General features: G+C 33.4%; 1 protein-coding gene and 1 long non-coding RNA gene across 6 annotated transcripts; one reads left to right on the top strand and one right to left on the bottom strand.

Annotated features, from left to right (window-relative positions):
• Positions 1-14,534: 14,534 nt before the first annotated feature.
• LOC149563859 (zinc finger (C3HC4-type RING finger) family protein) lies at positions 14,535-63,737 on the top strand. 2 transcript variants are annotated; one of them, XM_089826990.1, is made up of 18 exons: positions 14,535-14,810; positions 23,356-23,457; positions 25,435-25,517; positions 25,652-25,736; positions 25,820-25,906; positions 28,353-28,414; positions 28,581-28,786; positions 28,876-28,936; positions 29,232-29,409; positions 31,502-31,540; positions 31,656-31,717; positions 32,272-32,308; positions 43,846-43,895; positions 47,627-47,696; positions 51,208-51,283; positions 62,932-63,011; positions 63,158-63,226; positions 63,390-63,737. In XM_089826990.1, exons 1-18 carry the CDS (start codon positions 14,757-14,759, stop codon positions 63,444-63,446), a joined length of 1,458 nt encoding a protein of 485 aa, XP_089683116.1. In that variant the 5' UTR covers positions 14,535-14,756; the 3' UTR covers positions 63,447-63,737. The 2 variants fall into 2 exon arrangements, with proteins under 2 accessions (XP_089683116.1, XP_089683114.1); XM_089826988.1 differs by lacking the exon at positions 14,535-14,810 and adding an exon at positions 22,570-23,107.
• On the bottom strand, positions 41,874-64,588 carry LOC149563858 (uncharacterized). Of its 4 annotated transcripts, none has more exons than XR_016364122.1 (3): positions 64,132-64,588; positions 45,471-45,591; positions 41,874-42,480 (listed from the first exon to the last, which is right to left on the bottom strand). It is a non-coding gene; the product is annotated as an uncharacterized LOC149563858 (long non-coding RNA). The 4 variants fall into 4 exon arrangements; XR_016364120.1 differs by having other exon boundaries at positions 41,874-42,477; XR_016364123.1 differs by lacking the exon at positions 41,874-42,480 and adding an exon at positions 44,733-45,012.
• Between the last annotated feature and the right edge of the window lie 1,557 nt (positions 64,589-66,145).

The following is a 66,145-nucleotide window of genomic DNA, read 5'->3' as shown; positions in this document are numbered from 1 at the left end:
CTCTTACCGAGTGAATAGGTCATAACAATGAGAGCTATGTACAATGACCCCATGTGAGTCCAAGCTAAAACTAGTGGCACCTACTTTCAAATGCCACTAGTCAACAATGAGATCGAACCAAGTTCAACTAGCATTATAAAATAATAATGTAAGCCAACAGGTCATATCAAATAGGCATGATATCCAAAATAACACCATCTAAAATTTTAAAACCGTTGTGAGGTATGAAAACCATTATTTCAAACAACTATAACATCTATATTAGCAAAATTAAATGCATCAACGCATACCCTTTGATAACTCTAGCAGAAAAATTTCTCAATCACTAAATAATATTTGAAAGTGATAATTAAATATCACAAAATAAGTCTTAAAAAGAAAGGCTATCCAAAAGCTTCAAGAAAAGTGGACAGTAACTTAGAAAAAAATTTATCCTAGAGGAGTAAAAAAATAAAACAATCTAAATGCAGGTGGCTCCTCAATGGCCCAACAATAGGAATTGACCAAAATTTCCACTAGAGATAATTAAAGACAGTAATTAGAATTTTAAACAAATATAGTTACTCACCAAGTACTCCAAATCGTCCATGGTTAGAGTAATAGATGAAAATGTGGTCATTGGGGCCACTATCCACCACTTTACCAAGGAGGAGATCTTTCGTGCACTCCAATGCCCACTCTCTAGAAAGGGTCCCAAAGAACTCGACAAGGGCTTGAAAAGTTTTGGAATCAGTAAGGGAATTTATAGTTTCTATTCAATTTCAAGAGCACAAGATGTTTCATAGACCTATGGCTCAATAGTGTGGGTGTTGACAATGACATGTTTGATATCAAGAAACTCTGTATAGTGTTGTAACCAAACTTACAATATTAGTGATGCATAAATATTTCCTAAGAAACCATTTGACATAAGGAAAAATGGAGTAAACCTAAAAAAGATTTCCACAAAAATTCATATAGACAATATTTCATACAAAATATTCAATCTATATTAAAGCTCAAGTGTACTCCCAATGAATCACCTACCTGAAGTGCGCACATATATAAACCAACTTTCTCACACAACTATGCTATATGAGGATGGTCATAGTGACTGAAAATTCCATTTCGCAAGATAGCATCAACAACATTAGGGAAAGTGACCATATTTGAATCAAAGGTTAAGTGGTGGAGTTCTTGCATCCAAATAAAGTGGGTGAAAGAAATAGTGTACATTATTCAAGCACATCATTCTTTTCTTTGGAGCATTATGATTTTAGGATATGCAGATGATGATTTGATAAAGCTTTAGACTGTTCCAAATAAAAGTGGCAAAAAAGATGACTTATTGGGATGAGAGGGATGAGAAGATGAGAGGTAGATGGATTTGGGTGATTCCTTGGTATGTTAGTTTGAGTTTCACTTGGTTTCAAGAATACTATAATATTCTCTACTTAACAAGGCCAACCATGTGAAGGTGGAAACTCATCTGGCCTCACTCCCCTCCCCCTAACATCAATCTAAATTCCCCATTAACATATAATTACATACTTCATTCATTTCATTCATCCATTTATGAACTATAACATTCAATCAATACAATCACATAACATTCATTAATATGATATAAAATTTATTAATATGCAATAGTAATCAAGACTTTATATTATATTATCAAAAGATTTTACAAAAGTTTTGCCCTGTTCAACTGCAGGCACTAGGGGAAAAAGAACAGGGTAAAGAAAAACACCGGTATAGCTTGGGACCGGAGTCCTGTATACATTACAGATGCCCTTTATAAGGGTCTTTAAGAAGGCATACCTCCTTTTATACAAGGGGAGGATTTCTTATAGAAGAACCTCCAAAAAAAAAATACAAGGTTGGATCAAAATCCATCTCAACCAGATTCCCTTCCCAACATATTTGGGATTACAAATAATAGTGGCTAAGAGGGTTAAAAATATTAATGTTGGAGGAAATTGGCACATTATGACTATCCTTCTACTCTCGGCACAAATCCTACTCATGATTATGAAGGCTAATAGGCACATCGTGACTATCTTTGGCATAAAGGCCACATCATCTACCACATTTTGTTCAATGCCAACCTCAACATGCTCAACACTAACATCACACTCAACTCCATTACCATTACGTTCTCCATACTCAAAAATTATCACATAAAGGTTACACCAATTGCAATTTAAGATGCCAAATTTTTTTAATAATTACATAATTAATTTTCAATAAAAATTGAATATGTACCTCTATCACTATGATGCACTTCAGGGCCTTCGTCATGTGTAGGATATGTGGCTTCATAATCACGAGTAGGATCTATGTTGGGAGTAGAAGGATGCAGTGATGGCACTCAAAGCACCAAGGAGGTCTATCACACCCATGAGAAGAAGACTGTAATCCATTATACTCTTAGCTTCCAAAAAGTTGCAATCACACTTGATTTGTCTACAGATGAATACATTTTATCAGTAAAGATAAATAGTGGCAAATTACAACTAGCTGAAGCATTAGAAATAACTTGCATGAATAAGGGGAATATATTCACAATATAAATTCTAGAACAGTGATAAATATCTAAAGCCTTTCAAAGATGTTACCAGCCAATTGTATCATCTAATATGATATTTATCTTTGACTAGCACACCCCCAAAATTATACATGTTATGCTATAATAAATTCTTGTTCACTAATAGATTTTTTGTGGAAGAAGATTGTGGAAAATTTTACATTAAACTAGGAATGCAAGCCAGCTCTTACTTGACATCTGTAGTCTTGAAAGATTTGTATCATAATTTGACAATATGTTTTTGATCCATGGAAAACAATTTTTAAATTAAAATACAATATGTTTCACAAGCCAATAATAGGTTGGCACAAGGAAATGTTGTGGGAATTTGTACATTGAATTGGCACTAATTTATTTTCATGATTACAATCTATAGCCAGATAAATATAAAAGCATTTCGAACCAAAAGAATTACAACAAGGGCTTAGGAAACTTGCTTTAGAAGTGTCTGGCACCATTTTGGCTCAAGTTGAAACACAAACTCCAGATCTAGATCCTTGAGAGTTGTAGTTTCATCAATTTCAACTTTGTCTGTTGATTGACCTTGAGATGAGCCTTTTAGATTGAATCGCCTATGTATGCGAAGCTCTAAACATAACATATTTCCCACGACTATAAGTTGAACCTGTTACAAATTTCCAAGTCCAATTTTTAAGAATCTGCAATTAGTTTTGCTTCACAATCACTTTGGATTCATAATGGCAAAGGAGTCCCATAAACAACATCTAGAGTCTAGAAAGAAAAACATCTCAACATGATAAATCATATTACCTCTACTTATACATTAATGGTATTAATATTAAATATACAAGTGTGGCTTCTCATATTTAATTTTGAAAATAAGGTCTAGTTACCAAAAATTGACATATTATGTCAACGATTGGATGGAAAATAGAGTAAGAAGGTATAGAAAATACCTTTTGTCCTGTTGCTGCTCTGATACTATGTAGACCAAAAAAATTAGTGATCAATGTGCTTTCATAAGTACAAACATGATTATAGTAATTTGGCATAAACTATATTGAGAAAATCAAAATAAATAGAATAAATGCATCATGTGAATTATGAATAGCAAAGGAAATGAATATGGGTGATAGGGAAGAGAATTCAATAATAGAGGCTCTTAACTTTAGTTATAGTTATGATATGGGTGATGCACAATTGCCTCATGGATTCACATTCCATCCCACTGATGAAGAGATCATAACACATTATCTCATTAGAAAGCTTTTAGATAGCAATTTCGTAGGAAGGTCCATTGCTGAAGTGGACCTCAACAAGTGTGAGCCTCAGGGAGGGTTCAATTCCCTCCTTTATTATTCACTATGTGTATAATCAGTTAATAAGCGTGAGCATCATGGGTTTGATCTCCATTTGGCCTTCCTAATGCCAACAGCCTCAAAGTATCTTCCATGAGCTTTTGCCATTGTTCCCCTTTGACCATGGTTTCCTCAAGATGAGCCTAACTTCTAGTGAGTTCCCTTAATAGTGCCATGACTTTAGTAGCACAATCCTAAGAGTCCCCCATTCTGTTGGCAGAATGGCATCTCCTTCTAGTGTATACTTTTGAGCACCTTGTGCATCCATGACCCGATAGGCTAGCAACTAGCTCTAATTCCACTGTAATATCCTACATTGAGTAGTGTTTGAACAATGTTTTTCATTAAATGTATAACAAGGGCTAAACATAAATCTTTGAAGATCTAGAAATCAAACTTACCATGGTCCATAGGCCTATAGTTTTAAGAAAGAATGTTTGAATTTCAAGATCCAAACTCCAAGCTCATGACAACTTTGCCTAGCAAAAACTTGCTTAAGGCTCTTTAATGGTTATGCTATGCATGCTTAGTAAAATACTCTAGTTATTGTAAAATAAATTTGATCAGCCAAAAAATGAACATGTGGAAATTAATGTAATCAAACAAAATGTTGCATCTAAAATCAACACAAACTTGGGCTACATATAAGCAAGTCGTGAGCATCAGATTTCAATTAAATTGATAATCTACTCAACGTATAGTACTAAATCCTTTGTGCAAGAGGTAATTGCTCAAAGGGAGTCTTGATATAATGCCCAAATTGTATTGTAGATTTTCAAGTAAATGACATGCCCAAAAGCTAGAGTTTGGAACATATTTTCCTTGCAACACCATTTCAATGTTGACAAGCACAAGTAAAACTAGAGTATATAACCAGCTCAAAGATGAGAGGTAGTCCCCAAAAAGAATTTCCCATGACTATTTTCTCTCCGTAGATGCTAATCATGAGCGGCAACTAACAATCTAGGTCCATGCTTCACTTATATGAATCATGTTAACAAATGTTCCAACTTATCTAAATAATGTTTTGTAGACATGTGCACTAGTAGAATAGTTTGCAAATTCTCTTCTCTTGATATCCATAGAAAATGGTATTAGTTTGAAATATCAATCAACCACTCAGTCATTCAAGGTCTTGTGAAAAGCTGTATGCCACCAAAAATCCCATATTAATGCAAAAAAAGCATGACAACTAGTCAATTCTAGAAACCAATGACATCTAAATCAACATTATTTAAGTTTTTTTTTTTAATGAATTAGACCTGGCCCAACATGGAAGCTATTATATCCTTGACACAATATTGAAGAGGGTTGGTTATTTGTGGCCCTATAAAAGAGATGAAGTCAATGTCATAGAAAAGTTTAGATCAAGACAATGTTTAAAACAAATTTGATTTCATGAATACCCCTCAGTCCTTCATATTAGGTGTAAGGGGTTTTTATTATTTGTTTACTTATAAAAGGGAAAGATTGAGATGGGTAGACATTTGATTATCCATCAATTGCTAAAGAAATGGGGCTAGTATTGTGTATTAGTATAATTATTCAAGAACTTGTTAGAGAGATGATGTTGGGATCATCTAAAAAGAATTGATTATTTGTGCACTGGTCAAGATTATACCTTTAAGAAAATTAGTGGTATGGACACCCTTCATTTATTGGACCTAATTCAAAGAAGTTTGGTTATTCATGCAACCATTAGAGGGACAGGTTATGATCTTTAGTGGCTTGGAGACCATAAGTTCCTGACACTAAGCCAAAGAAGTTTGATTATTCTTGTACTTGCTAAAAACACAAGGTTGAGATATACCCTAAAAGGAATTTGAAAATACAGATGCCCATTGTTCCTTGACAATAAGTGGTGGATGTTGAGATATAATCTTATTTGTGCTCTTGTAAAATGAAGATGTTTAGATTGAACCTTTAGAGAATTTGGTGGTGTGAAGGCCTTTAGACATTGACACAAGTTGAAGAAGTTTGATTTTGTTCACATACCCATTAAGGGGATGAGAATGAAAGATACCTAAAAAGAGTTCAATGTATGTTGCAGATCTCCACTTTAATGTCCTTCACCTACTTATGCAAGTCTTGTACATAGCTAATGACATCTCCAACAATCGATGCCTTGTTCATCTACACAAGAAAAAATAGAAGCCCCTTTCAAAACAAACAAATAGAGAACTTCACATACAATCTTCAAGAAATAGAAGAAAAAGAAACTAGAAAAGACAAGAAAACCCTAATTTGGAATATTGCCTTGGTGATTTTGGGAACAAGAGCGCTCAAACAATTATTCTTGAAATTATCTATTTGCATTATTAATTCTCAGTAAGAAGTGCTTTTATAATAAACACTAGGTTTAGCATCATCTAAATACCTTGGAAACATAATTTTAATCATTGTTCTGCCATAGCTCTTTTATTAAGTCGCAACCAAACTCTAAATAAGTCTCTCTTTTTGAAGTGGCATCTTGTTGTCCAGATGGGTTTTTCTTAGGTTGCCAAAGATATTCAAACATGGTTATGATTGAAGAAAAAATATTAAAAGAAAAGACCTAGGTAGATACTCACAATGGCATTATCAATATTGTTTAGGTTGTCCTTAATTTTTGTGATCAATTCTCTGATCTCAGGTGTGCCCAACTTTCCAACCATTGCCTTGAAATTAAGCATTTGATAGACCAAATATGAATCCCATGTTTAGCATAACAATGCAGAGTGTGCACAGTCAAGAAATACTTTGGAAACACAAACTTTACCTATTCACCAGTTGTAAGTTGTAGAGGCACACTCAAATGGTAAGGACTAGTAAATTGGAAAGGCAACTTATGTTTTTATCTCTTTCGATAGTTCACAATATGAAATTAAGAAACTAGACATTAACTCCTAACTAGTCTATTTAAACAAACCATAAGATGCATGAGAAGAAAAAGCACAAGACTCAAATGAAAGGAAACTCACTGGTAACTTTTTTTTCTTGGCTACAATATGCAGGGGTGTATCTCCTTCACATATCTTTAAAAAATGATCTCTTTTTCCAATCCGATCTGTGCTTTCTCCACTTTGCAGGGGCTTTTCCTCTGGAAGCTTGTCAAGTCCCTTGTTGACCAAGTCTGATAGACCAACCTTTTTATTCAAGTAATCAACAATTTGCACTTGGCTAACTTGATCAGCTAAGTGCAACACATTCATTCCACAACTATCTGCTATTTCGACAGTGTTTGGCTTCCACTTTATCAACTCTTTTACTACTTCCAGATGCCCCAATTTTGCTGCCATACAAAATGGTGTTTCTTCATTGTCATTAACAAAATAACACAATTGGGGCTCAAACTGTATTAGATTTCTCATTATATGCACGTAGTGTATCTGAGTAGTTACATGCAAGGCACTATCACCATGTTGGTACTTTATCTTTATTAAATCTTTTGCATCTTCTGAATTCAACCTATCAATCAACAAACTCACCAAATATGTGAAGGAGTCACCCAAAATCATTAGATGGTGGTATTAATTCCTTCTCTAAAATAAATACATACATAGAAGTTTAGAACAAAGAAAATAATCTCACATTAGATTCGATTTTATTGTTGACTATGTAAAGAGGAAAATAATAACTGACCCAAGTTCCCTTTAATAATTGCAACATATAAATAGGTTTGCTCATCCACTGTTATTTGGTGTAGACTTGGCGAATGTGCTTTCAGCAGTTGCTTTACTGCGGGTAAATCACCACTTTCACAAGCTTTGAAGAGAGTATTCTCATTGTACTTGTTGCTGATTTCTACATCACATTTTTGTGTTTGGAGTAGAATCTCCACAACCTTGGAGAAACCTCCCTGAGTAGCCAAGTGCAATGCAGTATTTCCTTGACATTTGTAGCCTTAACAAGAAGAGTATTGAGTCAGAGGAATTGTTGAATGAATGGTAGATTTCCTACAAAAGCAGCCAAATGGAGAAGAGTATTTTTGCTTCCATGTGTAATACTATTGAGAGCTTCTTTAAGTTGGGAAATCTCAAACTTTGTTCTAGGATGTATTGCAACATTGTATGCCCCGCCATCAATCCCTTGGTTAGGATGTTCACTCTCTATTGCCATGAAGATTTTATGTTGTTGAAATGACTTTAAACACTTGCCTGCCAATTCCTTTTATTACATAGTAAATAATACCAAAGACATTAATCATAGGACTAGATAAGGAAAAAAGAGAATTATTCTTGTCCTGGTTAATAGGAATTGGTTCCACAGAAAAAGATGTAGCCTCCATTAAAAGAGGAGAAAAAAAGAGACATGTCAAAAAGAGAGTAAAATATATTGAATACCTTCCATTTGTTTAGAAAAATATCCCTACTAATAGTAGAAAAAAGATATGCCCAATACCTTACTTTAATGGAAAGAAATGAGTAGATTTATTCTTTCTCCTGCAAAGGAACATTGTAGGAGGAACACTGTAGGAATATGCTCCTAATGGTTGTAAGAAGGCACTTGGAATCTTTATAGTAATCTTTACCAAAGTATCATGAATCATATTTTATTAGAACATGAAATTTTATGCTATCATGGATGTATAAAAGTTTATGCTATCATGGATGTTGTTTATATAGATTCATATAGTAATGAAATGAGTTTCCTATCATGCATTGAAGAATCTAGACTGTCAAATTTTATGTTTCAAGATATGATTGTGTGTTTTATTTTGCATCAACTTTTCGGATTACATTCTCTCATCAAACATTCGGATAAGAGAAAGAAAGCATCAATTGAATTTAGAAGCATAAAATTTGGCAGTTTCATATGGATTGTGGAAATATTATTATTTCTTAATCTTGACTAACTACTCCTTCAATGCAGGATGGTGTTTTTAGCCAAAGAAAACCAGAAGCTTAGGTAAACATTGAAAACTAACTTGTAGGTTGGGGTAGTAAAATATGATATTGAGCTATCCTTTGAAGATAAAGGGAAGAAGGATCACACAACTGGTTGGTCTAGGTTCATTAAAGAGTCGAAAGTACTAGATCCAATCAAGAATTTTCAATAATCATAGAGATTTTTTAGCAAGGGCATTAGCATCTCTAAATGATTCTTCAAATATCGTGCTAAGGCAGTAAGCAATACAAAAGTCTTTCAAGAATGAAATTGTACTAAGTTTATTCATCGTGAGATTAACTTAAAGAAAATGAATCATTAGCTTTTACACGTATAGAGAGGGAGAGAAACCAAGGAGATAGAACTAAATGAATTTGATGCAAGAATATCACTACAACAATCTATAGGTGAAATCAATTTATTCAACTTGAAGGAGATTAGATTATCATTGGCAAGTAAGAATAAGAGTTGCCACAACATAAGAACTGAAATTTAGGGAAGAACTAACTACCTAAGAAGCAATTGTACTTCTCTTACTTGATTTGAAAGCATTTGCATGTGGAATGAACTTTACACTAGACATTACCAACCAGTCAAATTTCCTCTTAGCAGGTCTTTCTTCCTCTTCATTTTTCATATCCATGAGCTATTGCAATGCAGAAGCCTTGGTCCAATTTAACCACTCAATGGCCATGTTTGGCATAGGTACTGCAACCTCAACATTATATTCAGATCAATATAGATAATTGAGAGTAAGAACCTAAAATTGTAGATACAAGTTAAACCAAAAAAAAATTGGTTGGTATTGTTAGGAGAATTTCATTAATCTTGAAGTTAGATTCAAGGAAAACAAAATGGAAAAAAGGAATACATTAAACGATCCACTTTTGCCAAAAGTAATTGAATGACATATCTTTATCTGCAATAATTTCTGGGATTGATGGTGTTTAGATTTTTGTATTAACATTTGTAATCACACTCTATGATCCATCATCAAGATGAAGAAAAGTAAGAAAGCAAGGAAAAATCCTGATGATGATGGAAGCAAAGTAAGAGAACCCAAGAAGAAATCTCGATGATCCATCATCATCAAGATGAAGCAAGCAAGAGAGAAGGACAAATTCTGATGATGGAGCATGGAGTGTGATTTGAAAAGTTAATGCAAAATTCCAAACACAATCAATCCCATAAATTCTTACAGATAATTATCATAAATTGTGGAAATATTTTCTCATTAACATACCTTTATCTTTAGGAAGGTCGCCAAGCTGCTTGCCTATCATTACCATAGTGATAGCTTTAGTCTTGCCATTCAGGAGAAGATTTTCACTTCTACACTGAATATTTTCCTTGGGGAGACTATGAAACCTTAGCAAGGAGGGCTTCTTCTCAGGGTTATATGCGGAAAAGCAACTCTTATCAAGAGATGTAGTGACATTTCCAACCTTGACAACACGATTACTCAATTAACAACCACTAGTCCCCAAATTCAGAGATACTTGATCACCATCTTCAATGTTACAAATCTTAGCCTTGCTCGATAAGGAAAGTTGAAGCCCACTTCCATGGATGTTGCTATAAGCTTCCTGAATAAGATTAAGGCTTGGGCTTTTATCGCTTTCATTTTCTAGGCCTTGTTTATTCCACTTCCTCTCCATCTCACTGCTACTGCTAGTGCCACCTAATCCCATGAAGTCCATCTCCATTCTAGGCCCGAAAGCTCTACAACCCAAAAAGCTCTACCAAAAAAACCTCTAGACTAGTTCCAAACTCCTGAGCAAGGTATTGGGCAGGAACCAAAAGGGTAACAACCCTCCTTTTGCTAAACAAGGGACTCAGCATGAGGATGCTATAGGAAAGAAAAAAAATTGAAGACACAAGCCAATCTGGCCTGAATACTGCCACGTAATCCCATGAAGCCCATCTCCATCCTGATTCAGCTATTGGCAAATGCTAAGCACTCCCTTCTGAATTTGTGACAAAGGCTTAACTGCCTCTGTCACACATGATTTTGGGGCAAGTTATCGATGATTTGAGAATGGATATCTGCAGAACAAATACTCACTCTAAATACTCGCTCTATACCTCAATAGCATGAAATATTCAAATTCATTCGAAATAATCCACAACATCAGGGTTCTAAAGCTTGTGGAATGCCTCAGAGAAATTAGGGCTTTAAAAAAAGCTGGAAAAAATAGGGAATGGAAAACTTACATTTTGCACTCGACGCTAGCGTCATGGTTGCAGAAAGGACAATTGAAGACTATATCCAACTTCTCTTGCTTTTTCTTTGGTGGAGCCTTCTTTGATGACTTTCTCATCCCCATTTTTACAGAAAATCAAAGATTTCAAGCTTCCAAACTGCAACCAAAGGGAATTCCCGCTTTAAAAATAATTACATAACAATGAAATAGGGCACAACCTTTTTCATTTTCAAAATAATATGAAGCCTGTGTTGGTCGAAATTTTGACCAACACAGGCATGGATTTTTTTTAAAACACATTTTTCCTCATCTATTTCGACCAATTTGACCCCATTTTAATAGATGGTCAAAAATTTAGGTCTAAAAATGGGGTCAAATGTACTAGTGTCTTATAAATAATATTTTAACTACGAAAATATGTATTAAGTAAAATAATCATACTTTAGTAATAATTAATTTCATCTTATCATCACATTTTAATTACACCAAAGGCATACTATACCAAGGAAAACAACTTAGGATTATTGATCAACGATTGAAAGTCTATAAAATGCCTTGCAAGATGATTGAAATGATCTACTCTATAGATTAGTTCTCTATCATTTTGGTGGGGTCTATTTGTCACAAGCTATTTTTGTCCTAATTTTCCCTCCATATGTGACATGTTTGATAAGTTCTCCACTTTACGCTTCCACCATATATGCATTTCACTCATAGGCTATGCAAGACAATTGAAAGAAACAACACCGTCGGATCCATATCAAATGTCAGTATAGTGGACTGGAGTTTTTACCGGCACACAAGAAGGTGACAAATTTTTTGTGACTTTGTTTACATCTTTTTACCTATAATTTTTTTCATTTGTCATCCAGATGAGGGCACACATTATCAAAACAAATACTAGCAGCGGACAACCTCATGAATTTAGTAGGAAAATATATATTTAAATCTCTCTATATCTAGAGGTTCCTTTGTTGGCAGTGCTTTCATTTATTTATTTTTATTAATTCTACCAACCAACCGAAGCTTAAATTTTCTCTCTTTAGTTTTTCAATTTTTTAAATTCTATGGCTTGCAACATATAATCACATTACAACAATTGCCCACGTGAGGTTTACTTTTTGGTCTTCCCAATTTATCGGGACATTCGATTTGGTCCCTTTATATATATATATATATATATATATATATATATATATATATATATATATATATATATATATATATATATATATATATATATATATATATATATATATATATATATATATATATAGCTTTAGAGTTACAAATATAAACATTAGAAACATTTAAAATTTAATATTAAGTTAAATCAAAAACTACATTTTTAAGAAGTAAAGTTAATGAATTAATTATTTAAAATAAATATTTAAATTTGTAATTGATTTGGTTAAACTGATAAATGTGGACAAAGAATGAATGAATGAATGCTTTTTAATGATGTCCGTGAGACCAAAGTAGTCTAAGGGACCCAAAAACAAGCATACTAGATAATTTTCAAATTCCTTTCCATTTCTAATTTTTTGACATGGATCTTAACCAAAAAAACACATCATAGAGAGATTAGATGTTATTGTATGCCGCACATTTTGAGAGAAAATGTCATTCTGTTTTAACTGCTCCAAACTTGAAAAGTATGAATTGTTTAGATTTTTAAAAAAAATTAAAATTAAAATTTAGTTATTAAACTAATAAAATTTGTTATTTAGATTTGTAAGAATGAAGTTTTGGTAATTGTACTCTTGAATCTATTACTTATCTTAATCCTATGAAAACAAGTCTTGAATTATGTGCACTATTTTTTCCTTAGAAACATATTCGTCTATATAATTTTAGATTTGTTAGTGCCTATATTTTTCTCCATTATTGATAGCACAACCCAAGCATTTCAAAATTCATAAATCTTCAAGAAATATCTAGAGTTTCTTTGTTCTTCCCAAATGCTAAAATTTAAATTTAATGTAATATATAGATAATATTTTATTTATAATTTATATAACATAAATTAAGTTGTACATAAATAATTAGAGATATTAATATATACAATATTTCAAATTAGTTATATTATTGCAAATTGCAATATATAATAAAAAATATTTATATTGAAATGATATAAAAATAATAATTACATATAAAATAATCAAATTCGTAATCATGCATAGTTTAGAATGAGTTTTTTTATATTAATCTACAAATAATTATTAAAATTTAATCTTCATAATCTTTTTTAAAAAATTAATTAATTTAATATGTTTATTAATTTGGTAAATTCATTATTAATTATTAGACGTTTAAGTCAAATCATTAAATAATAAATAAAATATGTCTTTATATAATAGCTAGAGCTAATGTTTTTATCAAGATTAGAGTTCAAGGTCAAGGTTATGATTATTTTTTAATTAATATTTTTAATTATTATTATAATTAATACAAAAGATTATATTTATATTTAAACTATACATTTAGAGTTTGGGCTATGATCAAGGGTTTAATATTTGGGTTATGGTAAAGTTAGAATTAGGGTTGAGTTAGGTTTGTCAATAAGGTTTAAGAGTTACAATTAAGGGTGAATCATATTTAGTATTATGATTACAGTTACAATTTTTTATTATGGCTAATGTTAAGGTAAGGATTGAGGTTACATTTAGGAAGATGGTTAGTTTGATGGTTAAAATTAGAGTTTTTATTATGGTTAAGATTAGAATAATGAGTTAGGTTTAGGATTATGTTTCCAATTAAATTTTATGATATTGCATTAAAAAATAAAATCACCTTATTTGTCCAAATATCTCTTCGACATGCCTATTGCACCTTGATAAGGTGTGATTGCTAGTTAAATTTATAATAACATTATTATAGCGCTTTATATAGCAATCTACTATTACATAACAATCACACCTTAAATATAACAAATTTTCACAATCTATAATATTACTTATTACCATTTCTAAAAGTAATTATATTTGCTTTTGACATTTTACTTGTTAACATTTCAAATCACAATCTCTAATCCATTATCAAAATGAATAATAACTAAAACGTAGATAACCCATTATATTATTCTTCTTAAAATGTATTCTTATATAATTATATTTAATTTGTTCTTATGTGATCAATTATCACAAGTAATAAAGAAAGCTAATCTTATGTTTTAAGGCCGTGACACCCATAAACGTTAAAAATGAGATTGCTACATCCCATTAATGGGATTCCTCCAATTTAATATCTCTTAATTAATATCTATTCATATCACACAAGAAAAAGAACGAGTCATGATCCAAACTAAATGGGGACACTAGCTAGTGTTGCCCAAACCCCTACCACTAATGCACTTCATGGCCAATACACTCACACCTAGGTAGATTTTCATTGACGTGCTTGTCTTGTCTTTGAATTAAATTAGCCCAAAAACTTTACGTGAAGGATCGTCCTTGTAACGAGCTATTGGACCTTTTCGGATTCTAGGGCAGCCACGTAATTCAATTAAGACCAATTAAAAGAAAACAAATATTCCCACGCAGCATCGAAAATAAAACGGGAACAAAATCCGCCAGCGAAGTCCGTTAAAAAGCAACGTGGGCGAACCATAAGCATAAATAGCGGAACTGTATTTGCTTTCAGAGATCTCAAATTTGAAGACATTCAAACCCTACCTCCCTCATCAGCCAGGGAATTTGTTTTTAAATGTGCCTTTCGTTTACTGTGAACTGCATCAGCATTTCAGGATTGAGAGTTTTGGTTCAAAATAATTTTCAATTTTCTTTCAATTAAACAACGGCAATGGCTTCCATGAGCTTTCATTCTGAAGTTGAAGGCGTCGATGATCTTCCAGAGGTAAATATTACATCCTACCGCGTTTTTTCGTTATCATTATTTTGATTTTTGATTCAAATAATGTGTGATGCTTGTAATCGCGAAATGCTAGAAAATTCATGTGGAAAACTTTTATTTTCTTATTTATTTGTTCGCTGTATTTGCTAGATGAGAAAATCTTTGCGTTGGAGGATATTCGTTGTTAAGTTTTTTATTTCTTTGATTTTCCGTGGTTAAACTGTGAAAAATTTTGAGTACTGAAATGCAGGAAAATATTTTATGTAACAGTTTACTTTCTGATAATATTGGAGTTTGAGAAAATGCTGAAATGAGGGGAAAATTTTGTGTAGCAATATATGTTCTCTGACATATATTTAGATATTTGATTTGATTTGTTTGAAATCCACGAATTGTTGCATCCAGTGGCTAGATACAGGGAAACTTTTAGGAATTGTGTGTTCTGTATCAATTTTTTTAAATTTTATTTGTCGAAGTTCTGCTTGATTTTATGTAATGCCTAAAGGCGGGGGAATATTTCCATAAAAGTATATTTCTACTACAAATATTGCATTCTGTAATTCATAACCATATGAAATTGCAATAAAGGTGCTGATATTCTTGTTAATCTTTTAGAATTTCATGTGGTGTTTAATTTTCACATCACGCGTAGAGATCTGCAAGTCCACGAGACTGACAATTTCTACAATGTGGCATGAATGTTAGACATACTTGAAACACTAGTATGTTGGCTGTAATATCAGTTAGCGGTAGTGTCCAAAAGAGGAGTATCATCAATATTACGAAGTTTCAGATTTTGGAAGTATTAATATAAAAACAATTCACATTTTATCCCGCCTTCATCGTATGTTGTATAGAAACGGACGGGGAGGGAATGGATGTGTGTGTATAGTAAAAACACGAGAGACAAGGAAAAATAGCTCTAAACGATGAAGTGTTTTGTGAATCAGAACTTGAATTTTTTAACAATTCTAAATAATAGAATATAGTTAATTTCATTTGCTTTGGCTTCTAGATATCTAGTATATTCTTTTTACAGTTTGTTGAATTAGAAGGGTTAAAAATAGTCATATTCTTTTTACAGTTTGTTGAATTAGAAGGGTTAAAAATAGTCATTTTGAAGTGTAGTCTAAATGTCTTCGTAGTGATGTATAAATAGATCAATTATGAATTAGAAAAGTTAGAAAATGACAAACTATTAGTATATGTGAAACTTATTGGTAGGCTTTTAATTATTGTTTTCTTTTGACCTATTAAAATTAGTAATTGGAGGGTTGGGTGCACCAAAATTGCACGACTATTAGAATGCATTCGACCATTGATGCTCTTCCCCTTCAAAGAGGAAGAACATCCAATAATTTTAGAAGATTATAGAAAATGATTGTTATCAAAGATTAATATGAATATATGAAAATTATTGCTAGCAATATTTTTAAAGACATTATTTAATGCAAGCATGCATTAAATTGCAAACCCAGGCTGATCATACTATCCTAGGCATTGACTTTGTGGGATTTCATTATTGGAAAGATAATGAATTCTATTTTTTAATGAGATAATTGGACATCAAGGGAAATATTAAAGTTGGCAAAGCAAGGAGATGAGGTAGGAGTTGTGTTTGATTCTAGTATGTTAAGGGAAGGGATCAATAGAAATATGTAGACTTTGATTCTAGGAGGAACACTAAATTGATTCCTTCCATCATTTATACCTTCCACACAAATTATATTGTTCTCTATTAGATCCTTCATTTTAAGTGTAAGGTCCACATAACATTAAGTGTCATGCCCTTTGACTTGATACTGTCAACATAAATCAATAGCATTGGAGATATATACATCCAAGGATTAGATGGGGCAAGGAGATTAAATTATTTCTTTGGATTTTTATGGGTGATATGGATTTACTAAATGAATGAAAACATGTAATGACTAAAGTTTGATAGATATGGCCTTAAAGATAAATATAAACTTTCAAAATAGTTGGTGTTTGAATATAATTTATATTGATTTATAACAAGGAGAAGGTTCCCTATGATTATTTAACATATTATTTATGACAATTGAAAATGGGAAATGAAGAATATGATGGTTGAGAAGAGTTGTAACTTAAAGGCTGAACAATGTGAATCTTTTTCTTGTAATTTCATTTTGAATTTATATTGGTATATAAGAAGGAGCATGTTCCATATAGTTATTTAACATACTATTTATTACAACTTAAAATGGGAAATGAAGAATATGATGGTTGAGAAAAGTTGTAGCTTAAAAGGTAACAACATGAATCTTTTTCTTGTAATTCAACCTAGATTTGCAAAAAAACAAGAACTATAACATAGTAGTTGAACATGACTTTATTCTTGATTTGTGAAAGGAGTTTATTGATGAAAAACTTTTTAAAAATTCATATTCATGTGTAATCGATAATTTTAATATGAAAATATTAAAAATGAGTGAAATAATAATTGTTAATATGCTTTGTTTGCAATGAATCATTTTAGAGAAAATAAAATTTAGGTGAATATTATTTTTTCTTTTTGATTAAAAAGGGTTTGCTAATTTAGTTTAAGCATGAATTGAATTATTAGTAATTAATAAAACCACTCCAAGGGTCTTTAATTATTTTAGAGAAGTGTTTAGCTAATAGTTGATCATTGTGGGATAAATCAAGATAAATGACATTAAATGAAACTCTTTTGGGTCATTGGGTCTCCCTTATAATTACATTTCAAAGTGGGGAGACAAGAGAGGTCTATTGGAAAAATATGAGATAAAAGTCAAAATAGGAGGGGATTATAGTTATTCTCTATGATATGTATTTGTGTGAAGTTACGCTTGGATAAATTTCAATCTAACTTACAATTAGGATTATGGTGGTTAATGAGATCATATTAAGTTGGATGAATGAATGTAAATATTTTTTATGTAGGTCTGCTTAGGAATATTATTAATATGAGGAGGAAGGTTGAGTGGATAGACTTGCAAATATAATATGGTATTCAGAGAGGGTGGTGTATGAGAAATTAGATGAGATAATTTAATTTGTTGAGGTACATAAATAAGGGGATGGTGTAGGGAAATAGTTGATAATTTAGTTGGATGATGAAGGGTCGTCAATGAATGAGGAAAATAATCTAGCCAAGAAGTTGGAGATACGTGTGTAGTGGGTAATGTGGAAGGAAATATGAGGTGTTTGAGAATCAATTGTGAGAGATGTGAGAAATTATTTAAGTGAGGTTAAAAAAGTAATAATTTTTTTTGGACAAAGTGATGGGATTTAATATAACGTATTATTTTAAATTTAAACAATTGGTTTGTTAGACCATGGATAAATTCCATATATTGTAGGTGATGGATTGTGTTGAATTTTATAGGGAATCAACAATTAGTTAGAAAGGAAAGAGTTGTCGAAGTTACTACACTCTTCATGAAGGATACACATATTATTTTTGTCTTGTTAATTTTTATGCACATTTTTTCCAAAACATATATCATACCTTTAAAAGACCTTCATGATCATCTCCCATCATCATGAGAGGGTGAAGGCATGCACAAAATCTTGATGAAAAATAGGACTGAGTAACACACTTGGGGATGCACTTAAAAGAAAAGATATATGCACACTCAAGAAAGGAGATGATTATTTTATAGGGATATGTGTGTATAATAATTGGATTCTCAAATTAAATAGTAAAATTTTATGAAATAATGATTTTTAAATATAATATTAAGCATGATAAAATAATACACTCATTCACATTATGAAGTACAAAGAGATAGAATAACTTGCTTGTAGAACATAAAATAATATGATTTTTTTAGAGAGGCTTTGTCCTACTTCTAGGAACGGAATCAAGAGTTAGCTAGCTCCATTTCTCGTGGAATCAATGTGTTCTCTTATTATCTCCTTAATTCTAGATGTTTATCACCATATCCTTGAATTAATAGAATTGGATTATATTTTTACATTAACCCCAAATTTCCTAGTGCCAATGATCATATCAAGATTGAAAGGAAGATTCCAGTCCTTTAGGTTTTCATTATTTTTTAATATTTTTATTCCATTGAATCAAATGTTGGTATTAGGAATTTGACTTACCTCATTTTTTATTTTTTATTGGGTTACCATTATGCACATAATTCATACCTTTTTGTGTCTAGTGGTCCATCCTTTAGTCATAATTTTATTTTCTACAACCATGAATATGTCTTTTCAACTCTCCATGATTTTCCTTGTGTTCACTAGTGATATGTTTAGGGTATGGTGACATTGTAAAACCCTTTTAGGCTTGTTCTAAGGAGGTTGAATTTCAAAGCTTCTAAAACTAGAATCAAAGTCCATAAAAATGTTTAAAAGATTGGAATAAATTTTTAAAATGTATAGAAATGCTTAAGGTGACTTGACATATGTACAATAATTTTATGTACATTTCAAATCAAAGGTTGGCATTAGAAATTTGAGTCACGCCATACGATCTCTTTGTTAGTAGGATACTATTATGCACATATTTCAATCCATTTTAGTGTCTAATGTCATTCTTTAAAGTTGTAATTATATTTTATATAACCACGACAATCTCGTTGCAATTCTCTTTGATTTTACGTGTCTTTAACAAGTGATATGTTTAGGGTATGGTGGTGTCCTAACACCCTTTGAGACTTTTAGGCATCAATGTTGAAACCTTATCAACATCATCTTTATTAAATTGTCTAAGACACTTCTAAAACTAGTTATACTAAAACATGTGCATCAAATAATATATTAACAATCAACTTATGTTTTGCTTTGTGATAAATTGTCAACTTGGCGAATTCGTGATAATAAATATTTTGTTTCCAACTTTCAAATTCAAACATGTAATTACAATAAGTACTTAACATCACAAATTACAGTTATTAAAATATAATTATTAAAATACATCTATCAAACATTTTGTCTACTTGTAGACTAAACTTTATCCCAATAAAACTTGAAAGTTAGAACATGCAAGGCATATAGGTTCCTTATATTTATAAAGGGCATATGTTATTTCAGTTTGAATCAAATTATCGATTACATTCACAAATCTTACTTGAATAAGTAAACAAATATGCAAACAAACACTATAGAAGAGAATCTAGAATTTATGATTCACAACATCACATATTTTAGATTTTTAAATAACACACTGAATTTTTTTTTAAAATACCATACCTCTATATGTGAACTAAGAGCTCAAAGTTATTGTTTGAGATCTCAGACATCAATGGTGTAGCTAGTTCAACAACATCTTTACTATATTGTTTAAAGCATCTCTTTAAATGGCTAAATTAAAATAAGTTCATGAAACAATATATCATCAACCACCTCTATATGTGAACTAAGAGCTTAAAGTTATTGCTTGAGATTTTACACAAATGAACCTATCACCAACCAAGAAAGTTAAAAATGATCAATTATTAACACATATATAATTGACTATTAATACATATACAACCATTTTGTAGAATTTTTTATAAGCGATTATCAAAAGAATCTATGACTATAGACCTAGGAATCATAGGAACATGGATGGATAGTGGGTCATCTCCCCTAATAATCCCAAAGCTAAGACATTAAAAGTGAAGGGTATTTAGACTGCTTAACAAGTAGTGTTACCTTGTACATTGGGTAAATCGCTGTGGTTAGGCCGGCCTAAACAAGGTCGAAGAGTTCGTGGAAGGCTCTGTAAGTAAAAGACCTGGACAAAATCCAAAGTGTCCACATCCTTAGTTGTATCGCCACCGAGCGAATAACTGTCCTCACAATCACAAAGAAGAACGTGTGGTCAGACTTCTCGGCCTAATCGATCTATCCAGAGGCATCGCCAAGTCAAACCACAACCCTCCAAAAAACGAGGTATGGACATTTGTGGGAAAGTCAGAGAGCTAAATACACAGACATGAAGACATTAAAAAGTCAATGAACTAAATACACAGACGTGAAGCCACGAAACATGGACGGCCAACATTCCTATCGTAATTTTTTTGTACAGTTGTGAGTACTGAAATACAATGTTATCCAGTTGGAAGTTTTTGTATTATAGCAAGTTGAGGTACTTACTGCATTCAAATTCTTTTCCAAATGGGTATTGCCGTTTAATTGGTAAACATATGGTGGTGTAAATATTATTTTGGACAAAACAAAATCTGTAAATTGTTTGTATGTTATAGGAATGTATGATTTGTGTTTTCGATTCAATTGTGTATGTTACTTTTAATAATAATATTTCTGATCTCACTCTGTAATCCATCATCACAATAAGAGAATGCAGAATGCAGGTATAATGTAAGTATAGAATGGTAAATATGGAGACTAAGCCTCACTCTAAGCCTCACTCATGAAAAATAATAAAAGAGGAGAAGGTAAGTACACAAAGCCTCACTCATGAAGAATAAAAGAGGGGGAGAAGGTAAGCACAAGAAGGAGAAAGAGAAAGTCATAAAATAAAAGTAAAAAATTAATAAATAAAGGAAGAAACACAAAGAAAAGACAAAGAACTAAGTTGAAAAAATGAACATGCTAACTAATGACTAAAAAACCAAGCTAAGATACAATAACTCAAAAAACTGAATAACCAAGCTAATAGGATACTTTTTGTTTTTTGAGTAATTGTATTTAGCTTAGTTTTTTAGTCATTATTTTGCATGTTCTTTTTCCAACTTAGTTCTTAGTACTTACTGTCTTTTCTTTGTGTTTCCTCTTTATTTATTTTTTTATCCTTTCATTTTATGACTTTTTCTTTCTCCTTTTAGGTTTGTGTGCTTACCTTCACCTCCTCCTCACGAGTGAGGTGGCCGAGTTTGCATCCAGAAACAAATCATGCATCTCAAAATGGATTGTGTAAATCTAATAAAATTAATTATTATAGAAATGTGTTATTTTAATCTTGATTAACAGAAATAATTCAATCAAATCAGTTGAAACCTTTTTTTTACATCTATAGTATTTGAACCACTACCAACTATGCAACTATGATCACATGACTTTGTTCTTGTTCCATAAATATAGCGATTAAGGTGACTCAAACTTATGATTAGCCTTAATGTGTCATTGGAATGAAATCTATGATTAACTTCTTATTTAGTTATAGTGTTCTGACTATTTTGTAATGTACACTCTAAAATATATTATTATTTTATTATAAATCATGTCTATATAATATGATCATATTATTATGATCTTTTAACTATTTTGTTATCTTGTGATAGTGCTATGAGGATTCAACTTTGTAGTTTTTGAGTCAAACTCATGTGATATTGCTATCAAGATTCAACTTTGTGGTTTAGTCAAATTAATTGACCCAAGTTTCTTGAGTAGTAGTTCATAAGAACAATATTTTGTTATCTTGTGATATTGCTATGAGGACTCAACTATGTACTTAAACTTATTTACTCATATTGCACTAAAAAGCCACCATCCCATTACTTTTTAAAACTTAACTAGTGAGTTTCCTCCATAATTAAACCCACCTTTAACTTATTGTTTTACCATTATCACCTTTCTAAATGATAAATTAATTAAAAGTTAAAATTTTATATTATTAATTTTTAATTTAAAATATATCATTGTTCTTATTATTTCTTTAACTTTAATAACATAAAATAAAAATATATACTTATATCTGTGAAGATTATAAAATTAAGAAAATCCAGAAATAATCAATATATGTAAACCAAACTAATAATTGAACATACTAAAGTTCGAGATTCTTGATATTTCCCGTGTAAATTTTGAATATCTGGAATTAGAAAAGACTCCGAGATTCTTGATATGTTCCATGTAAATCTGGATTTCTGGTATTAAAGAAAAACTTCGAGATTCTCCTCTTCAATAGTGACATTAAAGCGCTTGTCTTGTGGCTAAGGCAGTGAGACAATCCAAGGCCAAATATCATCGAACCTCTTTCAATTGGTTCTACTCGCGAGGCCGTTAATCAACCACGTACATGAATACCCCACGAGTAGAAGGAAATATTTCGTCCCAAGAGAGAAACAACGTGGAAGTACAGGGACCAGAACCAGTGCATCGCCAGATTTGCTTTGAAAAGCACATGAACGAAAACGAGTATTTGTTTGGAGCCATTAAAACCCTACGGCAACCGTTACCAATGAAATTTATTCTTGATAATCCTCATCCTTCGCCTTTAAACAACAGCATTCTAATGGTAAGGAGATTAAATTTTAAATCAAAATAAATCTCAATTTTCTGTCAACCAACGGATTGCCATGGCTTCGTCAAGTTCTCGTTCTGATTTTGATGGCGTCGACGAGTTTCAGCGGGTAAACAATATTTGTTCTATTTTATCTTCTACTCATTGGGTCTTTCTTTATTTGAATTCTGCAAATTTTGATGCGATGAAATGCGGGTAAATATTTTATTATAATGTAGTTTGCTAATTTATTTGTTTTGATTATGTGAATTGGCGATCTGCGTAGAATCTTTTGTAGGATTATGTTATGCTAATCTATTCTATTGTTTCTTCTCGTCTGGAATTAGTCTTTTTAATGTCTGTAATGGCGACATGCAGTTCGGAGACGCGAGTTCGAGTGCTGCGCCGGAGCAGAGGGGGCTGGTTTATGAGCTCGTAGTGCAGGGCAACAGGGCTTTCCGGGATAGACAACTTGAAGATGTATCTATCATAGTCTTTTTTCTTTCTTTTCTTTATAACGTTTGAATTGAAATTCGGTTGAATTTGACAGTTTAAGATTAATTAAAGATCCAAGGTCTCCGTAGTTCACAATGTTAGAGAAAATGCTCAAGGGAAAAAAGAACTCTTGCACACATTTTTCCCGAAAACCTTATCTGTTCGAGGTAGTGATCCAATTTTACTGCCATTGCACTTCTAATTTGTCAACCATAATCTCATGCCTTTGAAACAACAATAGATGAGTCTAGTTATTTCAGGTACCTTTTTCTCTCGAGTCGGCCTAGGCTCTTTCCTTGTGCAATTGTACTAACGTTTCACCGAAATACCCTGCTTTGTTGGATGCCACATTACACATGGATTTCACATTTTAAAGTTGCTTTTCAACCTTCTGTGGTCGTAGTTTCATGTCTATTGTAGGAATTCATACCATGACTTGTTTAATACCTATTAGATGCGTGAATCTGGCAGTTTCAGGTTGATTTTCTCTTTTGCCAGTTTGCGGCAATATGTTAAGTCCTCATGTGTTTGAAATTATACTCTTCAAGGGAAATTTTATGCTTCTTAAATGCTGTGTGCCTTTTGCCTGTTATATTCAGCAATTTTAGTTGTTATTTGCAGACTCAAGTTTCGTGTTGCCTTATGCTCGAGTCCCTTCCATTTGTGAGCCTATGAAATGCCCATTCATGATCCCTTATTAATAACTGATCTGAGAAATTTCGTAATGGTCATCTAGTTGAAATGTGTTATTGAATGCATGTTGCCCTCCCTTCTGCTTTGTCAATGCCTCGAGATTCAAACATCTGAAGAATTTACTTAGTCTGGAGCTTGTCTAAACCTATTAACTTGTGAAACAACTAAATGGGTATCTGTGATTCAAATTTTGGGAAAATTGAAGTCCAAATGCAGAAGGTATGGTTGGTTGGAGATTTTGTTGGATCCAAGAACCTCCACTGGCATCAGCAGCTATTCCTGGAACCAACAGAACTGTTGACAAGCTCCCCATTCCCTGTCTCTTGTTAATTATTTACTTCTTTCATGACTCAGCTGCTTTTTCAATGAAGTGAAGTTTAATGATTGTTTGCTCAGTTCTTGGGACCATCAGAATCACTGATGGTTCTTGTTCTTGTTCTTGGTCCTTGCAGTGTATTGATTAAGCTCCCAATGGGGCTGAAACTGCCATCAAGGCCATTTTTGGGTGAAGCATATGTTTTTCCAAGGCCAGTTTGTAGAAGGGCTTAATGGGTGCACCGATTTTCAGTTTAACTGAATTTTTGAGCCAAGATGATTAAACGATGTGATTATGCCATGATATTTATTGAAACAAAATATTTCATGATAATAGTTGGAATGTAAATTCATTATCTTCTCATAAAAAAATATGTTAATTTATTCAGTTATCATAAGGGAGTGCACACTTGACTGCTTTCTAGGGGTCTCTTTATAATTCAGGTCCATACATGGCTTATCAATGATCTAATTAGATGTTTCTTATTCGTTAGTTGGAAATATCAAACTCCTAGGTTTTGCACACAGATGCAATCAAACAAATATTGTATGATAAATGTTTGTGCTTAGCATAGTTACTGCAGGGCAGGATATGCCTTTTAGTTTCACTAATTCAAAAAGATATATTGTTCTTGAAAATGTGGACAGTATTGACTCATTTTGCATTTATACTGTTAAAGTTATTTCTTCCTCATATGCTATTGCAGTAATAGCAGACCAACACACTTTGATATTAGTGGTTTTTGAGTAAAATTCTTGATTTACCAAACAGAACAGCATTTGGGTTGGTGGAACATCAACATCATTTGCATATGATACATGTAACTAAAGGGAGATTCTTCACATGTGAAGAAAGCTCTGGAATTTTGGAGCCACAGTATAGAATTAAATGAACATTGTTTTATTGGTTAGTTCCTTATGTGTATTCGTTCTTGCAACTGTTTTCTTATGCAGGCCATTAGTTTATATTCAAAAGCTCTCAAATTGCAACCTCTTGATCCTATTGTTCTCAATAATCGCAGTGCAGCTTTTTATTGGTAAGGAGAAAGCTAAAATGTTCCTGAATGATTTCTTCAAGCATAGTATGGATATGTAACAATTAGAACATTAGAAGGAAATGAGATACTATTAGTTAACATTCATTAAAAAATGGGTGTGGTTTCTATAACAGCTACAGTCAACGACTAAGGAACCGTTCTGCTGCATTGTCAGAGAGTCAAGCATTGTCCGGAATGGACCCTACAGTACATGCAGAGGTATTGAATTAGGCTTGCAATCAACTTTGATATCTTTATACTTCGGCCCAGGCTTCATCAATTACCTTTTTTTTGTGGTTTAGCTTTCCCTGAAAGATGCAGAGAAGGCGCTGAAAAGCCAAAGTGCTTTGCCAAAATCATATTATCGGAAAGCAATGGCTCTAAAGCTGGTAATATTGAACCTACTAAATTATTTACATATATAATGCATTAATGAAGTTATTAGTGATTGGAATGCTCTGTCACAAATTATAATGTTTTGCTAAGGCAACTTGTTTTTCCTATCTGTGCTTCTGACTGTATAACTGTGAAATCGTCAGAGCAATACAGTGGACATGAGCAATGAAAAGTATTCAACTTATGTTATTTACTAATAATTTTATTTTTTGAAATTGTACTAGGATACATAGAAGTTTGAACTTTAGTATTGAAGGTTTAGTTACTAGTACGCTTACATTAGTGCTGGGAATAAAATTAAAAATTTACGCTCTTTATGGTTCCGATGCAACAAAGAAGCTCTGTGTAGAATAGTTCACATTTCCTATCAGAGCCTGAAGGGGCTATAAGCAAATTGATTGAAGTCTAGGGCAATATGTAGAAATCAACTTATAACTAGATAATTGAGCCCACACACTATAAGGACTATAAGAGGATAGTTGGCTACCAGAAGATCCATGGCAGCTGCAGAAAATAACTTCCCTGACTTAGTACCCTGAGATAGCATGCATATGTCATGACAATATTAACAAAGCCTTCCTGATATCTACAATAATTCTGAGACATGCAGGTTCCTTTGTGTTTATTGAATACTCAGAATTTCAGACTTTGTTCGGATAGCTTTATCTACCAAGAACAAAATTAAGTAACCCCTTTAAACCATTATTGTTCAATTCACATAATGGAGTCCAATTATTGGTATTTTAGCTTCTTTTGACGGATACAACGGACAAAAAGTAGTCCAAGAAATTTTTTCTAATCTCATTGTTGTAGACAAACTGGTACGATTGAGAAGTGGGTAAAGTTAATCCAACTCACAGAAAGAGCATGTAGAGAATGGAGAAACGTAGAAGACAAAAAACATAAATACCTACGAGTGTTAACAACAATATATCTCCATTTGATCCAATGTTCACGATCTATATACTGAGGAACATGCACACCTAGGAACAATACACACTTGTAGTTTTCACAAGACAAGAATACACATATATGGCCAAAATAAAATTCATTTCTCACAAAAGATATTAATCATACCAAAATGTCATTATCTTTTTTTTCATTGAAGAGTGATGGATTTCCAGTTTGTGTACATTATCACTTGTTATTATTGATAAGCACCAAAGCTTCCATAAGACTTCGTTAATTGAAAATTCTAAGTTTTATATGTGCTAAATCCAAGATTATTTGATGGCTTATCTAAAGTAAAAATTCTCCTCCTCAATTAATGCATATTTATATTCTTTTGGTTTATTATTTATGGCCCAAAGTCAAAGTAGTGTTTTAACTTCAACTGCTACATACCCAACTGAAATAATTGGTCTGCATATTCAAATGAATACATTAATTTCTGAACACACAATGAGCTGAGATTGGTGTAGTTGTTCTGGTTGGCATTAATATTTACCTCTTAGAAATCACCCAAGTTTAGACCCAGACCTGCATGACTCTGAATATATCTGGTATCATGTCCAAAATAATGTTTATTACTCACATAACGAATTGAGCATACCGAAATGGCACTAACAGTTTTTCATTGAAGAGTCATTATTTCTGACTTTGTGTACTGCTTCCTTTGAATTTTGTTATTCTGAAGTTCAATATTTGCTGAATCCAAGATCATTTGCTGACTTACCTTTAACAAATAATTTTCTAACTTTTTATTGCTTATTTATATTCTTTCAAATAATTATAATTTATTTAATGCTTCAACACGTGCTTTTTTCTTTGGCTTTTACGTATCCTCCCAAAGTAATTGATTTGCTTCTTCAGATCAGTAAATTTACTTCTGAACATCATGCAACACCCCAAGGCTGATGTGGGTGTTCTGTGAAGCAATCAGTATTTACTTCTTAGAAGATGTTCAAGTTGGCATTCGAAAATGCATGAGTTCTGATTCTATCATATCATGTGCCCAATCTGGGATAATATCATAACCTTCCCTTCTAATATTTCTAATGGATGCAATAGATATGTGATAACATATAAGCTAGTAGCAGAATTGCATGTTTTTTGTAATTTACATGATCTTCTTCAGTATTTGTAACTTAAAAATATCTTCAATTAATATCAATTATTTCTAGGAGTTTTCATTATCAATTGCATGCATTATTCACTCTGAATTAGAAATTAGCAACATTACTCTGGAAACCATATCTGGTTATTACTAAGGACAGCCTCACCATATAAACAATTTCTTCCAACTTAGGATGCTTTGCTTTAAAAAATGCATGTGCTCCAAAATTTAGCTGATTAAATTTAGATGTTTGAAAATAATGGATGAAAGTAGAATAACCATATAGCAATGTTGTCAATGTTTGACTGACATGATCAAACTGACCTGTTTTCATTTTTATTCCTCCAATTTCAATCCAATCTAATAAAAGTCATTCGTTGCAGTTAGAACGGTATAGTGATGCCAGGGAAGCACTTCTATCTGGACTTCAGGTTGATCCATCAAGGTATTCAATTTCTTTAAATCATTTTTCATAAAGGATTCATGTCCTTGTTTCTATTACTCATTAAAGTGAATGATGTTTGAGTTCAGTAGTTTCCAGCTATTTTCTTCTTCTAAAAACCTTAGATTTGACTATTTCCGTGATTTAACCTTGCTGGTATTTACAACAGCCTTCCTATGCAGGAAGCAATTTTTAATTTCGACAGACAATTTATGCTGGGACATGACAGTTCTACTGATAGAACTAGACGAGCTAGAGTGCAACGAAGTGATGATTTTGATTGTACTCTGTGTCTCAAGATGCTTTATGATCCGGTAACTACTCCATGTGGACATTCATTCTGTCGTGCATGTCTCTTTCAATCCATGGACCATGGTAAGATTGGGCTTTTAAGAAATCACCTTGTGCCATATCTATTTATATTGGTTTATTTGTCCCAGCTAATGGTAAGCTGGCAAATGTAGGTAATAAGTGCCCAATGTGCAGAACAGTCCTACTTTTAAATCCTAGGACATACCCATTAAGGTAAAATATGAAGTTACTCTTCTTTACTTCACATTTGTTTCCTTTCATTCAAGTATTGATTTTTTACTGTATGTGTCCACCTCTCAATGTTTTTAAATAAATTGATTTTAAGATGTTATAACCTAAGTTTATTTGGAATAAATGCAACCTCTTGCAATAAAGAGATAATGTCAAATCACATCAAGGGTTATTTAGAGAATAAAGATCATTTCTCGTGTTTTTTTCTGTGGATTCCTTTACATTTTGAAATGCTCAAAAAGAATTTGCTTTTAGTGTATTAATTGGCTTCTCTCAGTGTGACTCTGAACAATATTATACAGAAATTTTTTCCTGAGGAATATGCTGAGCGGAAGGCTGAGCAAGATGCTTTGACGCATCCAGGAATTCATATGTTGCCTCTATTTGTTATGGATGTTGTGCTTCCATGCCAGAAATTATCACTCAATATATTTGAGCCTCGGTATAGACTTATGGTGAGCTATTTGTTATTTTTCTAGTACACTGTAAAGTTCTATCAATAGTACAACGGTGTTAAGATCAATTGAATGCTTTAGAATGTAATTTCATCATTGAAGCTATTTTTGAGTTGGGAACCTTTTTTTTTCATTATCAATAAGATGTTTTCGACTTGGTTTTGAACACTGTTAGTTCATTCTGAGATGCTACAGCATGGACAGGGATGGATCCATATTATTTTGTCATATGTTGTTTGTCTTTTTGTCTGTCTTACTTACACAATTTTCCTCTTCTAAAGTTTGTTTTGTTTCCTTTCCTGGTCAACATTCTTACTTAGGCTTAAGAAGTAGTTCATCAATAGTATTTGGAATGAAGGCTCGCATGTAATCTACTAAGTTACTTCTCTCAAAATTTTGAATTGTGATTAACAGTTAATGATTTTTTGTACCATGTTTATATAATCTTATTATCTTCTTTCATTTGGCTTTAATGCAGCTCTATATAATTATTTTGGTTCTTTCATTTTGCTAAATACAACTGTATATTATATTTTATAGCTATGTCTTCCTTTTTCCACTTTTTTGCATACAACATATCAGCTTATCCCATAGATTCAATATATTTATCATTATGGTTGTTACATACTTCACAGGAGAGATCTCTCACGTAGGTGTGTTTTTTTTTCTTGAATCCAGCCTCCTGCTATTTATTAGTGGCAATTAACTCCTTGGGAAGGGTTGCTTAGCATAATGAAAATCACATTCTATGTGAAAGTTGGGATGCCATATATGTATATATTTATGTATATATGTATGTGTGTGTTCTTGCACATGTACATGCTTGGCAATTTAGATTACGATATTTAATCAACACAAATCTGGATTTCTGGAAGAAAAATGTTTCGAGCTATTTGTAACAAATTAGTAGATCCTTCAAAAGTTCATCAACAGAGAGGATGGCAAGTAGAGAGCTGTCAATGTTCGTAATTGCCTGAATGTGGTCATAATAGAAATTTCAATCACACGTTAGAAATATGCTTGCCCCATTAAGAGCTTTTCAGTGTACTTAGGTTGTAATAATATTCTGCACATGCTTTATTGACATCTAATCCATCTTTTCCCTGCATGCATCATTTTTTTAGTTGTATCAGAATATTTGAATTTTCATATTCTCTTGACCTGTACCTTTTTTGTAATGTGGTTTCACGCCTCTGCTTTTCATGCTGTTGACAGATTGTCTCTTTTACTCTTATACTGTAATTCCTATGGCTCTATATGGCTTTTTTTCAACGTTGCACTGGGATGGGGATTCTTGGGTAGTTAAGGTATGGATACAGATACAACTATTTTTCAAGATAGGGGACAGGAGTACTTGTGTGCATCATTTAAAAAAAATATAATTTAATATTTATAGAAAATCTGAAAATGCAAGTCATAACAGTGGTTTTTTGAAACAAGAACAATGTTGAAGTTTGCAGATGTAATATATTGTTTTCACTTTCAGATTTGCAATATGTTTGTAATAATAATATATGCTAAATGTTTAGATGCAGAACTGTGAAGGCAGACTTTAAACATGAACAAGAAGATCATAAACTATATAACAATGAGATATTGCAAATGATAAACTTCTGATTTGAATTGTGATAAATTTGATTGCTAATCAGTATTATATCAAAGTTTCAATCTAATTGCCTATTGAATTAAGCTTGATAAACAACAAACTTATATGAAAGCAAAAATCAGCAAGCTTAATCAAGGTCCTTAGCTATGACGCTCTCCACTGATTACCTGGTGCTTGGATACATGTACCCGGTACTTGGGTATGCATCCTTGGGCTGTGAGTACGGGCGTGTAACCTTGCTTTTTTTCCTCCTTGAAATGACATGAATGTCCAATTCATGCTCCTGTAGAGGAATTCCAACCTTCTTTGTTTGTTTAATTGCTTGTGTTTCATTCAGATGCCTGATCTCTGGTTTCTCTTTCTATTTGTTGCCTGTTGAAGTTATTCATGACTAGGAACGTGTATTCTATTGAAAGTTTCCATGAGTCTGAAACTGATTGACACATTGATGAAAATGAAGTAATCATTGGTTTTATGCTTTTGCAGACAAGAAGGATAATGGAAGGTAGTCATCGTATGGGAATGGTAAGCTGTGAATTCTCATCTGATTAGTGGAGATATTATTGGAGCTGATGATTGAGTCTTTATGTTTTTCACTCTGCTAAGATTTTATTTAATTTCATTGGTATTGCATATGCAGGTTGGAATGGATTCAACAAGAAGCTCTGTTGCAGATGTTGGTTGTGAAGTAGAAATATGCGAGTAAGTAATAAAAGTTGTAAATCTTTCTTGCAAACTCAAAATTTGCCATTTACTTAATCCACAAAGGATAGGAATGCCATGATAAAATATTGTAAGAAAGATAAATCCAAATGTCCTCTATCTTTGATGTCGATAAAAGCATAATATTGACAACAAGAGATAAATCATTAGGTAAAATTAGTTTGATTCCCAACTAAGAACACTTTTCAAAAAGTAGCAAGGCCACCAAATTTTATGTATTTGCTTGATAGTTTTTATTCTGTACATTTAATATTTTGTCCATCTTTTTCAGTACAAAGCTACAAATTCATCATTTTTGTATTAGGTGACTGTTGAAGAGATGTGAACTTCCTTTATCTCCTGATATTAGTTGATTGTTTGGCATAGTCATTGAACAACTTCCAAACATTCTTTTTTAAGTTTTTAAGTGATACTCTTCACTGCGTCTCATGTTTTATTGAGTTTATCATATTTCACTTTTCCCTCACAAGGAACAGGTCAAAGGTGTGTTAAAATGTTTGCACCCTGAAGTAACTCTTTATTCTTCTTCACAGGTGTGAGCCACTTCCAGATGGGCGTTTCATTTTGCAGGTTAGTCATTCAAGTGTGCTTATTTTTATGCTAGCAAAATGAAAATAGAACAAATAAAAAAGTGAAGACTAGTTTTCTGGTAAATTCTCATTTTTTATATTGAATTTGTCAATTTTCATATTTGGGGGTGGATTTTAGACATCCTTTTAAGAAGTTCACTTTGAATTTCCACAGCCTGACTGGTTTCAAATGACCATTAATATCTTCTTTCTGTTCTCAGTTCTAGAAATTTGGTATGAATTCCGTTCACAAAATCTATTGTTCAATGAATTGTTACCTTACCATGTCCAAGACTAAGAAAGCATTTGTAGGTAAGGTAGAACAGAGACAAGCACACTGACACATTCACACAAGTAAATACTAAAGACAATTAGATCATATGAAAGGCAAAGGCGCGCACTTGGAAAAGTTCAGTCACACAAGTGAATGTTGTTATTGGATGTTTTTCTTACAACCAGTGGAAGTACATTTTATATAATATCATGTCAGAGCTATGTGAGGTCTACGATGATACTCATTAACAGCCTACAAAATGAAACAAAATTTACTTGAGACCTCCACATTGAGCCAGAGGAATTTCTTATGTAACTAATAATAACTATGACATCACTTGAGAGTGATCACTTAGTAGAAAAATGATAATTTGTAATTAGATATTTTATTAAATTTCATCACTGGCTGCATAAAGGGTTTTTCTGCATTGTTATGGGCTGGGGAAAAATGTGATAAATGTCAATTGAAGTCACTTTTCTCATTCTGTTGTAATTTATAAATCATTCCTCAATTTTGAGATTGGAAAACAAATATTTGTAGCTCCTGTAGTGTACTATTTTGGTTCAGTCTGGGCTGGCTTGAAGTATCTTTGGAGTAATATGTTCTCTGTGTCTTTATATGTTAAACATTAATTCATTTAGCTATTTTGGATAAGTCTATGCTAAAGTTAATTTCTTAGGTTTTCTCTCCACTCGAAGTTTGTTTGCATCTCTTCAACTCTATTCTCACAAAGCCATTCTCAAAATGATTTAAATGCATAAATGCTTATGTTATTATAATAACAATACAATGTATATTAGAAGTATTCTATCTTATTTGATGTTGAGAAATATTAATGCCTGCTTTGCAAACCTTATCTTCTAGCAAAAAAGCATATAAGTTGAAAATATATATTTAAGGATTAGTACTCCCATTCCGTGGAAATAACATTTTAAAAAATAATTTATAATATTGTGATTGGAAAATGTGGAGGGAATCACAATGTGACCAGACAGTCAATAAGAGGAATCATTCAAATTGAAATGTCTCGATTGCAATTAACTAAGATAAAAGTATGTTGGAACAAATTCTTACTCTTTTAAGTTTTTGCTCTGTATGTCAGAAAAAAGAGATGTGAATGTCTTTCTTATCACTGGGTTTTAATTTTCAAAGAGAATCCAAGATCATTTATTGTTTTTTTCTTTTTAACCTAAACTTTTTTGTTCATCTTTTATGACTGTCATCTGTCTAGATCATCTCTTACGCGTTTTTAAAAAAAAATCAGTAAAATATCAAATATATTGAAAGGAATCAGCAATTCAATTCCCTGTGTGTCTATATAAGAATTTAAGGAACAAATTGTAATAAACACATTATTTTTCTTGAATTAATGCAATATCCTAATTACTTTCTGATCACCTAGCTCACCAGATGGGCAAGGCGAGAGAATTGTGTGTAATCTCACACAATATCAAAATGAAGCAACTTGGAAAGAAACACACAAGACATCAGCCAATCTCGTTTATTCAAGAGTTTGATAGTAAGCCCACACAATGTCAAAATGAAGTAACTTGGAAAGAAACACACCAGACATCAGCCAATCTCATTTATTCAAGAGTGTGATATGCATGAAACTGAAAAGAAATACTCTTCTTTGATTATTCAGTGGAGCGTGCAGGTAAGAATCTTCCACCAATTTAGTGGGGTGAGCAATTGCAAATTTTCCACTTGTTTTGTGTGATGAGCAAGTACAAATTTTCCACTTGTTGAGTGGGATGAGCAAGTACAATAATTTCTGCTTATTAGCAGTTCATCACAAATTGATAGGAAATATTGGTCAGTACTGCTACAAAGATATATATGTACAGTGTGATATGAAGAACACAGTGCTGTAGCACAAAGTTGACCCAAAGATTACTTATATTGCTTGGTGAACATTCTGCTCACAAGCTATAGATCAATGCATAGGCTGGAATACAGGTAGTAATGTTGGTGCAGGTAAGGAATCACTCTTATCTGCTGATATACTGTCAGAGCAAGTCTAATGCTAGCTAAAACATACTACAAATAGGACTGAAAAGCAAGGAAACCACTTAGTACACAACAAAAGTCATGCCTAACACACCTCAAATCAAGCATAGACTGAAACACAACCTCAAAACATACCCAAACTTCACCAAAAAACATTGGAGGATGAATATTATCAGGCTCATATCTAATATGAGACATATACAGGTCTGCTAAAATGCTGGTACTCTAGGTAAAGACAGCACATTCTTCTTTGAAACCCACCATTCATCAAGTTGTTCACTAATTCTCAACCCCCAAGAATTTAGCAATCAAAAGAATGCATTAAAAAGGACTAAATTAAGAGAAATGAGAGAGCCACGCCTCTCACCAAATGCTCAAATATGGAGAATGAAACTATAAAATGGAGTGAGCTCCAAAGATGCTGAAAGCCACGGCATAGAAGGAGATCCCTGCTACGGATCCAATGAGATTACAGCGGTACTGTTATTGGTATGGGAGATTGGTACTAGTACACATATTTCTTAAAATAGGAGACTAGTGCTTGGAGCTGCCAATTTTTATTAATATAATTAAATACATAAAATATCATGTCATTGAACTATTAAAATAAGAACAGTGGTAAAGTCAACAATGACAAATGTCATTTTATCAAATAGGCAACGAGTGAACGAGTTCACGGTTCAGATTACATGTTTGATTATTAGATTACATATTGAAATTTGGAAATTTTGACAGCTTGATACACTGATAGCCTAATAGCTAAGTTGCCAGTTTGGGTACAGTTTCAGATACGGGTTCAAGAACCTGGTTTCCTGGTATGATAAAATTCTGAAATGGGGTTTTGGGTTCATTAGTACTTTGAGTGTGTGCGTGTGGCCTAGAAGCATGAAGTAAGATTAGAATTTTATATGATATCATATAATCAAAAACACCATACAATTGTAATTAGAGCATTATGATTATACTGTCATAGCATTATATACTTAAAATTCAATATCAAAATATTCAAATATGATTAAGAAAGAACCCAAGCATCAAATGTAGTTGTAGTAAATGCTTACAATAAGAGTCTTTCTAGGTTTCTTATTTGCCATACTTTAGCTAACCAGCTCTTATTGCAAGTAATGTGTATCCAAGAGATCATACATTTAAAAAACTTAATCACCAAACATGAACTATAAGTCTATATAAGAATTAGTATATGAGATCTTAATTCCCGGTCTTAGTTTGGTCATAATCTCCTACTCTTGGGATATTGTCCTTGAGCTCATTAAAAATGTTTTTGATATAGTTTGTCAAACATTTTTTTCAACCATAAAAATTGAGTAAACAAGATTGGTGGTCAGAGAAATTTGACTCCCTTCAAACATAACAGAGCTGCCATTAAGCCTTTGCCATACCAAAGTATACGATCACACCTATACTCAGAAATATTACAATGCAAAAACAGTTTAAACGTAAGCATATAATGCAAAAACACATTAAGCATTATTGTATAAGCTTTAGGGGAAAAAAGGAAAACACTATTATATAAATTTTACTTCTATCCCTTGATAAGTTGTTATAGCCCAAAACCAAAAACCATGAAAACCCATTAATTGCTAAAATTTGATTTGCAGAGAGAAATAAAAAATCAGCACCTAGGCATCCGGGTTTGCCCAAAGAAACTGGTTCTCCGTGGAGTGCATCCAAGCCAAACCCACAAGAGTACTAGACCAATACCGGTATTAGGTTTGAAGCATACCAGTACTTGGAACTCCAGGGGCAAACTCTATAACTTTGCCTAATATGCAAACAAAGTAAAAATTAGTAATATAAGGTCTACACTTTTATATCATGATCATCTACATCAAGGTCGTTAGCTATAATGCTTTCAAATACTCATCACTCACATACTCAAGTTCTATTGGTAGTAAAAGTATGGGTAAATCACTTTGGCTATTTGCCTCAATCACTTCACCGCTTTGGCTTCAGCTTCTCCATGTGAAATTTGGCCCTTTTTGCTGATGGACTTCCCTATAAGATCTACATGATGACGATGACATGAGCTATGAATGTACACCAGGTGCTTTGCTTTTTCTTGACCCCTTTTTGTTCCTATTTAATGAATGAGTAAAACCATAAGTACTCCTATTTTTTGCAAGATGGAGAGCTAGTTACTTCTAAGAGGCAATCTTATTGCAAATCATATAAAGGTTCCATGAACAAACAATCACCTTGCGACATGAAAATATATTCCATTTACTCCTCATGATTGAAGTATCATCACCTCGGCCATAAATCTTTTTATTGCAGCCCACAATCCTTTCATTACTTCTCTTTCCTCATATGGAGCTCTCTTATTGGTCACTTGTATATCATACCATTTAGGATTTAAGGCACAGGCAACACATTAAGGTTGCATAGATTTGCTCCATCATCCATGTAACATTTTTTTTTACCAAAAGATATAGAGAAGGTCTCTTGATTTTGTTAGTTTTTTGACTTCATGAAATATATTTCTTTATATGTAGCTCCCAAACATGGCTTGTATAAATCTGTGAATTCATTCACCTCATACATGGGCTTGCTAGTAAAGATTGTGGTAGAATTTTTGAACCAGAATATAAAGTTTTAATAAACTGAAATGCAAAACACAAAATGATAGAGAAACAGGAGACATGCTGGGAAAACCCTCCTCTTGAACCAACTGCAATTTTCATTATTCTTTTGAAAATGTTCAAAGGTAAAGTCCCTTAAGTACAAAGTGTAAATATACAAATTCTCCAAAAGTTTCTCTAGAAAATTCTCCTAGAGTTTCCCCTTTATAGCAATCCTCATCTACAATATGGCATAGCCTGATTTATAGGCATCCTCTAATAACTACCTTGCAACTTCTTTGTAACCACCTAGTAGTTAGCTTAGTACCTACCTTCTTGATGCCTTTTTTGAAATACAATGGTATTACTAAGTTAGCATATACATCGCTAGAGTAGGAAAAAAGTCAACTTTCTAGCTTATTAGTTACAACTTACGACAAGTGACATAGGTCACTTCTACAAAAGGACAACTTGAAACTTGTAACAATGCTGTGATACTTCTCCATCTTAATCTACTTCAATTGTGCTTGTAACCATCTCACCATCAAGGAAGTCAAGAACATAAAACTTATTTCTTTAAATTGAATTGAACAGATGATTCAAAGATTTTCCATAATGATGAAAAAGATCAAGTGATGACTGGTAAACCAATCATTGTCAAAAGTACTGTCCCTTCCCTTTAATAGGAACTTTTCTTCAAGGAATTTTTGCTCTAACTACATTTCAGTTTCACTTTTCAAATGTTACAAGTTCACTTGTGTGCTCTGTTTTTAATTTTTGAAAGTCGCTTGTGCATTGTGTTTTCCATTCTTAAAAGTCACGGGCTCACTTGTGTATTTTCCATTTTCAGAAGTCACAAGTTTACTTGTGCCTTGTGTGTTCCATTTTCAAAACTCACAAGTTCATTTGTGCATTGTGCTTTCTATTTTTAAAAGTCAAACGTTTACTTGTGCCTTGTGTTTTCCATTTTCAAAAGTCACAAGTGGTTACTTTTGAAAACACAATTTTTTTAATGTAAAATTTGTATTTTTAAATTATGAATTTGTCAATTTACCTTCTTTGGCCTCTAACATAGATTTTGACATAACTTTAGGACAACTGCATATTTTTCATGAAAACATGGCCAAATTGCAAATAATATATCAATGACCAAATCCCACCATTCAATAAATTGCCAAAGAAAGTTGTATATTTAAAAAACTAGGAATTGAATTGTTATGAAAATTGGCCACATCGAGTAAATACCAATCGAGATATCCCTGTCATTAAGTTCTACATCAATCACCATAAATATCAAATTTTAACCATTTCACCATTTATGCTTATGCAAAAAAGCCATGAGTGAGAACTAGATGAAAAACAGGAATCTGTCAACCATTGGCTAAAAAAGAAAGCTGAAGTCATCAACTTGATCCAAGTGCATGTGCCCTCAATGCTCTGAAAACCTCCAAACAACTGCAAAGGCATGGTGAAGCCCAATTAGCTTACGACTTATAAGTGATAGTGTTTTCAGGTGCTCATATCCAAGATGAAGTTTGAAAGTGTGATTGAGTAAAAGTTGGGGGCATGCAGGCTTAATAAAGTTCACACAATTTAGCATCAGCCTAAAAACTGCCATCCAGGTCCATGCCTCTAACCTCAACTGCAGTATGTGATGTAGAAATTCTTCAAGATGCCCATGCATTTCTAACTACTGTGGAACACAGAGCTCCTTTGACTTCACAAAGATCATAAAGGAGAAGTTCCATCTTGGCAAATTTTCGATAGATGGCTTGTGTGTGATGATGGTTACATATGAACTAATGCATTTTTCTACCTACAAGTTCTGAAATCCACTGAAACTTGTCAATGTCTCTAAATGCATTATTCAATGAATACACACAACATGGTGTCCAAAATATATTCTTGTTTTTTTTTTTTCGCTCTAACATTCCTATTACTTTACAAATAGGGGTAACTTCCATAACAACTTGGAAAATACGTGAGAACCCGACCTTGTCAATGCCATCACATAGCTGGCTATCAAAAAGTTTGCATTCCTAAACAATCGATTGCCTTTAAAGAGTAAGGTCATTTTCTGCATGTTACCATGATATTAAGAAGTGGATGATTTACAGCGTCTATCTATCCATCACAACATTGCATCCTTTTGTAGACTACTCTTTTCATTGGTCTAATTTGTTGCTCTAAGAAAACTTTTTCTTTATCCATTAAAGTAGTGCAAAACTTTTCATACCCAGCTGATCATTATTGGTAGCTTGAACCATCTCTCTGTAGAAAGGTGAGTGAGCAACATTAAATGGTATTCCATTTGCATAAAGAAATGTGCAATCATGGCATCAACTGCATCTCAACCTTGCACATCAAATAATCTTCAAATGGGGCTTGAATTGCCAATTGTTGTCTCTTGTGAGAGTATTTTTTAATACATCTCTAGAAAACACATCTACCTTTTACTCTATTTTATTTTTGAGTTTTAACAAATGCCCTTGCTGTTGAAGCATGAGAGCTCAAATTTGAAGATTTACCATCAGCCTATCCTTGATCCCCCACAATATCATATCGCTGCACCTAATTTGGACAAGGATCAATACCTTCTCTATGTATGTGAAGGAACTGAGACCACATGCTTGTGCGAGTACCTTACCATTTGACAAAGCCTACATTTGATTGTGGCTATTCCGCCTGAACCCATCAGCCCTAGAACAAGATCACAATACTGCCACAATGGCTACAAGAATTGTTTTTCCCCAATTGGCATTCTTTACCAAAAGACTAAAATTTATTAGCACCACAGTCCACTCAAATATAAGATTTTTTCACTGAATTGATTAAAGTTTGACCGGTTCTCATTTTAAGAAGTCTATATTTCTTTAGTAGAATTCAAAATAGGCAATTCATGCATATAATGGCTAACATACAAAGTTTAGTCATTAAGACTATCCCTTCGATGTGTTTTGGCTGAACAGTTAGTAAACAAAGCCAATATTTACAAACCGTTTAACAAAATGCATCAGAGACATGGTCACCACTAATTATTCTTTAACAAACTGCATCAAAGATGTGATCTCCATGACTGCAATTTGCAAGACAATATGCCTGTATTTCTCCTATGCATTTTCTGAAAGAGCTAATAGAAAGGATAGCTTGTAACTAGTTTTTTAAAAAGTGTTTCTATAAAAGAAAGCTGTCAACCCTAGAGACCTGGCATGTGCACAATTGGGATGTGTGAGTCCATTTACTACACTCATCAAATAGGCTATATAAGGTTGCCAAGGATGCCTCAGATCTGGATTGACAAGTCTAGTCGTACTTAGCAATTAGCAACTTTATTGACAGTTTTGTGGATGACTAACACAACTAGGGTAGTGGTTGTACAATGATTGATGAGATGGTTGTACTATAGTAAAAGATATTTACAATAATTTGTTTGCCATTATTATCTTAACTTTCTCAATAAGTTAGAACTGAAGAAACTTCACCTGAAGAGCAAATAATTTATGTGATTTATATTATATGGCACATGTTATGAAGATTGCTGGCATTTAGCAACTTTGGGCATAGTTTTTGGAAGCACATGACTATGATTTATTATTATTAAACAGTGCTCCTCCATGATCTTTAAACACTGGATTCTAATGTATGACTTGGTTTTGGTTTTGACTTTCTATTTTTTTAGTGTTTTTGTCTCCCTCGTGGTTTGGTATCTTTTGCAGTAGCGTGTTTTTGGCCCCCTTGTGGTTTGGTTTCTTTCATAGTGGCGTGTTTTCTTTCCTGCCATTGGAATTTCTCTCCTTTTATTAAGTTATAACTTAGGGTTTTCTATGCATGAGAAATGTTTTGTTTCTGATAGGAGACATGGGGAGATGTCAGGAGATTATAGTGCAATGTTCCCTGCAAATAGGGACATCATTGACCATGTCCATTGTACCAGATCAAGACACAACCCAGAGGATCAAAGATTTTGTTGTTTTACAGTGCACAGGATTTCTAATCTTTGTGTCCATCACGATTCAATTTCCATTACTTTCTGTCTACCAGATCAAGACACAACCCAGAGGGTCAAAGATGCGTCTTGGTCCTCAAGAGATGTCACAATGGCTTAGGGACACAAATTGCATATGATATGACTCACATAATCATCCATTCTTTCTTGTAAAGACTACTACTTTCATAGCTATCACTAATAGCAGCTACAAGTAAGGAAAAAGTAGTAAAAGGTACATTATGAAATCAACTTGGAGGGTATGACTAGCATAGAGGTGTACGAGCTACACTGGAAACAATACTACTAGCACCAAAATCATTCCATATCCCTTCAAAACATTTATCAAATCTCTTCACAATCAACACTTAAAACATTAGGCAATCAAAATACATCAAGTCGGTCCATCTACAACATTCAACTGGAAACTCCACTTTGCAACTCAATGTTGATTTTTGAATGAAATCATTCCAACCAGCTTTGTGTTTTTTTTCCTCAAAGCCTGCAATCATAGGAGGGATTTTGTCCTAAAGTAATTCTGGGGAGAGTACAAGTTCTCTCCTTCCACAAAAATAAATTTCATTTCATGGCTAACCTTTCAAATGAACTATCTGCTTCCTTTTATAAATTTTAGGAGGGGAAATAACAATGATTCCTTTCCCCTCCACAAAGTTCCTCTTTTTAAAATAAACATTAATCCAATGTGTAATTAGACCCCTTTGCCTAGGCATCTCATTTGATGCACAACTTCTAATACCTTTTTAATAAATAATTACACTATCTTGCCTTTACAATAAGTTAACCATTAGATAACCTGTACTACTTTCATAGATATCACTAATAGCAGCTACAAGTAAGGAAACAGTAGTAAAAGGTACATTATGAAATTAACTTGGAGGGTATGACTAGCATAGAGGTGTATGATCTACACCGGAAACAATAGTATTAGTACTGAAATCTTTCCATATCCCTTCAAAATATTTATCAAATCTCTTCACAATCAACACTTAAAACATTAGGCAATCAAAATACATCAAGTTGGTCCAACATTCAACTGGAAACTCCACTTTGCAACTCAATGTTGATTTTTGAATGAAATAATTCCAACCAGCTTCAGGTTTTTTTTCCTCAAAGCTTGCAATCATAGGAAGGATTTTGTCCTAAAGTAATTCTAGGGAGAGCACAAGTTCTCTCCTTCCACAAAAGCAAATTTCATTTCATGGCTAACCTTTCCAATGAACTATTTGCTTCCTTTTATAACTTTTAGGAGGGGAAATAACAATGATTCCTTTCTCCTCCACAAAGTGCAAAGCATCTAGTTCCTGCTGATAGAAGAAAATAATATGAATTTTATGCTATAGTAACTCTAAAATAACTTGTTGCATTCTATGTATAAAAAATTAAAAGCCCTACAAAAACGATAGAAGAAATTAATATGAATTTTATGCAATAGTAACTCTAAAATAAATTGTTGCATTTTGTGTATAAAAAATTAAAAGCCCTACAAAACAACAATAAATAAATATAGTTTTGTGAATTAGTTAGTAGATGAAAACTTTATAATTGCAAAAAGTAATTGAATTATAAATTGTTTTGATTGGACAAACAAATAAAGGAAAAAGTTGCACTCCCTACTGTAGCACAAAACAACCACTCAAATTATCAATAAATATATTGTGCGGAATTATTTTAAATGCAATAAATATGAGAATTTTTTAGTTCAAAAAGTACTTGAATAATAAAGTGTTCTAATTGGACAAACAAATTAAAAAGTAAAAGTGCATTGAATGCTATAGTTTCTTGCCTATGGGAGGAACTAATAAATCAATCATCTATCCAAGTTGGAGAAAGAATCAAAATGACACAACTATGCAATTCCGACCAATTAGCCTATATGCTAAAACTTGGAAATTAGGCTAATTCCACAAATCAGTCATGCTTGACAAGGGGAAATTACACAAATATTAACTAGACCCTAAATTTGAATTTCCCTTGAAATTAACTTCAACATCTTAGAGGAGAAATTTAATTTTTGATAAAGATTTCCTTGAAGAAGAGAGCTGATAGTGAAGTGATTCCACATTATCCATTTTGATGCTTGTAGGTAAAATTTAGAGATTACTCAACAGTGTTAACAATTATATTTAAGACTTCTTACTTGAAATCACACTTTTAACTTTCTAAACTGAAGAATATGAGGTGTTTATTCAAGATGTTGACCATCTTTGAGAAGAATTTCTGTAAAGGAACTCGTGGCCTCTTACATTACAGCTAATTAATTGATTAGAAAGACATTTTTTGCTAGCTCTTCAAGTCAAATATTCTTGGGCTCAGATTTATGTCTGAGATACTTCTACAAGTAAAAGAAGCCAGTGACACTTTACATTTTTACGAGGTATAATAATTTTGATTGTATGCCACGGATGTCATTTTATAGAAACCATGTTAATCATTTTTTTTGGTGGGTCTTTGACTGCTTGCATATAGTGATTTGCTATCATTACCTTAGGTTTGTTGGGAATATGTCATGAATTGAGCTAATGCTGTTTTTGTCAGACAGTGTTTGTTGTGAAACTTAATTTAATATGCGTGCATGATTTTTCTTATAAGTCTTCTTGTAGTTATGGGATACTTTGCAAATTGCAGTCAATACCGTATTTTGACAACTACAATTGGCTATTCTGCAACAGGTTGAAGGCCGCCGCCGGTTTCGTATTATCAGGTTGTGGGATCAAGATGGGTAAGTTTAATCATTTTAGTGCCAGCTAATAGACATTTAGCTTGATTTAAATTCAATAGTCTTTGAAATCTGCAATTGAAAGTTTTGTTGCCTACTTTTTTCTTGATGATTCATAACAATTACATTCTAAAGAATCTGGGTAACAAATGTGAGAAAGAAGTGGACAATCAATGAATCAGTTCTATTTAGCACTTTTTAGCTGTTTAATTAATTGTATTCTGTTTTCTCTGCAAGGAAAACCTTTTTAATCAAGGCGTTTCCTTTTATTCCGATTTTAAAGTAGTGTTGGTATTAGTTTACCAAATTAACATTAATCTTTGAAGGCTTTATGTTTCTCATAAAATGAAATACAATGAATTCACCTCAGAAATTACTTTTTATTTTCTTTTTATCTGTATGGAAATAAAATTGCATGAAACTAAGTTGCTTATGGCTACACATGATAATTAAAATGAAAAACACATATACTATGACAAGCCAACAGAGAAAAAATAATTAAAGCTCTCGTGGATTGTACCTTCACATATGGCAAAATATGATTTTTTATTATAATAATAAAAAAAATTGATCTCTCCTGTAAACTGGTCAATGGAAGCAATCATTTGGTTGGTAATCACGATGCATTAGGCAACTATATTAGATAACCTCACAGCTCCTGCATCATGTATATGCTGCAATGTACAAAGACTTGGATATGATAGAAACTGTAAGTGAGAATATTTGAAAGAGCGTCTATTCTGACTAAATTTCTGTTTAATAATATATCTAAATAATTACACAAATTTATATATAGCTTTAACTGAAATTCAGACAAATTTATATATGGCATTAACCTACATAGAGTAAGCGTACAATAAAATATATACATAATTTTATTCACGGAGTTTTGAAACACACCTGTTCTCTTTATTAGGTTGGCCACTCTACTCTTTTGCTGTTTTGACACAATTTATAAAGTTGTGGCACACTCTAGGAGGATCATGTGTATTCTGACACAACATGTGCCCATGCATCATGCTTATGCACTACAAGCCTTGGCTAGGACAGTCACAAGCGTCACTGTACCCCTAATTGGACAGCCACTGCATACCCCTTCTCTTGTAGCCGATCACTTGATCTTGATCAATTAGATGAGAATTATCACAATATCCAACACATTCAGATTCTACATTTTTTTAATAATTTTGGGTAGTCATTTAACTAACATATCCATACATTCAAGAACATCCACTTACAAAAAATAGGATATAACATTTTTAATCAAACTATTTACATTCCTAACATTTTATTTTGAATTTGGGCACTTAAAATATAAAGTTTATGTTGCTTTCACTATTGGGATTTCAATAAGGATTACACCCTATTTATATTTTCACCCCAAATAGTAGTATGCATGTTATTTTCACTGTCGATAAAAAGTTTTATAACCCCATTCTTGAGGACAGCTTGGGACATTGTTTTGATTTGTTCATTATGTATGTATTTGGCACTTATTATGGATTCCATGTTTACAGTCTAGGGCTTCCACCCTTAAATTACTTCATTTAGAAGAATAAAATTGTTGAGATTGCTAACCTTTTGGCCCTTGGGGCATGTCTTCTGCCATCCTCCCTAGTTTACAGCCGGATTTTCCCTTCAATCCCTGGGTAAGGTGTTCCATTTCATTCATTTTGAACTTTATAGTTCATACTGACACCTGCATAACATTCATAAAGAAAAACCATACAAAGTACATTATCTTCTGAAAGATGGAATATTTTCACCATGCCGCCTGCTCTATATTAGCTAATGGATATTTAAAATTAAATTTTCTACATAGATATATCCTTTCCCTGTCATTTAGAGGGTAAGTGAAATTGAACCTCTTAGGCACTAGTTTTCTTCCATAGGATATACCTGTGAGTCTTTGGCATATCCTTTGTTGTTATTAGCATCCATAGAGAGAGAAGTACCTAGTTAGGGTTTTGATGTCTTGTTTACAGGCTGCAGCAATATGGAGTTATTCTGAAAAAAATATTTGTAAGTAAGTCTGATCTGACTTATTGAGTCCACTTTTTCCTTAATGATGAGTTCATCGGCAGGCTTGAAATGGGGGGTTGAAAATCATTACAGTTATTTCCAGAAGAACTGTATAAGTAGTTCTTTTACACTTTCTGGGAGCTAACATAAGTCCCCAATATTATTGTCCTGTGAAGAATCCATCTTGACCACCACAAATTTTGTTGAATGCTATGGGATATAATTCTACAAAACCATGGATAAGAATCATCCATTCATCTCTATAAACATGCAAGTCCTTTGATTGTAATTGCTCGACTTGTACATATAATGAACAACCATAGGTGCTCACTTTATCAATTTGGGAAGCTCCAATTTTCATCAAACATAAGACGAGGGCAAGGGAAATGTGCTTCTTCTCTAGCATTAACTAATTGGAATACATTCTGGGATATGGAATTATTCAACAACATAATAGAGAGCTCTTCTTAAATCAAATTTTTATTACTGAAGTATTTACTGCTTTTGCTCTGAAGTTGTTAAACTCTGGCCCTTGTTCTAGAATGCCAAAGATACTGCCACAAAATTTTGTAATATTCTTTGCAAAGCATTATAAGACAAATGCATAATTCACAGTTACCAAATTCTGACAATTACCTTGAATCCAGTAAAATAACTCGACATCTTCCGGCCAGATATGTCTGATTCAAATCTTAAGATAATCTTGACAGGCAACAAAAAAAACAAGGAATTGTACTCCTGTGGATGTAATTCAAGGATTATCCATAGAGAAAGAAGAAACGAACAAATTGTGAATTACATTTTAGTATTTTATTAAAGGACATTCTGTACATTAAGAAAACCCAGCCATTATTGCCAGGGGGCTGGTCTGCTATTCAGCCAGGATCAGGCATGTTCTGCAACTGATTCGGTGATCATCTAGTCCTCCTTGTGATGCTAAGAACATCAAATGGAGAATTTTCCCCTGCAGACATGGTTGTATGAATTTAGATTTGCAGCAAGGAGTACAACTTAAGGCATTTTAGTAAGTGTAGAACTGCTTTCTTAGCTACTATAGTTGATTCTATCTTATAGAATTTTGATACTGCTACTCTATGGCATATTGCTGGATTTTGTGTATAACATATCTGGGCAATTGAGGCTATGAAATATAGTTTGCTATCTAATTTATATAAATGTAACAGAAACATTGTTGAGAATTGAACTGCAAAATTGGAGATTGCATCAAGCAGCAGATATCGAAAAATAACAATAATATGAAACCTATAGATTTTAGCAGATCGAAGAATGGCAAAGACAAATTTTCTGGGAAATTTTTCTAAGCCAGAAGCAATCAAACATTGAAAGTAGAAAAAGCTCGGAGAAAGATCAATATCTCAAACTGTTAATTTTGGAAACAATAACACTAGAAATTTCAATACTTGGGAATAAAGTGCAGTGAGATAAAGATATACTTGTATTTTGCACCTAAAGAAATGCCATTACTTACAGTAAAAGGAGATATGTATTCATGCAGCAAAAGAGATGATGCTTTTTGAACCAATTTTAAATTCTCCAGAGCAATTAATAATTGTTCCTTACTGTACTATCTGGTGGCTTCTTTTATTTTGTATGGCTATTCTGCCATTGCATCTCTTTTAGTTTTGTTATTGTATAAAATAAAAAACAAAATTCAGAAATCTTGATTGATTTTGCTTCATATTGAAATGCAGGTATCGAGTTGCAGAAGTTGATTGGTTTAGTGATGTATGTCCTCCAAACGGAACTACAGAAAGAGAATATGTAAGATATATATTTTTCATATAACTTGGACTCTGTGTGTGTGCGCACGCATGCGCGCTTGAGAAAAGTGTTGGTTTTGGGACAATACAATCCTTTGTATGGAACTCTGGCACTTTGGTTTCAACATCATCATTTAGTTATTTAATTAAATTCTGGTCTGAATATAGCTTTAATTTATAAGATTTTGAAATTTTGGAAGAAACTAGGAAACATTCAGTCAGTGTTAACTGATGTTCGATTTCCCATGGGAAGTGTAGTCACTTGTGATTATTATTGTTATAAATTAAAAATGCAGACGAGTTTTAGAGCAGCTTGTGGTGGAAGATTTTACGTGAAGAAAACGAAGAAAACTAATAAAGAAGTTAATGTAACTGCAATTTCACAGTTGGCAAGAACAACAATATGATATTGAGAAGATTTAACCCATCCCAAACGTAGACCCAAAGTAGGAAAAGAAACTCGTGGAACTACTAAGCAGATCCTGCATAGTGCTCAGAAGGGAATTGTAGGAAATTAACAAGACAAAATCATGGGAACCTTGGAAGAAAAGGAATAAAAAAATTTAAACCAAGAAAGTTAGAAAATAACAAATGCAAAAAAATTGGTCACGGATGATGGATCATGGAGTGTGATCCCGAAACGTTGATGTAAAAAACTGGTCACACAATCAAATCCAGATAACAAATGCACTAGACTTTAATATTTATATCATAGTTTCAAATCTTACCATCTAGCAGAGCTCAAGAGATTAAATCTTGGCTCAGACTCAATGACTTAGTAAAAAAAATGGGTAAAATAACTTCTATTCATTAGCTTTGCCAAAAGTTTGGAGTGCTTTCTAAAACCTCCCAAGATTCTCTAATAGTTGGTAAAACTCGCCACAACTTTGCTAGGCAGGGTACTTGGCTTACAAAAGAACTCATGAGTCTTTGGGAGAGCATCAAAACCATTATATAAAATAGAAGATAGAAAAAGAAAATATTTCTGGTTTTGGATATCTTGCAAATTATTACAATTTTGTTCAACATCTGTATAAGGTTTTTGGTACCATTCAACAGTTTCTAGTTTTAACATTTCACAAATTTTGCAGCCACAATTATGATACTCCTGAAATAAGTGTTTGAGATTGAGGAGTCTGAGAGAAAAGGAACATCTATTTATTTGATGTGTAAAGCATACTATTACTCTTTTGTTTCCCAACTAGTTCTTGAGTCATTTTTGCATAATTATTTGTCATAGACATCACGATAAACATAATCATATGAATAGAATATGCAACAGCCTTGGCACTGATATACGCATTCCCGCACAATAACATTTTCCTATTTGACATGATTATTAGGTTGAAATTTAGTTAGTTTTCTTCTACAAGTCAGATTCTTTCTCTTCAATTTCATTAACTCATTTCCATTTGAGCCATGTGCCTCTGCCTGGTCCAAAACTCTGAACTTTCCCATTCTATAGTATCCCATATCTCTTGAGGAACTTCAAGGGATCCTGAAATAATGTAGAGCATTAAAATTGATTTGTAAGGTCAAAAAAGTTACAACAATTCAACAACAATAAATACAGGAGGAAGTAAAAATTTAATGGAGAATTCTTAGAACAAAGCAAGTTGGCAGATGAGATATAGTAAATGGAACATCCTTTGCTTTACCCTTATATTGTGTTTGATTTTGAACACCATCAGGTTTCGACCTTATGGGAATGCTTGGGAATTCGGGATTATTCATGCTTACCATGAAACCACAAACTAAAAGTTTTAATCAAGATTTAGAATGCATAGTCTATAGACATCACCAAATGAGACCAGTCAAACCACCATTTCAGTTGGTAGATTTAAGAGTGTTTTTCTTGACAAAAAGTGAGATTGTGCATCTCTCTCACAAGTCAATAATGTTGTCTGGTTAATTAGTGCATGCTAGTGTTGTGGAGAGGTCGGCAATTGGCCGATGGTAATTGATGGCTGGCACCCTCAACAATTCTATGTGCGTGGTAATTACCTTCGAGAGATGATTATGCTATGTTATGATGTGGTCATAATACTGATGTTGGGAATACTCAGAAGATGCATTGTAGTAATTCTGAGATCACTGAATATGCAGTTGTGAGTTCTCTCAATACATTGTGTATATGCTTACTGTTATAGTTTAGTTGCATCCTGTTATGTAACGAAGATAGACCCTAAGGAGCAAAATTTTGGCGCCATTGCAAAAACTCATACAACCCTTTGACAACACTGGCAGGTACTAACTAACCCGATAACAAATAACTCTTTGAATTTACACATGTACTTGACCTATACACCGCATGATAGAAGCACATCTATACTTTGCTCTGTGCACAATCAATCACATTGCAGCATAAATACATCCTCTAGTTTCTCATTTTGTAAAAAGGTGAAAAATATTTAGTAAGGTGGTTTCAACCACTCAAAATCAATGCCGAAACCAACACTTCTTCATGCATGACTATATAAATTATGATATTTCATTATTATATCTATCTTTGATCAATTTGTCTTTCCCATATTTTCCCTTGAGGTTATCTATAGTTCATAGCATGGGTAATTCCTTTACCATACAGGGATGAATCTTCATCTTGGCAATGATAAGTAGTTACTCCAAGAAATTAGAAGCTTCAATACAATTATTTTATTATATGAGTTAACAACCTTAGCCCAGATTAGGCGTTGTTGCATATACATCCTTTTCTTTATTCAATTGTTTTGGCCAAAGTAACAAGAATCAGAATTGGATCGGAATCAGCAAGGCTGAATTGAATTGTGAATCGGCCACAAATCGGAAAATTAAAAAAACACTTGAAATTTATTGAGTAGCTTATTTCATAAACCCTTTATCGCTGATTTGATTCATCGATTCACAAAAAATCATTTGGCTTGAACTGAATCGCGTGAATCATCGTGATTCTCAAAATTGTGGTTTTGGCACAATTTTAGGTTCAAATTCATTTCTGTTATAAAAATATAATTATTCCTTATGATATTATAAAATTACTTTCGTCATTTTTTAGAAAAATTCAATCAATGATTATTAGTGTAAAAAGTTCAGAGGAAAGAGGTTTGTATGCTCACTATCCACAACCAATGTAGCAAATGTTTCATTCGCTTTAAACTAATTGCACAATGAACCTAAAGGAAATTTGGTTGGCACTGAATAGAAACCTAGATTTTTTTTCTACAAAATTTATTGGATTGCATCTGCTAGATGGCATATTTGTTTCTTCTTACGATGTTGGGCGCAATCTGATTAAATTTAAAAATTATGATAAACTTATGTTACTTCTAGCAATCGTGAAAGATTTTACATTATTTTGTGTTGCATATGATGTAAGGTGTGCATAATTAATTTCAATTTTCAAATTGAACTTTCTAGCACATCTGACAATGAAATTTGTAACGAGATATTTGAGGACCATATTATTTGGTTTGGATCTTTCACATAGTGCCCTCTCTAACCTGAAAGTGTCTTCTTAATGTTGTGACTCTTAGCTACAAGAAATGGCAAGAGGAGCAGCAGATTTGGCACACTCTTGGATCAGGCATGCAGGTGATGCAGCACGGACAGGTACTGTAGTAGTATTTATAATTATTAGCTTCTTTATTTGCTTGTCTCAGAAATTTTGTTTTGATAACTTTTGATACATTGTAGTCTTTATAAAAAATTTCATTTCTACTAAATATCAGTTTTACAGTTATGTGCTACAATGACAAATTTCAATTTTCTGTAGATGTCTTTCTGATTAAAGTAAAATGCTTACTTCAAAACTGTCAACATTTTGGTAGAAACACCTTTTCATTTTTTATTTCTTTCTTTAATAAAACTCTAATATAATCGGCCACAGAATATCCTGTTTTACAGTTGACAAGATCGCTTCTTTTAAGATATTAGAATACTGCAGAAGACAATGTGTACATGCTATCTTTCAGTTGATAAGACCAACTATTGTGTAGTTAAGAAAAATCTTATAGAGTATAACCTCCTTAAATCTGAGACATTATAGCAGTCCGTACAAAATAAACATTGCAGAGCTCTAAATATTGTTCATATCAATTAATGCTACTAAATTATTTATGGTTCAGAAAGAGGTTTTGAAGCCAAGTATTCACCTGGAAGTAGGAAATGCCTGATAAATCTATTACTTATCTAAATTTGCAGACAAATTTTCACAGTTCTACATGCTTATAATGCCAAAAAATGCATAGCTAAATCTCTAAGTTGCCAGTTCAGATTCTGGTACAGATGCAGGTTCGAGATTCGGTTTCGACATTTGCTCAATTTTTTTGGGGGTTGGGTTTGGGTTTGTCCATACAAGATTTTTTAATATAAATGGAATCTTGTTTTTCTACTAACCACATAATGAAATGTAAAGTGTCGTAAAAACAGGTAGGGTGAAGGGGATTGGAGTTTGCGTCTTTAAAAGAAGAGTCCTCCAGTAATATACCTTTCCTTCTCCACTTGATACCTACACTGGTTTCAATATGTGGCTATATCAATCCTTTTAGTTGTTTGTAATGTATTACCATATTTACTATTCCTTTCAGTCATGTTATGAGTTCAACTAAGATTCATTAAGATAGTCCTACATACGTATTTCATATGAATGGGCGGAACACAGTTTCCAGTTCATCAATTCACAAGAAAACCATTGTCACTGAATTAAACAGCATAACATAAGAGCACCACTTTCTTTGCTACAGAAGAATACAATTTCTAGCCATGTATTTTAAGTGGATGACCACGCCACTTAGAGCGACGAGGGACAGAATATTTCATTCTCATGGGTGTTTATAAAATAGTTCATGGATGGTCAAATCAGCCATATCATATTATTCCCGATCTTCACTTTAGCCTTTTGAAGATACGGATAGCTATACAAAATGATGAAGGTTATCTCCCCTTATTAACACAAACATACACTACAGAATAGAGAAATAAAAGCAATTTGCAAGAACAGAAAATGGACTTCTTATTATTTCCTATAAAATGGATTACAATATTCATATATAGAACATGCAAAGCCACATAGACATTTACTTACAATATTTTGTAGGCTAGAGCCACCATATCATATCGAGAACTGTCCTAGACAACCCTTTGGGCCTTCTTTATATAGGCAATTTTCCAACGTCCAAGAAGGTTCTAGAAATTTTTGCTCTAAACTTTGAGGCCAACCAACCCTAACATATTGTTATTCATATTTTATTACATGAGATTAGGCTCAAACAACTTTCGGAACTCAAAAATAAATTTTGAAAGAATTTTGTTTTTTTAAATTTCTAGTATGACTTTTGAAGACCATAACTCATCTCACTAGTTGCTCCAATTGGCTATGATGACTTCATTTGGAAAATGCCACGAACTATTCTACAATGTTTGACTAATGCAAGCATGACTAGTGCAAGCACTAGTTAGCTGAGGTTTGACCCCTTTTTAGAGCTTTATAGCCTTCAAAACTGAGTTCAAATTTTTTATTCCCTACTTTCATTACTGAAAATTTTCAATAACTTTATGAATAGACTTGATCTTGTAATGAAACTTTACTGGCAGGCTGATATATCTGAAATGAACCTCCAGGGAAGAAATCAAAAAGCTCAAAGGCCAACTTACTTAAAATATTAAGCATCCAGAAATAAGCTCTGCACTGAGATAGCCCTTATTGAAAAAGACAAAACATAAATATATTTGGATGATGCAAAATCGCCCATACGCCCAAGATGCTCCTACATCACAAAACCCAGTGAGAAAAGTAAAATCTGATGTGACATGAATTGTTCTATATGTAATTGTCCGGAAGAGTTGTGCTTTGTATAATTGTCCAGAAGAGCTCTGCTTTGAATAACAAGGGAATCGTTCTGCAACAAGGAAATTCAATGGAGGGGAGAAGGCAAATTAGATGGTCTGTACAACTGCAAAGGAAGTCTGTTCAGTATAATTGTCCAGAAGAGCTTTGCTTTGAATAACAGTGGAATCATTCTGTTCAGTATAATTGTCCAGAAGAGCTTTGCTTTGAATAACAGTGGAATCATTCTGCAACAGGGAAATTCAATGGAGGAGATAAGGAAAATTAGATGGTCTGTACAACTGCAAAAGAAGTTTGTTCGGTATTATCTGAACAAGAAGATGGCAGTGAATACTAAGGAAGTTGAGGCCTGCCCAGAGCCCCATTGGGGAGAAACATTCAATTTGGAATGTGAGGGGAAAGGAGTAGATGAATTGTGAGCCCAAATTCATTTGAAATTCGCCTAAATTGACCCAAATTTGGCCCGGGCGTGCGTGACTAATTCAACATTAGCTGCAAATGCGTGGTAAGTCATCCAGGGTCCTGTTGACCACTTTAGAGTGAATTACCCAAAAAAAGACGAATTTAAACCATATACAAATCAACTTAGATTTTACAGCAAATAGACTCTTGGATTTGGTAGGGACTGACTGAATATGGTAACTTAGCTAAATATCTCTAATCAATTTTGCAAATGATCACTAATAGGTGGACCATATGTGACCAGACATTTTGAATTACACTATCTGTATGATTAAGAAATTGTGGGGATGTAGAGTTGGAGATATGGTAGACAGTTGTCTTCTTTGACCTGATAGACAACTTTATCAAGTTATAGTAAATGTGAATCTCCTGGAGGAAGTAAAGCATTATAGATATTGCAGTATACTTGAAACCGTAAGCATTCTTATTGTGATCCAATGATTTTGGAATACATTTGAAACTCCCTATGTATAGAGATTGGACTGGTAAAGAAGCAAAGTTGGTTTAAGAAACAAATTTGAGCTATCCTCAAAAATGTAAATTTTAGAATTTAAGTTGACTATTTTGAATAGTGCAAATTACTGCCAATATAATGTTTATGCAAAACTTTGTTTCTCTTATCTGAAAAGTTCCAATGCATTTTCAATAATTTTGAGACTTGCCTTTGGCAGACCTATATTTAGGTTCCGTTAGCAGCAATTTCAACCTCTTGTCCAAATTTGCTGCAAATTCTGCCATAGGGGGCCAAATTCACCGAAAAGTCTGTCAGCAGAATCTGGGCTGAATTTCGAGTGAATTTGAAATGTAGAGACAGAATCCAAGTTGACTTTAGGCAAAAAATGACTTCTAAATTTAAATTTTAAAGTTTCTTTGGTCTAATTTATAATCTATTCGACCCTCCAACCCTAAAATAGACCACTAAACAGGCCGAAAAGGATGTTTTATATGTCATTTGGACTAAAATGTAATATATATGGTGGTGTATATTGCTAGGATGCTTTAATATTAGCATAGTGAAGAATGAACTTATTTGCTGCTGCATACACACACATATACACACATATTTCTGGATGAACTTGCATATAATTTTTCATCGTCAATGTTTTAGAGTGCACTACATGATCCATCATCAAGATGAAACACTAGCTAGAGAGCAAAAAACGATATATATCCTAGTTACCGGAGTTGTGCTTAAGAGACCGGATTCAGGTCCAGCTCTAGGTCCGATTCGGATTCAGATTCGTCTGGATCCCGGAAGGGTCCTTGTTTTGGACTGTAGACCTATCTAGATCCATGGACCACGAATCCAGACGAATCTACAGGGTCAAATCCGGACCCCGCATGAATCCTGCACGAATCCCCAAGGACCCACATGCCAAACTTGGAATAAATGTATATAATGCATTTATATTTTTATACATACATACATACATACATATATATATATATATATATATATATATATATATGCACTCATGAATCATAATGGGAAAAATAAAAAATTATGAACCCATGAATCAGATTCTTGAACCCGCATCGGAGCCCGAACTTGAATTGGCAAGTAAGATGTGTATATATATGTATGTGTGATAGAGAGAGAGAGTGTGTGTGTTTTTGTATGGATGACCCCAAACTAATTCAAACCCACTCTCAAAAAATTGAGCAAATCTCAAACCTGAATAGGATTTCGTAATATCTTCTGAATCTCTCAAGATTTGAGGAGCATAGAACCAAATACCTTTCTTGGGAATTTGTTGGCATTCCAAAAGATAAGGTTTTTTTCATTTGTTTGGGATACTGTTGAGAGAAAACTTGGAATATATTTTGGCAATCCAGTAAATGAAAAAAAAAAATCAGATAAAAAAGAGACAAACTGATGTTTCCTAGATGTGAAGCCATCCTTATTGCATTCAAAGTGAGTGAATAAAAGTTTTAAAAACTATACATTGTCACTTGGCTTGCGGGCAGCTTGGTTCTCCCACAAAGGATTAGTCTCGCCCCACCTTGTCACTTCTCAACCCCAACTTGGCAACAAGAAAGACTAAGGTAAGGCAGGTTGGGCATTGGGCTGGCTCCTTGGGATACCTCTAGTCCAACTTAAACAACTAGAAGTTGTGAATTTTAAAGTGTAGTTTTTGCTTGTTAAGTTTGAGAGTGCTGATTACATATAATTAATAATTGTAAAATAAATCTTATCATCAATGTTAATAAATAGCTTTGCCAAAACTCCAACGAGCCCTTCATACAAAAAATTCTGACTAAGGTTATAAGGTCTATTTACCCTACCATTCTTCTTTAACTCTAATGTCAAGTGACTAATCTATACGCAAAATGGTAACTACCATGAAATGGGTATCAATGCCTTTTACCAACCATGAAGTCATGGGTGACAAATTTTTGGCTCATTAAATCACCTATCTGTTCCATCATATTTTTATAGTTATTATATGTAGCCGCAGTAAACATTTTAGAATGGGTAGTGCCAATGATTTGAGCCTATAGTGTTAGGGTTTATTGGTTATCCATCCATCTCCATCTTGCTCATGGAATTGATCCAATTAAAGCCATAAGCAACAAATCTATTGATGAAAATTATTTGATCTAACATCAAATGAGATATATTAAAGATGGTGCTTTTGGTAGATTCAAGATTTGAAGTCAGTGCCATTGGTTAAATCTTGTAAGAATTTGACTAGTCAACCCTTACAGTAGCTACAGGAATGGGGCAAGGATCTTAATACCCCTACTTCTTGGTGTACCACAAAGAATGCATCAACCCACCTTTGATAATGTTTGGATGATTGATTGATGCCATTATAGATGATTGATTATGTTTCTTTACTCTATAAAATCTTCTCTTTGAGGCAATATATTCTTAGTTTTTTGATTGATGCCATTACTAGTACTTCACCACCATGGAAGGAAAGGTCCTTGTGTTATGGATACAAATGTAGTTCAGACAATAGTGGGCATGGAAATGCTTCCTATTTCTATATCTTTGTCTCCAGTAGTTAATACAATCAATTTGCAGGGGATTAGCTCTAATTTGTTACTCATTCAATAAATACTACTTTATTTGCATTGGAGCAACGATGAAACAAATATGGTGATCAATTCATAAAATGTAAATAATAGGGCCCAAACATTATTAGAACGTTCAATTGTTAGGGACTTGATGCATATGCGGTTGTTGTCATAGTCTAGTTGCTCTCCGTAGCGATCTTGGTTATACATCTTTCCTTGTGAAACATAATGTGTACATGGATGACATGTATGTCTTGTATGGACATGTCAAATACCCATTGCATTGACTTAATCCATTCATAGTCAATGTGTTTCCAATGCTAGACTCCACTAGAGAGGCTAAGGCGCAATCCTTAACTTTATAGTGCTAGAAAGGAGGAAATATGAGGAGGTGTGGAGTTGTTGGTCCACACCCCACCCATGCGTGAAGGAAAGAGTTGATGTGGAGAGTGCATTCATTAGTTTTTTTCTCAATGCCCTACAATCTATAGGGTGCAAGGCCTATTTTACTAGTGAGCATGCAAAAGATAAACCTAACTAAAGGTTTTGAAAGCATGTGCCTACTATAATTCTAGAAAGCAGCATGGGGCTGAGATAGGGTGGCCCAAGTGTGATGCAGGATCAATGAGATGCTAATGATCAGTTGAAGGGAAGCAAATCAAATATGTCATGGTTATGCCAACTTTATAGTCCAATACTGACAGATTGGGGTTCTCAGGTGTAATGAAAAATGTGTTGTCATTCCACCACCTTTATATTTGAAATGAAGGGTGTTCCCCTTAATACTAGGAACACATAATAGAAATAGAGAAACAATAACAATTTGCGCGGACAAAATATGGGTGTCTTATTATCTCCACAAATGTGGAATTACATAATTCTGAAATTAAATATGCAAACTCACATGGGCACCTTCCTTACAATAATTTGTAAGACAAAGCTGCAAACTATCACCCAAAACTATCCTAGACAACCTACAAACCTTCCTTACATTGGCAATTTTCCATTCCCTGGGAAAGCTCTTGACATTTAACCCTAAACCTTGAGGCCGATCAACCCTAAAAATACATATAGAGTTAGCCCAAAACAATTATAAATGTTATTTTGGGATTTTAAGGTAGCCCAACTTCCGAAGACCATAACTTGTGAACTGTTGAGTCGAATGGCTATTATGGCCTCATTCTGGAATCATCATCTTCTGTTCTACATCGCCTAACTCATGCAAGCTCCAATCAGCCAAGTTTTGGGCCTCATCCGGGGCCTCTAAGGCCTTCAAAACTGAGCTCAAGGTTTTAATACCAAAAATCTGCAATAACTTAACGAATAAACATGATATGGTAATGAACCTCAACTGGTAGGCTGATATATCCAAGATGAACCTCCACCTCTGAAATTAGAACATTTTGAGCTCGTATGATAGACTTATGAAGTAACAAGCTTTCACAAACAACAACTCTGCACTGAGACAACCCTTATTCAAGAGATAGAAAGGAAATATTTTTGGTTGATGCAAGATTGCTTTTACACCCAAGATGCTCCTGCATCAATATGAATTGTTTGTAATGGCTGTCTTGCCAATTATTAGTATGCATCAGTGGAGGATTTGGGTTCTGTATCAATTTTGAATTGATAAATCAATTAAAGGGAGTAGAAAAAATATATATAAGTCTCTTGGGCATTCATCAAGATATGGCCCCATAGATACAAGGCATTGCATCTGTTAGATAGCTAAATGGATAGATAGGGCTCCAAGAAACCAACTGTTGATGTATATGCATATTTGCTGAGCCTACTCATATTTGCTGCTGCTGGGTTCAGGATTGCCACACACTGGGTTCATATTGGTATTAAAGAATCCAGCTCATCCTGCAGTATGAGGATGGGATGGAACCGGCCTAGTGAGCCTTATTGAATGAAAATTTCTCCCCTGTTTGAGTGTATTGAGAAATCATGCACCTTCCTTGGTAACAACTATCAACTCCAAGAGATTAATCTATACATAAAATGAGTAGTATGATGTTAAAAACTAAAAATTGATGATAGTCTCTCTAACATCTTCAATTGCCTTTTAAGCTTCCAGCAGTGACAACATTCATACCTGGCATTTCAGGACAGCAGTGTCCCATCATAACAACTATGTTTGTTGTTAAAATTATCATGATCAGCAATCTTTCCTATAATGTTATGACAGCAGTATTGATGCCCATGTTATTTGATCGCTGAACAATAAAGATGATCTAAATAGTGTACTGATCAAGAATTATACAATTCACAATAATGACACAGTGGTACTCATCTTTGATCATAAGAAGATTATTTATCACTGTAGAATAGATATGTTAAAAGACATTGATGATGAGAAAAAGTCAAGTGGTGTGACATTATTAATAGGCTAATAGCTGATATGCAACAATTAATTTTTTTAATATGACCTTAGTAATACAACCATGCTTACAAATAAGTAATGATAAAAATGTCTATTTGATAAGTAGAATTGACAGAAAGTCAACAACAGCACTATGATCTGTGGTGCAATAATAATGATAAGTCAGAGGATAGCATAATTATTTGATTTTTTCCTAGTATATGTGCATGGGTCATCAATAATGACAGCAGTGGCTTTCCATTATCAAAGGCAACAGTCATAATCACTGATCACAATAACATCAATCATGTTTCTTATTCACAGGGTTTTCAAACCCAATAAACCAAGTAACTAAAGTTTATAAACTATAAATACCTATTATGCATCAACTAGTGTGACATAATGGGTGTTCATGCATCTATTTTAATGGGGCTTGTCACCAAGGAGAGTATTAAGGACCTAATGGATGGTCATGCATCTATTTTAATGGGGTTTATTGCAGAGTTGAATGTCATAAAACTGAAAGGAGTTGTTTCCCCAGATGATGGCAAAGCCGACAAATTGCTCACCATGTCTCAAAATCTGGACAAAGGGGTTGAGCAACTTAAACATGCTCACGAATAGTCAATCCTTAACCTTGAGGAGGTTGTTTCAAAAATCTATTAAAGGTGAATGGCTGTGGTTGCTGTGAGCTGAATGTCCATGGAGAGTAGCACGGATGGGCTGAAAAGACTGAGTCAACAGGTTACTATTCTACATGGATTAACAGATGGGGCATCTGGTTCTCCTACTGGTAGCAACAGATCCAAGATCATCGGCAAAGACCAGGGAGCTAGTACTGATATGATGCATGGTCCTGTCAGTCAGCTCAGGAACAGAGATAAGGGAGCTACTATGGTGGATTCAGTGATGAAAAAAGTGAGGAGTATCAATGAGGATATTATTTCTAAATATGAACTTCTTTTAGAAACTCTGTAATGTGGTTGTTTTATGGATATCTTGCCTTTCCGTTTGGATTCTTGTTGCGGATATAGTCCACTTTTGTTTTGTTTTGTTTTGTTCTTCTGCAATGAATACCCTGTTTTTGTTCTTTGGTTTGCCTGCAGGCTAGCTTATGGTTTAGTGCTGTTTTAGGTTTCTATCTTTATGATTATTTTGGATGTTTTAAGGGTTTCAGGTCCCTTCAAAACCTGTTTTCCTATAATCAAAAACAACTGTAGATAACTATTTACTTTTGACGGCTATTCAATAATGGCAGTTGGAAATCTTAACAGCATTTATACTGCTCAAGGTATACGTTTCATCTCTGAAAGTTCTAGATAAGAAGGATAAAAATATCTGCTATTCAGCAATGACAGATGGAAATAATAACAGAATTTACACTTTCGAGATATAATTCATTTGTAGAAGTTCTAGACAAAAATGATAATGATTTCACAAGGAGGCTTAATCTAGACAACAAATAAATTTATTATGATATTACTGGTAATCCACTTATAGCAGAATGATGATTTCACCTTTGGTGGGTATTCCACCTTTAGTGGAATTATCTATTATTTTTTCCTACCTACTCAAGCATCGCATTCAGCCACATGTCATCCTTGTGGGCTCTTTTCTCCTTTTGCCTTACCTATATAAGCAGGGACATGAACATTGTACTTAGTTCAGTGTTTTGCATCTTGATGCAAAAACAGTTTGTTCTTGTCTATATTGTTCTCTTTCTTGTGTGCTATTCATTGGGCTTTAGACCTTGGGTTTCCATAGGAAAATTCTTACAACATAAGATGCCAAATGGATGCGACCAAGTTAGTAAGTTAACTATAGCTGTCACACATTGGGTGTTACAAGTTAATCCTTACTAATTAGCCATAAAACAATTGATGTTAATTAATTCACCACACCACTCTGGCTTACCTCCCCAAGTTTAAGGATGATGGTTCTTTAGTATTGACTCTAGCTTAGGCTTTCTTTGCTATTCAAGTTCTCGGCGTGCTTTCAAACTGAGATTGACCTCTCAATCTTCACTTCTCAATATTTAGCGTCTTTCTAGATTTGAGTGTCCTGCTGAACTTCATTTTTCAACATTGTTTAGTCAGGTGTCAGCTAAATGTAATTTGATTGTTGTTTTAAACTTTTAACTGATCTTCCAAGTAAACACTCACATAGTGTGTTGCAAGAGCAATTTAAGACAGTAGATCCTACTTTTTATTTTAGGCTCCATCCTGGCTTCTAGCTTGATTTGAGGATCAACTTGATCTGGTTCTAAAAGCTCTAATTCAAATGCAAGGCTGAGCGAACTAATACAATCTATATTGCAAAATGGAGTCAAGAAAGTGTGTTGTTTCACCACTGTAAGATGTTAAAAAGCATCAACAATTGGAAAGTTGAGAATTTGTGGAATAGAGGTGTTGGGACTCATACAATTTGCATACACTCTATCCAAAATTTAGAAGTCTTTACAAGAATGTCCATGAGGACATGCCACTTTCTCATTGTGAACGATCTTATACTATCGCCAAAACGACTTTGCTAATTGTAAGATAACAACTGAAATCGCCAATGTTTCTGTATCTTGAAATGAGTTAAAGATTCCACATGGTTGATGATCAATTTGCAACTTAATCTCTCCCATGATCATCCCTACTGTTGAAATCTTGGAAGGATTTAGTCATTGGCAATGAGAATGAGCACATGATTTGAAGTGTTGAAATTGGAAACGTGAAACTTTGCATCTCTAGACAATCTGTCTGCTAAGCAGAAAGGATCTCTTCCTTCTTCAATTTGACAACACAGCAATCATTGGTAGAATCTGCAGTTTTCTTTTCGTAAGTGCAAGAGTTCCTTCCATTTCCAGATGAAGGAGGCGAATTCTTGGTAGAGCCATTGAGTGAAAGATAGCAATTCTACGCTCTGCTGAGTCCTGGAAGGGAGAGAAGATGGATACTTGCATGCTGTCATTGTTTCTGCGTGAGTTTGAGTTGTTGGGTTATATAGGTGAGCATTAGGATACATTTTTCGTTTTCCCTATACTCAATTCTTTTTCAATGCACTTTGTATAGGGATCTCTTCATCTGCTCCCAAGTGCTTTAGTATTATTTGTTTAGCGTATCCCTTGGTTCCTAGTGCAGAGTATCTATCTAAAGTTATACACATTCTTAACAATTCTTGTTAAAATATGTTAGAAATTCTTTTCATTGTTCGGCCCATCTGAAAAATTAAAGTATGTTCTCTTTAGCTGGCTTATAGCCAAAGTTAGTGCTGTGAATGTGGTGCAAGCATAATTGAATATTATATCAAGGCAGATTCATGTTGTATTGTAATGTGTTCAACAATTTCTCATCCACATTCTACTGGTTTCTTTAACTCCTCTATTATGTTGTACAATTATCATGATCAGAGCAATGAAGTTACTGTATGGTATAACATTCTATTCATGGCCTCATGGTTCAGTACTTTATCTTATGATTTGAAGTTATCATTATGCAACATTTAGATGAGAATTAAGGTTTTTTTTTTGTAATAACACCCTTCTCTAATCGATGTATTTTTGGGCTATTCTAGATCGACGTCGTGCTGCTGAGATTTTAAGTCAGGCTGAGGGAATGCCAGGACCACATGATGCAGAGAGTTTTAGTTTCTGGGTACATACAATAAATGCAATTTTTTCTACTTACTGCCGGAAAATGAGTTTTTAAAAGCATTGTTTTTCTTCTTAGTATGGGAAAATGACAATCTACTTTTGTTTATCTGTTTATAACATTTTATGTTTTTATTGTTTTCCCTCTAGTTTGCTAACATCCTACAATTGAGGCCCACTGAGAGACTAGAGCTGTTACGGTTAACTGACACTCGACAGGTAAGCTTTTATGCTAAATTTTTTTGCCTCTATTTATTGTGTTGATGTGATTAGTAACTGACCTTGACTGCTCAATTGGCGTTGCCTTTTTTCTTTGTATTTAATTTTATTGTTTTTCTTTATAATAGTTCGTAATCATCTCTAATTATTTTGAACCCAGCAGAGGATCTCCCGGGGCCTGGTCCATCTAAGAGCTGATCAAGGATGTCGTGTACAGTAAATTAATTTGAAGGGGATGATTCTTTAATTCTTATAGTTGAGTTGTATTCACTATGACATTTGTCATGTTGTATCAAATATCAAACATGGGCCAACTGGCAGATTGTAATTTGTATTCCATCGAGCTTTAAGATTGAGTTGTTACTTAGACAGAAACGTTACTCTCTCCAGGTGGTGTATGATCAATTTTGTTTATAAGGAGGTATAAGACACATTCAATCAAGACAGATGGCACTGTTTTATATCAGGGAAAAGCAAATCTTCACTCTTCAATGAGTATATTTATTCTAAAGGTTCACTGTGTACATTCTCTTTCGCGACAGGTTGATTTTATGATAATAGAGATAAATCGCCTCTATGATGTAAGTGAAGCCTTCTGAGGATGCAAGATTAGTCATTTACAATAACAAGTTACGATTTTAATTCTGACAGAGTCCTGAGAGGAGTTTTCAGTCCTTACACATTTTAAAACATCAATTTATGCCAATGGCCCATATCAATGATATAATTAAAGATTATATGATGCTTTTCCTAGATCCCTGAAAGGAAATGTCACCTACCGCTGATGTGTTTATCACCCATCAATTATAGAATAAAGAATATATTTGACTTTACTTCTAGACTTTTTGTGGGCTTCTGTTTGTTTTCAATTTGGTCAAGAAATTTTGAAAGGACCATATATGTACCTTGCAGAATAGCTGAGCAGCTCCAAGCATACGTAGCAAATCCAAAAGAGAGGAGAACGCAAGTACAGACAAGCCTCCAAACAAGAATCAACGTAAGTGCAACCAAATTGTTAACCCAGAAAACTACCCAAAAATCTAGCCTAAATAATGTCAACCCCAACACTATTCAATCCCACACCCTTCACTTTTGATGTCAGAAATTCAATCTCACAGGTCGTTCACTCCAGTGAGATTCTGGGAGATGGATTTTGAAACACCTTTCTTCCACGTTTGAACAATTGCCTTGGAGAAGCTATCAAGACATCGGAAAAAGTTGGAGGAATTTTCCCCTTAGGGGGCCCATTAATGAGCACAATAGAAGCATTGGAGCATCTAACAAATAAAATAAATCATGGAACAATTGCCTCGGGAGTAGGTGGATGCACCTCGATAGTCAAGTAGTTGAATCAAAGGCTTATCCCTCACTATAAAATAATATACTCGCGGGAAGCCTTGGAGATATTTATATTCATCAAGATACAAACATAGAATGATCCGTGTAGGAACTAGTATAGTCAAATACTAAAAACATGACCATTAGCATTACGGATGGCCTCATAATAGGAATCTTCCCTTGAACTGGGGAGGCAGATTTGTAAGTTGAACCCAAACAGGTTGAACATCGAGAGGTTTAAAGATTGGTTTAGAAGGAACTAAACCGAGGCTTGATAGAGAGTTTTCTCTCTCCCCATGGCCATCAATTAATCATCAAGCACCAAATCTCTACTTTTGTACACAAATGATAAACTTATAAATTGAGGCTATGTATTGCACAAATTGACTAATTATGGCACACTTGAATTGCAAAATCTTCTCTTAATAGGTACAAAAATGTTAATAACTGGAGGTAGACAATTTAATTTTTTTCCTATTTTTCAAATATCAAAAAGTATAAACAACTTAAAACTTACACTCCTTAGGCTTTTATTGGAAAGTGATAGCCACTCTTAATGTAGTTGTTATTTTTACTTCTCTTAACTTTTGATGTAGACCATGGTCAATTGGGTGGTCGTGTTGTGATTGGTTGGTTATAGCAAACAAGAACTTTAGTTTGAAGCACCTCATCTCTTCTAAATGTTGATTCAGTATACAAATAATAAATTTTCTTTTTCAATTCAACCTATGCAACATACCAAACCCATCTGTCGTATATGAGAGCAAACCTAAACTATTTTTGGGAAAGGGAATTTACCAAAATTGAAAATGATGAAATCTCAAGGAATAAATTGACATTTGTGCCTCCTAACTAGCACTCTTGTGAGCAAAGAAAAATCAATTAACCAACCAAGATTTAAATTTAAATTTAAATACATGATAAATAAAGCAAAGATACCTATTAGTACCCATATAGAGACCCATTTTGAACTTTCAAAATTAGTCATCCCATCTCTGATTTTCATGTCAAATATTGGTGATTCCAAGAACAAGCCTTGAACCCCTTTGAACTAATTTGTGAGGTTTAGAGGTCCAGAAGTTTAAAGTTTAGGTTTGAAAGCTTAACTCGTCAGGTTTAGAGGAATAATTCCATGGTTCAAATTGATTTAGCCAATTTCATGAAGGTACAACTAGGTGCAGAATGATATAAAATGTTTGGAGGTTCATCAAGTTCAAATACGTCTAGGTTTAGTGTAGAGGTTCAAAGGATCAAAGTTTACGTTGAACAAGGTTCAAAGATTTCAAAAATGGTACTGTCGGGTTCAGCAGGGTACAACATGGTTCAAACTAGTTGAGTATGGTTCAAATGGTTCGTCGAGTTCAAGAACACATGTTCAAATTCAAAGCATAGTTTGTTAGTTCATGTGTAAAATTTTGGATAAAATATAGTTTGGACAACTTTGTGCTACTCTTTATATTTTTTTGATACTTAGAAGTTCTTCTCAAGGTTGGAGTTTACTTGTCACATCATGGAAAGAGCATAAACAAATTATATGGTTGTAGAAACCGCAAGTGAATAAGGAAAACCATTTTCATAGAT

The sequence above is a fragment of the Cupressus sempervirens genome, chromosome 4 (genome assembly GCF_028749045.1).
Source record: "Cupressus sempervirens isolate cs-2001-9-10 chromosome 4, ASM2874904v1, whole genome shotgun sequence".
Lineage (NCBI taxonomy): Eukaryota > Viridiplantae > Streptophyta > Pinopsida > Cupressales > Cupressaceae > Cupressus > Cupressus sempervirens.
This window is presented reverse-complemented; position numbering and strand designations above follow the sequence as displayed.

What these genes read in the sequence shown, in the direction of transcription:
- LOC149563859 (XM_089826990.1), top strand. Translation starts at nt 14,757, where the DNA reads ATGGCTTCCATGAGCTTTCATTCTGAAGTTGAAGGCGTCGATGATCTT. An exon ending in AAGCAATGGCTCTAAAGCTG is followed by an intron (nt 25,907 to 28,352) that starts GTAATATTGAAC and finishes CATTCGTTGCAG; the next exon opens with TTAGAACGGTATAGTGATGC. An exon ending in CAGAGAGTTTTAGTTTCTGG is followed by an intron (nt 63,012 to 63,157) that starts GTACATACAATA and finishes TTTTCCCTCTAG; the next exon opens with TTTGCTAACATCCTACAATT.